Genomic DNA, 72,089 nt, shown 5'->3' on the forward strand with positions numbered 1-72,089 from the left:
TATTGTTATTGTTATTGTTATTGTTATTGTTATTGTTATTGTTATTGTTATTGTTATTGTTATTGTTATTGTTATTGTTATTGTTATTGTTATTGTTATTGTTATTGTTATTGTTATTGTTATTGTTATTGTTATTGTTATTGTTATTGTTATTGTTATTGTTATTGTTATTGTTATTGTTATTGTTATTGTTATTGTTATTGTTATTGTTATTGTTATTGTTATTGTTATTGTTATTGTTATTGTTATTGTTATTGTTATTGTTATTGTTATTGTTATTGTTATTGTTATTGTTATTGTTATTGTTATTGTTATTGTTATTGTTATTGTTATTGTTATTGTTATTGTTATTGTTATTGTTATTGTTATTGTTATTGTTATTGTTATTGTTATTGTTATTGTTATTGTTATTGTTATTGTTATTGTTATTGTTATTGTTATTGTTATTGTTATTGTTATTGTTATTGTTATTGTTATTGTTATTGTTATTGTTATTGTTATTGTTATTGTTATTGTTATTGTTATTGTTATTGTTATTGTTATTGTTATTGTTATTGTTATTGTTATTGTTATTGTTATTGTTATTGTTATTGTTATTGTTATTGTTATTGTTATTGTTATTGTTATTGTTATTGTTATTGTTATTGTTATTGTTATTGTTATTGTTATTGTTATTGTTATTGTTATTGTTATTGTTATTGTTATTGTTATTGTTATTGTTATTGTTATTGTTATTGTTATTGTTATTGTTATTGTTATTGTTATTGTTATTGTTATTGTTATTGTTATTGTTATTGTTATTGTTATTGTTATTGTTATTGTTATTGTTATTGTTATTGTTATTGTTATTGTTATTGTTATTGTTATTGTTATTGTTATTGTTATTGTTATTGTTATTGTTATTGTTATTGTTATTGTTATTGTTATTGTTATTGTTATTGTTATTGTTATTGTTATTGTTATTGTTATTGTTATTGTTATTGTTATTGTTATTGTTATTGTTATTGTTATTGTTATTGTTATTGTTATTGTTATTGTTATTGTTATTGTTATTGTTATTGTTATTGTTATTGTTATTGTTATTGTTATTGTTATTGTTATTGTTATTGTTATTGTTATTGTTATTGTTATTGTTATTGTTATTGTTATTGTTATTGTTATTGTTATTGTTATTGTTATTGTTATTGTTATTGTTATTGTTATTGTTATTGTTATTGTTATTGTTATTGTTATTGTTATTGTTATTGTTATTGTTATTGTTATTGTTATTGTTATTGTTATTGTTATTGTTATTGTTATTGTTATTGTTATTGTTATTGTTATTGTTATTGTTATTGTTATTGTTATTGTTATTGTTATTGTTATTGTTATTGTTATTGTTATTGTTATTGTTATTGTTATTGTTATTGTTATTGTTATTGTTATTGTTATTGTTATTGTTATTGTTATTGTTATTGTTATTGTTATTGTTATTGTTATTGTTATTGTTATTGTTATTGTTATTGTTATTGTTATTGTTATTGTTATTGTTATTGTTATTGTTATTGTTATTGTTATTGTTATTGTTATTGTTATTGTTATTGTTATTGTTATTGTTATTGTTATTGTTATTGTTATTGTTATTGTTATTGTTATTGTTATTGTTATTGTTATTGTTATTGTTATTGTTATTGTTATTGTTATTGTTATTGTTATTGTTATTGTTATTGTTATTGTTATTGTTATTGTTATTGTTATTGTTATTGTTATTGTTATTGTTATTGTTATTGTTATTGTTATTGTTATTGTTATTGTTATTGTTATTGTTATTGTTATTGTTATTGTTATTGTTATTGTTATTGTTATTGTTATTGTTATTGTTATTGTTATTGTTATTGTTATTGTTATTGTTATTGTTATTATTGTTATTGTTATTGTTATTGTTATTGTTATTGTTATTGTTATTGTTATTGTTATTGTTATTGTTATTGTTATTGTTATTGTTATTGTTATTGTTATTGTTATTGTTATTGTTATTGTTATTGTTATTGTTATTGTTATTGTTATTGTTATTGTTATTGTTATTGTTATTGTTATTGTTATTGTTATTGTTATTGTTATTGTTATTGTTATTGTTATTGTTATTGTTATTGTTATTGTTATTGTTATTGTTATTGTTATTGTTATTGTTATTGTTATTGTTATTGTTATTGTTATTGTTATTGTTATTGTTATTGTTATTGTTATTGTTATTGTTATTGTTATTGTTATTGTTATTGTTATTGTTATTGTTATTGTTATTGTTATTGTTATTGTTATTGTTATTGTTATTGTTATTGTTATTGTTATTGTTATTGTTATTGTTATTGTTATTGTTATTGTTATTGTTATTGTTATTGTTATTGTTATTGTTATTGTTATTGTTATTGTTATTGTTATTGTTATTGTTATTGTTATTGTTATTGTTATTGTTATTGTTATTGTTATTGTTATTGTTATTGTTATTGTTATTGTTATTGTTATTGTTATTGTTATTGTTATTGTTATTGTTATTGTTATTGTTATTGTTATTGTTATTGTTATTGTTATTGTTATTGTTATTGTTATTGTTATTGTTATTGTTATTGTTATTGTTATTGTTATTGTTATTGTTATTGTTATTGTTATTGTTATTGTTATTGTTATTGTTATTGTTATTGTTATTGTTATTGTTATTGTTATTGTTATTGTTATTGTTATTGTTATTGTTATTGTTATTGTTATTGTTATTGTTATTGTTATTGTTATTGTTATTGTTATTGTTATTGTTATTGTTATTGTTATTGTTATTGTTATTGTTATTGTTATTGTTATTGTTATTGTTATTGTTATTGTTATTGTTATTGTTATTGTTATTGTTATTGTTATTGTTATTGTTATTGTTATTGTTATTGTTATTGTTATTGTTATTGTTATTGTTATTGTTATTGTTATTGTTATTGTTATTGTTATTGTTATTGTTATTGTTATTGTTATTATTGTTATTGTTATTGTTATTGTTATTGTTATTGTTATTGTTATTGTTATTGTTATTGTTATTGTTATTGTTATTGTTATTGTTATTGTTATTGTTATTGTTATTGTTATTGTTATTGTTATTGTTATTGTTATTGTTATTGTTATTGTTATTGTTATTGTTATTGTTATTGTTATTGTTATTGTTATTGTTATTGTTATTGTTATTGTTATTGTTATTGTTATTGTTATTGTTATTGTTATTGTTATTGTTATTGTTATTGTTATTGTTATTGTTATTGTTATTGTTATTGTTATTGTTATTGTTATTGTTATTGTTATTGTTATTGTTATTGTTATTGTTATTGTTATTGTTATTGTTATTGTTATTGTTATTGTTATTGTTATTGTTATTGTTATTGTTATTGTTATTGTTATTGTTATTGTTATTGTTATTGTTATTGTTATTGTTATTGTTATTGTTATTGTTATTGTTATTGTTATTGTTATTGTTATTGTTATTGTTATTGTTATTGTTATTGTTATTGTTATTGTTATTGTTATTGTTATTGTTATTGTTATTGTTATTGTTATTGTTATTGTTATTGTTATTGTTATTGTTATTGTTATTGTTATTGTTATTGTTATTGTTATTGTTATTGTTATTGTTATTGTTATTGTTATTGTTATTGTTATTGTTATTGTTATTGTTATTGTTATTGTTATTGTTATTGTTATTGTTATTGTTATTGTTATTGTTATTGTTATTGTTATTGTTATTGTTATTGTTATTGTTATTGTTATTGTTATTGTTATTGTTATTGTTATTGTTATTGTTATTGTTATTGTTATTGTTATTGTTATTGTTATTGTTATTGTTATTGTTATTGTTATTGTTATTGTTATTGTTATTGTTATTGTTATTGTTATTGTTATTGTTATTGTTATTGTTATTGTTATTGTTATTGTTATTGTTATTGTTATTGTTATTGTTATTGTTATTGTTATTGTTATTGTTATTGTTATTGTTATTGTTATTGTTATTGTTATTGTTATTGTTATTGTTATTGTTATTGTTATTGTTATTGTTATTGTTATTGTTATTGTTATTGTTATTGTTATTGTTATTGTTATTGTTATTGTTATTGTTATTGTTATTGTTATTGTTATTGTTATTGTTATTGTTATTGTTATTGTTATTGTTATTGTTATTGTTATTGTTATTGTTATTGTTATTGTTATTGTTATTGTTATTGTTATTGTTATTGTTATTGTTATTGTTATTGTTATTGTTATTGTTATTGTTATTGTTATTGTTATTGTTATTGTTATTGTTATTGTTATTGTTATTGTTATTGTTATTGTTATTGTTATTGTTATTGTTATTGTTATTGTTATTGTTATTGTTATTGTTATTGTTATTGTTATTGTTATTGTTATTGTTATTGTTATTGTTATTGTTATTGTTATTGTTATTGTTATTGTTATTGTTATTGTTATTGTTATTGTTATTGTTATTGTTATTGTTATTGTTATTGTTATTGTTATTGTTATTGTTATTGTTATTGTTATTGTTATTGTTATTGTTATTGTTATTGTTATTGTTATTGTTATTGTTATTGTTATTGTTATTGTTATTGTTATTGTTATTGTTATTGTTATTGTTATTGTTATTGTTATTGTTATTGTTATTGTTATTGTTATTGTTATTGTTATTGTTATTGTTATTGTTATTGTTATTGTTATTGTTATTGTTATTGTTATTGTTATTGTTATTGTTATTGTTATTGTTATTGTTATTGTTATTGTTATTGTTATTGTTATTGTTATTGTTATTGTTATTGTTATTGTTATTGTTATTGTTATTGTTATTGTTATTGTTATTGTTATTGTTATTGTTATTGTTATTGTTATTGTTATTGTTATTGTTATTGTTATTGTTATTGTTATTGTTATTGTTATTGTTATTGTTATTGTTATTGTTATTGTTATTGTTATTGTTATTGTTATTGTTATTGTTATTGTTATTGTTATTGTTATTGTTATTGTTATTGTTATTGTTATTGTTATTGTTATTGTTATTGTTATTGTTATTGTTATTGTTATTGTTATTGTTATTGTTATTGTTATTGTTATTGTTATTGTTATTGTTATTGTTATTGTTATTGTTATTGTTATTGTTATTGTTATTGTTATTGTTATTGTTATTGTTATTGTTATTGTTATTGTTATTGTTATTGTTATTGTTATTGTTATTGTTATTGTTATTGTTATTGTTATTGTTATTGTTATTGTTATTGTTATTGTTATTGTTATTGTTATTGTTATTGTTATTGTTATTGTTATTGTTATTGTTATTGTTATTGTTATTGTTATTGTTATTGTTATTGTTATTGTTATTGTTATTGTTATTGTTATTGTTATTGTTATTGTTATTGTTATTGTTATTGTTATTGTTATTGTTATTGTTATTGTTATTGTTATTGTTATTGTTATTGTTATTGTTATTGTTATTGTTATTGTTATTGTTATTGTTATTGTTATTGTTATTGTTATTGTTATTGTTATTGTTATTGTTATTGTTATTGTTATTGTTATTGTTATTGTTATTGTTATTGTTATTGTTATTGTTATTGTTATTGTTATTGTTATTGTTATTGTTATTGTTATTGTTATTGTTATTGTTATTGTTATTGTTATTGTTATTGTTATTGTTATTGTTATTGTTATTGTTATTGTTATTGTTATTGTTATTGTTATTGTTATTGTTATTGTTATTGTTATTGTTATTGTTATTGTTATTGTTATTGTTATTGTTATTGTTATTGTTATTGTTATTGTTATTGTTATTGTTATTGTTATTGTTATTGTTATTGTTATTGTTATTGTTATTGTTATTGTTATTGTTATTGTTATTGTTATTGTTATTGTTATTGTTATTGTTATTGTTATTGTTATTGTTATTGTTATTGTTATTGTTATTGTTATTGTTATTGTTATTGTTATTGTTATTGTTATTGTTATTGTTATTGTTATTGTTATTGTTATTGTTATTGTTATTGTTATTGTTATTGTTATTGTTATTGTTATTGTTATTGTTATTGTTATTGTTATTGTTATTGTTATTGTTATTGTTATTGTTATTGTTATTGTTATTGTTATTGTTATTGTTATTGTTATTGTTATTGTTATTGTTATTGTTATTGTTATTGTTATTGTTATTGTTATTGTTATTGTTATTGTTATTGTTATTGTTATTGTTATTGTTATTGTTATTGTTATTGTTATTGTTATTGTTATTGTTATTGTTATTGTTATTGTTATTGTTATTGTTATTGTTATTGTTATTGTTATTGTTATTGTTATTGTTATTGTTATTGTTATTGTTATTGTTATTGTTATTGTTATTGTTATTGTTATTGTTATTGTTATTGTTATTGTTATTGTTATTATTGTTATTGTTATTGTTATTGTTATTGTTATTGTTATTGTTATTGTTATTGTTATTGTTATTGTTATTGTTATTGTTATTGTTATTGTTATTGTTATTGTTATTGTTATTGTTATTGTTATTGTTATTGTTATTGTTATTGTTATTGTTATTGTTATTGTTATTGTTATTGTTATTGTTATTGTTATTGTTATTGTTATTGTTATTGTTATTGTTATTGTTATTGTTATTGTTATTGTTATTGTTATTGTTATTGTTATTGTTATTGTTATTGTTATTGTTATTGTTATTGTTATTGTTATTGTTATTGTTATTGTTATTGTTATTGTTATTGTTATTGTTATTGTTATTGTTATTGTTATTGTTATTGTTATTGTTATTGTTATTGTTATTGTTATTGTTATTGTTATTGTTATTGTTATTGTTATTGTTATTGTTATTGTTATTGTTATTGTTATTGTTATTGTTATTGTTATTGTTATTGTTATTGTTATTGTTATTGTTATTGTTATTGTTATTGTTATTGTTATTGTTATTGTTATTGTTATTGTTATTGTTATTGTTATTGTTATTGTTATTGTTATTGTTATTGTTATTGTTATTGTTATTGTTATTGTTATTGTTATTGTTATTGTTATTGTTATTGTTATTGTTATTGTTATTGTTATTGTTATTGTTATTGTTATTGTTATTGTTATTGTTATTGTTATTGTTATTGTTGTTGTTATTGTTATTGTTATTTTTATTATTATTATTATTATTATTATTATTATCATTATTTTTGTTCTTATTCTTATAGTTTATATTATTATAGTTACTATCAAGGTTAAAATTATTACTGTCATTACTATTTTGCTTGTCTGTAGGCAAAATAGTATATGAGTCAGTGAAACGTACTTGTTTATTATTTTTGATGTAATTAAGTAAATCCGTAAGTATAGATTCAATAGACATATTGGTAAAAAGTTTCTTATTTTGATTGAAAATATTACTCCTAGCTGAGCCATAATTCTTAAAAGACTAGATTACTGTACCGTTATTCCAAGGCGTATAAGCAATTACGTTATCAGCCGTGACAGAAGGTAAAGTAATATTGACAATGTAGTCACAATTAAACTGTTTTTTATAACTTATACGCGTACTTGCTTTTAAAAAGTATAGAATTGAACAAATGGAAGAAGAAGTTGACGAACGATTGTTAGATAATTTGACAGCAGGCGGCGAATTAGCAGCAACATCAGAAGTAGATGGCATAGTGGTGATGGCGACAGTTTAGGGATTAGAAGATGTATTTTCCTCTATAGTTTTTTTAAACATATCTGGCCGTGTCACAGTATAAACCACGAAGGATTCGTAGCCGTGTCACGGTAGAACCCAGAAAGGCTGATGTATATCTGATTATACCGATAAGTACCAGAATAAGTGTCGAGGCTTGCCCCAATCTTGACACAAAGGTTCCCTACATCACTCTCAAGTAATATAGGGAAACTACTCATCTTCTCCTTCAATAATTCAATACCTGCATTCCTGGAGTCCATTAGTTGTTGGTAGTTAGTCGCGCAAATAGAGGTTCTTGTACTAGAAATTAATGACTTAGTTTCTGTCAATTTTAATAAAACTTCGTCCTTGAAATTGGAGTTATCTTCATTGGTTTTATTAAGTAAAGAACCATCTCAATCATTCGCGTCATCAATCCTTTGATAAAGATCTGTCAGTACGTTATTGGTGTTTCTAATAACTTTTATTGTTTTGTCGAGGACTTCCATCTGGTCATCCTTTATGGCTAACAAGCTCGAGATATTTTTATTGTTCATTTTTTCAAGGAGTTCGTGATATTCAGGCAGTCGTCGCAAATTGTTACATAGTCTGGAAAGATGCCAATTACTCACCAAACCATTACAAGTGCCATGTTTTTAGTCAACCAGTTTCTAGTTTTTGTTCATTATTCCAGCAGTTGGCAAAGGAACTTGTAACTATTTTTGTAGACATATTATAATTTATTCTTTTATTTAAAAATTCGAAAATATTGTAAAATGTTTACTCAACAGTTAATTTTTATTACAAAGTAAAAGGTTACTGTGATGACTAAAAATTTTTTTACCGACCGTATTGTGTACACATACGTAGGTAGGTTATGTGATGGCAACAAATTTTGTATATCGAGTTTTCGGTGGGAATCACTTCTCCATGGTAGGAAAGTGTAAATAAACTAGTTTTAGCAACCTGTCGGTTTGTCGGTCTGTTTGTGAACGCGTGTATCCCAAGTTCAGCTGAACCGATTTTGATGAAATTTTATATGTAAGTTTATTTCGACCATGGCACGGATTGATCAACTTTTGGAATATATCAGGCCTCGTTTTACATTTTTGACCATTTTTGAGAAAAAAAACTCAACCGATTTACTTGGAATTTCATATATAAGCTCCGCTCGACAGTCCGCGAAACCTCCTAGCTTTTGGAAGAAATCAGACATTAGTAACTGGACGTTTACTACGGGCCAAATATACATTTTTGCATATATAAAAAATATACATTTTTCGTATTGAAACAATGAACATATAAGGTTTTTGGAAAGATCAGGGCTCAAAAACTGATCTGCGAGCAGATTTTACATTTTTCACCATAGATACGAAACGGATTGATGGAATTTCTTGAAATTTGATATTTCAGTTCTGGCTGGTACTGAAACTAACTGGCGAGCATTTCAGGGAATTCGGGTAGCACAAAGCGGAACTCTAGTAAGAGCCAAATTTACATACTTCTAGGTATGTTAACTATAAGCTTACTAATGTCCTAAAAATTGGAAAGAAGTATTTAACAGACATTTTTATAATATTCTGTAACACTTTCATTTAACCAGATAATACACATTGCGGTCCGTTATGTACTGATCTCATTAGATTTTTACCGACCGTATTGTGTGTACAATAGGTAGTTTATGTGTCCGCGAAACCTCCTAAATTTTGGAAGAAATCAAGTGTCAGCAACTGGACGTTTACTACCGGCCGAATATACATTTTATGACTATATAAAGAGAAATAATCAACCGATTTCATTGAAATTTAATATTTAAAACAATAAACATATAAATTTTTTGGAAAGACCAGGGCTCAAAAACTGATCTGCGGCCGATTTTACCTTTCTTCACCAATATATACGGAATGAATTCATGAAATTTCTTGAAATTTGATATTTGAGTTCTGGTTGTTACCGAAACTAACTGGCCAGCATTTTCGAGAATTCGAATAGCACAAAGCGAAACTCTATTAAAAGCAAATTTACATTTTTCTAGGTATGTTAACTGTAAGTTGACTAAGATCCTAAAAATTTGAAAGAAGTATTTAACAGAAATTTTTATAATATATTGTAACTCTTTCACTTAACTAGACAATGCACATTGCCGTTGGTTATGTGCTGACCACATCAGATTTTTTTATTATGTTTTTGTTATTAATGTGGTTTATGTTTGTTTTAAAGTTTATAATATTTACTTATTTTAAATTACTGATGAAATAAAATTCAAACTCGTAAAAAGGAAAGCGACGATATAATAAAGAGCACAACCGTTCAAAATGAAAGTGAAATTATGAATGAAAATATAATTAATTTCAATATTAAAAACTTTGGTTTTTATTCATTTTGGTTTTAACAGTTAAGTAATTTTATCTAATTCTATTTAATAATTTTTAATTAAGTGTATCTGGTTACAAAACGAGCATATAGAAATTATTTATTTATCAAAAATTTTGTTTTTGACTTGTAATACAGCATTTTAGAAGCAGAAAATTCCATAGATATGAAAAGAATGAGTGTTGTGAAGATGTTGTGCTTTATATTGTCATAGTAATATTAACTTAATTTGCTATGGACTATGGTATTAGTAGTAAATATATTTAAATAAACAAATTGCACCTATTACAATATTTCAAAAATGCTATGTAGTTTCTATTATAGTAGTTTTCAATCAATTCAATCAATTTGAACTGATAGGTTTGGTTTTTTGCGGTCCCCCGAAGGATGCACATCCTCAAACCCTGGCCCGAAGAAGTAAGACCCAAGACATGTCTACCTGGAGTTCGCCAGCACCGACAGGAGCATAAAAAGTGGGTCACCGTTTGCTGCTCCTCTTCATCACAGCTGTTTCTACAGAGATCGTTTACGGAGCGGCTCATCCTCCTTTCATTGGCCAGTCGGATAGTGACCTGACAGCACTGCAGCTATACCAAGTTTATGTTGGATTGCCCCGCCATCTTGTTAAGAGAATATCTACATTCCAGGATTATCCTGGATGTGAAGACCACCGAATGCAATATCTCGGTCTGGCTGTCAGTGAAAATATTAACGTCACATTGCAGCCAAGTCAGTGCAGAGCTTCCTTAGTCGCGGTCACCTCTCACTGGGAAACAGTACAGCGATCTAGTACAAAGAAGGAGAGTTTAATATCCAGTTGTTTAAAATAGACTTCCTACCCATCCGACTACCAAGCTGGGATCGATCTGTGTAAAAATAAACGGATTCGTCCCAAACATCTTCTTCGTTCAGGCAGGCTTGTTCTACAAAAGGTTTCACCTTATATTTGATTTAATTTATTTAGCTCATGTGATATTTTTTTAGAGTAAAATAACGGTTTTCCCTGGAAATCGCAAAAAAAAATTATTAAGCGGTAATTTGAAGACCATCTCAAAATGTTTTAAGTTATGAAAAAAAATTGAGTATAAATTGTTTAGTATTCTTTTTCTTTTACTTATTTTCTCAGTAACTCAGTAATGTCATAAATGACACACTTTTTTTTCAAAAGAAGAGCTACTGTTCAGCTTTCTACTGCACATTAATTTTTTTTTAAATCGATTGATAAATGGAAGTTATAGTCATTTAAGTCGACATACATTTTTGTCGAAACCAAAAATTTTTAACAGGGATTTTATGAGTTAGATTCTCGTTTTTTTAAAATTTAAAAATCATGTGTGGGAAAGAGCTGAAAAGCCTGCGGATAGTATCAAAGGATGAAAGATCAGATAGTAAAAAATTCTGACGAAAAAAACCAAATTAGTTTCAAATCTGTGGAAGCAAAAACATACATGCTATAACAATTTCTTTTTCAGCAGTAATTCTGCGTAGCCGAAAATTTCTGGCCTTTTTTTGTGGTCTCGAATAGTTAACCAATATTTTCATAAAGTTCGCGAACGGTGATGTACTTATATGGTCCTCATTTCCACTAAGACTTCCCACCCAATACATTATACGTATTTTAATATTTGGCTTAAATTTTAGTCCCTCTTCGTACTGGTTGAGATATTTTGCAAGCAAGTCAACAACTCAATGGCAGTCTATAGGTCCCTTCATACAGTTAAAGGTCTTACAATTCTTTTATATCTTTCACTATCTCAATTCCCGTTGTTTCTCCTGTTTAGTGTCATTTAGGAAATATTTTTCCTGTGTTTTCGTTGCAGTTTGTAATTATGACAAACTTTGAAATTGCATTTTTTATCTCATTTCCACCTCTCTCTTCTCTTAAAATTATAAGTCCTATTACTTTTTTTAATATTTCTCAAATAATCTAGAAGCAAAAGCCGAATCTCGGCTAGACACTATTCGGCTTGGTTTTCCAATATCGATGGTTGCTAAGTGTGTCAATATCAATCATATGCAAATTTAGAGAAAATATTAATAACTAAAAGGAAGTGACTCTCTTAATTCATCGCTACAATATGGTAGGAAACTTAAGAATATTATTGACATGCTTCATTATTAGTGGCGATTAGCGAGGTTAAGAAAGTAATTACTACAAAAGAGAATTTATGTAAAAGCGTTTATGTAAGACCTGCATGTTAAGATAGATCGATGGGGGAAAATGTGATAATTATTGAACTGATTAGATGTAATAAAATACCGAAAATGTCAACAAAAAATTAAGTTTTCGTCCGATAAAAGTCCAAAAAATTAATAAGTCCTCGTAACATGACATATGAAAGCGAACCTTCTTGTTCGCAAACTTTTAGTTGTTTTCAATTTAGATCCCAGTCTGAGCCATTTAATCTCAAAAAAAGAAAACACTTAACAAAAGATTATACATATCTACCGCCAAATCTAATTAATGCTATTTATAAATTTTTGAGTTTTAATTACAAACATATGTATGTATGTACAACAAATAAATTCTTTTCAAAAAGAAAAAGTCGAAACATACAATTATAAAAATTGAATAAAATTTAAGCTATATAATTTTTATGCTGTATAACACAATAAATTTTAAATATGCATTTAATAAAATTATCTAATAAGTAATAAAAATAATAAAAAGGGTTTAAGACAATATTTTTTGAATATCAAAATTAGAGTTAAGATTCCAGACCTGAAACATTCGTTGATTTCTATTATATACAATGTATTTCTTTAATTTTTCCTTGTAGATTGACAAATTGTCGATATGAAACCCTTGATGCTTAAAGCAAGATCTTGATTTCAAAATGCAAATAAAATGACATATATGTACATATGTAGGTACATATTATAAATTTAATTTCCCTGTACCTAGGATAAAAAATAAGTTGGAAAACACTTTTTTTTAAAACTTGCAAAATATATTCAATCAGAATTCAGGAATCTGTTATATTTTAGAGTTCGCTAAAATTCCATTCATTCTGAAAATAAATTAACTATGTGATAAGGATTTCTTCAAAAAACTAACTATGTGATAAGGATTTAACTATGTGATAAGGATTTCTTCATTCGTCGTTCAAAAAAAAGTTAATTATTTCTTTTAAGCAGAAACCAAATAAAAAACATTTTTTGAGTAGCAGGAAAACAACAAAAATTCTTATAGCACAAAATAATATTTTTCATTCAATAGCTAAAAAGCTATTTAAGTGTACATATATTTACACTTAAAAGCCTTATATGCTTATAGAATTTTCTTTTAAAATTCTATTGCATATAAAAAAAATAAAATTTTTAAAATTTTCAAATTCAAATTCTTTAAACTAAAATTTGAAAATTTGAAAATTTTTAATAAATCTGAGGAATAATATGAGTATTTACTACCTGCATAATTTTATGTAAATGAAAAAACTATTATTCTCGGATAAAACAAACTAAAATATTTTTTTATTATTAAAATGAAAACTTTTAAAATAAAAAAAATATTTTAAAAGCATAAAATTCAAAATTTTAAATAGTAAACTAATTAAACATAAATATTTTTGTATATTTATTATATTTACATACCTTGATCATTGGACATGTCTGTTACCAATGTCCCGTTAGCTCCAAAGTTTTCTAATAACTGTTTATGACTGAATTCATTCGTTTCATTAATTTTATCTTTATAATATTCTGCCGTTTTTCCAAACTGAATTTATATTCGTAATTGTAAAAATAAACACATGGAAAATATACATACATACTTTAGTAACCAAATTTTTATTAGTTTCTATAACAATTAAATGTTAGTTTCTATAACTTCTATTAAATGTATGGGAAACTTAATATGCACATAAATACATATATAACACATATATATAATAAAGTTATTTATGTAAGTCACGGCCAAAATAATTAATTAAAGTGTGTAATATTAAATCGATAATTAAAGAAGGATATACAATTTCTTGTGTAATAACTTCAGTTTAAAATTTTTATAATATTATTGGAGTTTTTCTAACAAATTTTGTTAAAAATTAAATAATAAAATCGAATTTGGAAACATTCTTATAATGAATGCTTTAGGCTGTTTTTGATGCTTTATTATGTAAAACTCAATGTCCAGAAAGGTTTCGCAATGACTTTTTCAATTTACTTACTGTGTTTTTGTCTCAACTAAAGGATATTTGGCACATATTTTCGATAATATTAACCAAATTTAATTTACAGATCCTTTTTACCAAAAAAATTAAAAATAAAAGAACATTTGATTCTTAAAAATATCACATTTTAACTTCGCAGACAAAAGGTTAAAATTTACAATTTATTCTTAAGATATTTATAGGTTATTCACATGTTAATTGAAAATTCATTTGAATAGAAACATGAGAGATATTACTTCAAAAAATTTGCAGAAAACCAGTTTCAGATGAAGATTGACCTTGATTGAAAGGGTCAATTCTGGAACCCGAAAGCAAATAACATTTCTTAGTTGTCGAGTAAATTTACAAAGGCCAATCTTATCTTCATTTTCAATGAGGTAAAAATTTTCCAAACAGCTAAATAGATGAGTAAATGGGAGAACGATAAACGCACAGATAGAGCTAATAACCAATAAATATATTTTCATATGCTAAAAACAAAAACACCAATTATATACATATAAAAACTATTATAGCATATTAATAGCTATTTTTAAAATTTAGTGATAAATAAATTACAAGTTTAGAATATGTCGAAAGTATATACCAGTTACGAGTACATATTGCTGTTATGTATAACATAGTACATACATTCAAAGTACGTAAGTAGTGAAATATTAATCGATAATCTAAATTTCATCTATTATGAAAAAATATTGCGCAACAATTTAAAAACGAATTTGTGGAAGTACTAATACCTTGACATAACAAAATAACCTGATGTGGTCAGCACATAACCGACCGCAATGGGTATTATCTAGTTAACTAAAAGTATTCCATAAGGTTATGAAAATGGCTTTTAAACACTTCTTTACAATATTAAGGACACCAATAAGCTTGTAGTTAACATTCAAAATGTGAATTTGGTTCTTAGGAGAGTTTCATTTAATGCCGTCCGAATTATACCAAAATTTCGTCAGTAACTTCTGGTAATAACCAGAATTCAAATATTAAATTGCAAGATATTCCCCAAGCAGCATTTTTGTAGACTGGAACGTAAACTGTCACTAAATTTGGAACGATAAAGTAATTGCGATATGTTATTGCTACTCAACGGGAACTCAGCAGCTACGTGCCTGGTACCAAAATGGGGAACAAATATTGAGTGCCTTTCTGCTACAAAATAACGTGCCCGTACTCATAACATAAACGTTCCTGTTTAGTCTTTGTGTGGTTGTCGGCACTTTACACAGACATGTAAATTTTTTCTGTATAACAATACTTATAATAGGAATGAAAGAGAAAGATATTTATTACACAAATTTATTTTAATTTTTTGAAAAGCTACTCTTTTCTCTTATGATGTATAATTAAAAATATAAAATGTCAGAAAAAGTTATGTCTACCTAATATTTTTTTTTGTAAAATAAATATCATAGGTTTTTAGAAATTAATTCTTCGGATATTTTTCAATATTTTTGTACTGCGAACAAAATTTTATTGATAAATATGATATTGATAATTATTGATTTAATATATATTGATAAATACGATTTCGTAAAATTTCTAATTCATATTAGCGTTTATAAGCTCGAGCTTAAAAAAGTCAGCTATTTAAGCCAACTTTAATTTCTTGGCGTTTATGCCAAAGCTATAGATGCCAAAAAATTTAACTCAAGCTCAAGTAGCTGCAGATAAAACGTAATAATGATGCTAAAAAATGCTTTGAAAAATTGATATTTTTGTTTAATCTAATTATAATTATAATGAACGATTCTAAGTTTTTTTTAATTGAAATATTTTTGATTACTGTTTAAACATTCAATTATAATAAGTTCATACAATATGCATATAAAATTTTGAAAAAAGTTTTTTATCATTATTTTATTTCTGTAGCATAAATCTATAAAGTAATTTCATATGACTTACTTATTAAAACGCTATTATGTTATTTATAAAATATTTCAGTTTTCTATAACAATTGCTAATAAAGTAAAATGGTAACCCTTGTGTTTATTGAATTTTGTATATATAAAAAGTAAAATGTCTACTTCAACCTTTTGCAACTTCATGGTAACCAAAACCAGCTTTTGGTACCACAATGTGACAAAGTGGATAAAGAAAGTCCCTGCAACGTAACTTTGAGTCACAATGTGTGATATGTCACTAAAAAGTTTTTAGTACCACATAGACCCACTTCGCCACCTAAAGTTTAAAAAGGAAAGCATACTTGGAGTGAGCGGGAGAACACATATTGACATATTGATAATTTTGATTGACACTTAAAAATTATTGTTTATGTTTTCATTTTGTATAGCTTAAAAGCGCATTAGATTCAATCTTCTTTTATTTCTGTTGGTATAATGTCGGGAACATACAAAATAGTATCCACCAAGGAAAATGGTGATACTTATTTCACGGCAATTCCAAGTAAATGGGAAAGAAATGGAATTTTATATTGGCCAACGAATATTTCAGCACTTAAAAGAGAAAACCTGAGAAGTAAAGCTTTATCAGATTTTGATTCAAACTGGGATACTTATGAATGCGTAGTAAAATTTTGTAACATTTCCTCATTCTCAGAAGCACTTAAAATTGAAGCCAATCTTGCAAATTGTACGGATACGGAAAGTGAACAAGTGTAAGAACATATTGTTTTATTTTTTTTTTGAAATTTCACTAAAGCTAAATTTCATTTTTAGATTATCCTCAAATTTCAAGCAAAAAAGGCATATAAAAAAAGCTTCTTTAAAAAATTGCTCTCTGACTGCACCAGATCGAAACAAAATGATCGAAGAAGTTTTGGAAAATGATTTTTCAACAATAAACTCTTTGATTGAATGCAATATTGCAGAAGAAACTGCTCAAGAAATTTCAAATTCGGACCAAGTTAACTTTGCTCAAAGCAATGAATGCTTCCTAACTTTTGAAATGCAAGAAAAAATTCTGGATTTGGAAAAATGTATTCAAAGTATAAAAATTGAGGTGCAGATAATAAAAGAAGAATTCATAAAAACCAATGTAAATTTAGATAAAATATATAAAATTTTAACGGAAAAGAATGATTTTATTATCTCAAGAGCCGATAAAGAGCAGCAAAAATCTACAGTGGAGCAAATTTTTCCATTAAAATCTTGTGAAGAAATTGAAAAAACTAATTTAAAAATTGAAAGTGATGTTGAGTTTAAAAATTTTCTGGTAAAAGAAAACATATTTTATTTCCTTGCAAACTTTGTAGTTAAAAATATTTTGCTTCATTTAGATAAAGGATCTCCTGCAATTTGGTGGAACTGGAGGTAAACAAAATGGTCTAAAAATAGGTTATAAAGTAGTAGATAGGGTATTCACAAAAGAAGTTTTGACCCATTATAGTTGGACAGGAATATCTAAATCTAATTTTCCTAAAAACTCGTTTTGTTCATTAAATGGATTTATTAAACTTTTTAATGAAGTTATTTTATTAGCCGATGATCATTGGACAATGAAGGATACTGAAAATTTATTTAAAGATGGTGTACTAAAACACGCAAAGAAAAGAAATACTCGTGACGTGTAAGCTCATGAACATAATGAGTAGATTTTATTTTAAAAATTTCATATTTTCAAAACATTTAGGTCCAAAACAATAAAAGTAACTACTAATAATATTATAGTTACAAGTCAAAATAATACGGATGCACTTGAAGAAAATATACCGACTTTACAGGATTTAAGTGACATCATTTTGCAAAATTAAAAAGACAATTCACCTCTAAGCTTGTTCAGAACAGAAATTTTACTTTGTAATCCATAAATTCACAAAGAAATGTTAAGTTAACTTTTCAAAATTCTACACATGATGTGTATAGGATCTTGGTATTTAAATATTCAGATAACAAATACAATATAGCAATAATCAATAAGTAATATATAATAATAAGTAGAAAGTATTTAGAAAAATGCAAATTTTGTTATACGAAGAGCTGAGAGCAAAAATGCCCTAAATAACAAATTGAAAAACAGTTTATATATCGCTAAATACATTGTTATGAATAAAATTAAGACTTAGGATTATTATTCTGATACATTTTCGGAGGTGTTTATTAAAAAACTCTCAAAAAGGAAATGTGGAATAAAGTTTATTCTGAACCATAGTTTAACTCACAACAATATTTTTTGTGAATATTAATAATTTTTTTCTGTTCAGCACAAATGGCAATATTTATAATTGTGTTGCTAATAGTTATTTTTTTATTTCAATATACCACATTAAACAGTATTGTACATTTCGGTAGAATGTGGATAATAGAGTTGGTTTTTGCCTTGAATAATTATAGTATCTAATTGAAGTTACTTAAAATAAATTGCAATAATTATATTACATCAAAAAACACAATGTATTGTAGACACTAAATAGATAGTTTTAGTAGATATACTAAAATATAATTGAGCAATAAGTTAATGAAAATTTTTGTTTTTCGTATTAATATTTAAGTTACTTGTACTTAATTTTGTTTACTATTTGAAGATTTGGATTTATATTTATTTATTTTATATCTGGAAATAAAAATTAAACTTTAAAATTTTGATTAGAATTTGAAATATTTTTTCTTTATTTATAACTGTGCAATAATGGTAAATAAATAAATTGATTTTGATATTCTAAACAAAACAATTTTGATTTCACGTCGTTTTCTGCGTTAAAAAGTTGTGGTGCTTCTTGCTGGCCCATAGATATGAAGATATCTAAATATGAAGATTTGATTGGTAATAGAAAAAAATCATGCAAATTTTTTATAGGACAACCGTAAATGTGTATTTCATTATTAACGAAGGTCGCATTTATCATACAAATAATTTTATTAGATTTGGTAAGAAACCATTTGTCTTTAAATTCGTTTGATAAAATAAACTTATTTTTGTAGTTTATTCTGTTAAAGACTTTACAACATTGCAGTAACGGATGCTGCGTATTCTTTATTTCTTTTTCTGGAACTATTTCGTAATTATCTTGATGAATTTTTTCTTTTCCATTAATTCTTGATATTTCTATTAATCGTTTAGCGATCTGTTCTAGCGGTTTATTTCCTGATCTCAAAAGATTTTTAATTCTTCCTAAAAAATTTTCAAAATCATACGAACTTAAAGAAGGTATTGTACCAAATTTGTTAACATCAGCGACAACATGGCACAAATTGTGAACATTCATACTAATACTATCTTCTCCATATATGTGAATAAACGTTTCAATGTAATCTGCAAAAAGTTTTTGTGCTACTTTCTTAAATTTAATATGTTCTTTAGATGAAACTATCCTCACTGCACACACAAAAATTAAAAAATGCTGATACACTTCAGGCGAAAGAAATTGTTTTAAAATTACTGGCCCAATGTAGAGCAGAAATGTTCGAAATTCAGTGCCTTTCCACATTTTCAAACAATTTAGTCTGCGAATTGCTCGACAGATTTCTTTTGGCTTATAAAAATTAAATTTTTCAAGCAAATTTGATATTTCTTCAATATCTTTTCCAGAAAATTTAGTTCGAAAATTGTAATTACCATTAACCCAGCCATACAAACATTTCCTCATTATACCTAAAATCATGAGTAAAAGACAAAAATAATTCAATAATAAGTACATATACACATATATGACATAAAATTAATAAGATTGAAAATTAAATAATAAAATTATAAAATAGAACATCATTTATTATAAGAAAAGGAGTAAAAAAACCAAAAATTAACTGGATTTAAAACAATAACACTATGAAATACCAATAATAATTTTTGTATTTAATTTAATTTATGTAATTCTACAATATACTTAAAGAGAAAAATTTGAAATTATGTTATACAAAATAAGATTAAACAAAATATTGTACAAATTTTAATATTATAAAACAAGAAATAGCAACATTTACCTAAGTCAAAAAGATGTAAAGAATCAGCTACAATTATATCTTCCACCATATCAATGGGTAGGTTTGTTAAAGGTGAAATTTCTTTGTGATGATCTATGTCAGTCATTAAACGAAAATTTGAATCAGTTCTAAGAGCACAATTTATTCTAGGGAAGCTCATGTGTCTTCCATTCCTGTCATATTTTCCAACAGTTGAGCACTTGATGCATCCAAAAGCTGAATTAAAATTCACCGTACCTTAAATCAAGAATTTCCTTTTGATAAAAAAATATAAGCTGAAGCTACTTACCTTTAATAATGAAATGAAGCTACTTACCTTTAATAAAACTTCGTGCTGGTGTATCACATACAAAAAATTTTATTTTTATTTGTGTCGTAGTATTATTGTTTTTAAATCCATCTTTTAAAAGGATTTTAAGTTCATCAATTAGGCATTTAAAATATGGTTCAAGAGGAGGTTTTTTTTTTCCACAATACACTGCTGCAACCATGGGATCAATATCTTCTATTTCGCTTATTTTAAATAGTATGGGCCAAAATTCAATGTTGGAGCTCCTGAATGGTGGTAAGCCATCTACGTTGAATATCAAACTTATGAAATCAGGAATCCTTTTATTTTTACATAAATTTTTTAAGTTGTTAATAATGCCATAGTACCAGTAACATCCTTCTCCCATAGGCACAACATTAATAATGTTAGGAGTACAAAGTAATGTTCTGCTATCAAATGGTAAACGTTCTTTGTGTCGATTTAAGATGACCAATAGTTTGTTGATTGAACTGTGTGCAATATTATTTTCAATAGCCCACTTTCGTAAATCTTCACTTAAACACAAATTAGAATCATCAAACGAATTTTGTATTTCTTTATCACTTTCCTCTGAAGAATAATTGTTAATTAAAAAAACATTGTCATCTGCAGAGTTTTTATACAAAATATTCTTGTTAATTTCACTATTAACACATGTATTTGAATTTATATCGTTTTCCAAGGAACTAGATGTAGGATTTTCCTTTTCAAAAATTGTGTTTCTATTTTTTAAATATTCAATATTATTAGTTGCAGAATCATAAATTTCAATTTTTTTTTTAACTTTTCGATAATAATTGGTTGTTAGTCTGTAATAAATTTTTCGACTGCGTTTCATTTTTAAGTACCTACAAAACAAAATGTTAACACGAACTGATGTTTTGATGTTTCGTGTAAACAAATACAGACGAATTTTTGTGAAAAAAAAACTTCGTCGTAGCCAAAACTGCTTTGGAACTTCAAAGTAGCTTATGCTTAAGTAATGGGTACTTTGTAGTTGATTCAAAAGGTTTTTGGAACGATAAAGTTTTTTTTTATTAAAAGTTGGGTGGCAGTGTTTCCAAAATTAAGTAAGAATTTGGTTTTTGGAACTTAAACAGCGACGTACCGAATGACAAAGTTATTATGTTCATTGCGACGTTCCGTGATGTCATGAAAATTACTATGTCGACAAAGTAGCTATTAAAGGTAGCAAAGACGTTATTATTTCTTTAATATTCACTACATAGAGGCCATTTTTTATATTTTTTTTTCTTACTACATGGTCGCAAATTTTAGTATTCGCTACGTTTTTGCTACTTTTTTTGTGTCAAAAAAGTTTTTGTGACTTTGTTTTAGATATTAAAGTAACAAACACCGGATTTGCGACTAATTTTTGACCCAGTCGAAAATAGATGGCACATTGTCACTACCATTGCTGCTTGGGTCTACTAGTTCGTTTCGTAGATATGGTAAAAAATGTAAAATCGGCCCCCAGACCAGTTCCTTAGTAAAATAGCAAATATTGTGGAAAAGGCGTTAGAAGAAAAGCAAATATGATCAAAAATATTTCCAGATTCGACAAGGCTTGGCACGACTGTTTATTTTTTACACTAACGAAATTGATATCTTTGCTATTCGTAGGACTACTTGAATCACATTTACCTGACAGCTTTCGAGAATGAAACTGCCTTTTGAGCTGTTGTGCCCCAAGGTTGTATTATGGGCCTTATAAAATACATGACTACATTTTGCGACGATACAGAATTTTTGGCAGCGGGATCTAATGTTGAAAAATCGATAAAAAAATTTCCCAAAGCAAATAAAAATATAAGTGAATGGGCAAATAAATGGAAAATGAAGCTAAATAAAAGTAAATCTGTCCACATAAATTTCACAAACAAAAGACAAATATCCCCATCACGATTGAATTTCAATAGTGCTAGAGGCGGTATAAACCGACTGAATAATACCCTGCACTTTGACAATTTCAGTTTAAAAATTTGTTTTTAAAATATTTAGCAATAAGTTTGATTGCTAGATGGTAATTACTTGGATCTATCAAACCTATCGATATAAACTTCATGATTATTATGTCTGACCTATAAGTGGACATACATACTTAAAATTAACTTTCGGAGTTGTATGGCAGTTACCCGAATCTGTCAAGCAATTCCACCAAAACTTCAATAAATCTATCTTTATTATTTTTCCAAACATTTAAATTTAACTTTCGGAGTTGTACGGAAGCTAAGCGAACCAGTGCAGCCATTCCATTAAAATTTTCAGAACATATGTAATGTGTAATTGAGCACATCTTTGCCAAGTTTGATATTAATGTCTCTATTACTTTTTGAAACATTTAAAAGAACCTCTTTGAGTTGTATGGCAGCTACCCGAACCCATTGCTCAACTAGTCCGAACAGGGTTCGTCCTTAGCACAAAAGAAAAACTTGTGAAAATTTGGTGTCGATTGCATTATTTGCTTCTAAGTTATCGTGCAATCGAACAGACGGACATATCTATATCAACGCAGATTTTACGCTGAGCAAGATATGATATATATGTATATGTCCATACCGCAGATGACTCCTTCAAGTAGTTACAAACTACTATAAAAATAAATTCAAAAAGCTTTCAGCGAGGTAAAAAAAATACAACACTTTACTAATTCAAATTATCATATTATGCTAATGTTGTTGCATTATGTTGATTTCTAGGTGTAAATTCTAATAACATAAGCAGCAATATGTATTAACACTAATGTACGCTTTGTTGGAGTAATTTCTGATATATTTTTGAATTTAATATAGGAGATATATCAGTGGCCTCAAACACAAACCACCTAACTCGATTTAAGAGAAAAATGAGATACCAGTGAATTCTCCGTTTTGAGTGTCATGTGCTCACAAAACTTGATGGTTTTACTACTGCTGTAGCCAGACTTACTGTCAAATTCACACATTACCTAATTCGAAATGATAATAATTATGTGCACTTGATTGCCTAAATCGAGTTAAAAACAGAAAACATCTTTTTTATATTTTTGGCAAACCACTTATTTCGGGATAGGCTATTGTTGCAAACCAAAATTAGTGACATTTTTTTTTATGTGTATTAGTTAAGCTTTTGCAGCAAAATTAATTCGAGTTTATTCAAATACTAACTCGAGATAAACGATTTGTGTCAAATAATAATTGTTGGTTGTTAAAACTCATCTCGATTAGGCGATTATTGCAAATACGATTATTATATTCCATAAGGTTTCTTATATTGAGTCAAGTTTTTATAACGCGTGCAAGTAAGAGCAAAACATCAAAATTAAGAGTTTAGTGTTCGAAATAACGCATAATCAGTATAGAATATTTTTTTTGTTTTTATAATAAAAAATATTTTATAATGCTTAACATATTTTATGTTATGTGGTCTGTCGGTCTGTCGGTCTGCGTGTGCACGCGTGTGCCTCAAGTTGGGCTGAACCGATTTTGATGAAATTTTATATGTAAGTTTATTTCGACTGTGCCACGGATTGATAAGCTTTTCGGATATATTACTGCACTTTCAGCGGGTTTGTTTTACATTTTTGATCATTATAAAGGGTACATTTATACGATTTACTTGAAATTTCATATATAAGTTTCGCTCGACCGTCCGCGGCACCTCCTAACTTTTGACTAAAAACATTTTTGCGTGTATAAAGAGAAATAATCAACCTATTTCTTTGAAATTTAATAATTAAATTCTTCGTATTAAATCAATGAAGATATAAATTTTTTGGAAAGATCAGGGCTCGTCAACTGATCTGAAAGCCGATTTTACATTTCGTAGTCTGCGGAACGAATTAATGGAATTTCTTGAAATTTGATATTTGAGTTCAAGTTGTTGCCGTAATTAACAGGCGAGCATTTAAGGGAATTCGGGTAGCACAAAACGAAACTGTACTAAGAGCCAAATTTTATTAAGAGGAGTGTTAACTAGAATTAACTTACTAATGCCCTAAAAATAGGAAAGAAGTATAAAAAAGGTATTTTTATAATATTCTGTAAGGTTTTCACCTAACTAGAAACATTGCGGTCCGTTATGTGCTGACCGCATCAGTTTTTTTTAATGTATTAATGTTGGAAGTTTTAAGTAACGTAAAAATTATCCAACAAAAAATTTATCCACTTTAAATAAATGTATGTTAAAAATTTTGGAACTTGCTAGGAGAAATGAAATGATTGGAGCGGATGTTAAAGGTATTGCAATATGGCAAAGTGTTTTGAAACATAGAAATTAGCGAAACTAATCCTATAGTAAATAAACAAGCATCAAGACATCTTACTTTCAAAACCGAAGTAAATATTGTTTTGAAAAAACCAATTGACTTTTGTTGTGACTGTATTAATGATCCTGATTTTAAAATTTCTAAAGGAAAATTCTTCAGGATCCGACATAAATGACGGGTTCATTGAAAAAAATAAAATAGAAAAAGATGTTCAAAAAAATATAGACAACTCGTTTTCAAAGCAAAACAAATTAAAGAAATATTCAAAAAAAAGGGCTTTCATGATAGGAATTTGGGAAATGAATTTCAATGAAACTGAAAAGGCTATCAAGTTTCTTTTGTCGTAAAACTACAGCTGTATGATCTCCAATAACATGCAAGAGCAAATTTTTGAGTCCTATTGGGCAAGAGAACATATCTGTAGAAAATAGTTTATGTTTTCTCATTAATAGGTATATCTGAAACAAAAACAACATGCAAGATTATAACATATCAGCCATTTGAGAGAACGTAAATATCATTTACAATATAATTTACAATACGAAACGTGTAAGGTTGAAATTTGTAAAGCATGCTTTACACTGTGCCTTGATGAAATTTGTTTTCAAAAAAGTGTTTTAAACAAAAACGAATGGATACCACATATAAATAACTTCATGCTATAACTTTATTGGCACATTTTTATCAGATCCGTTGCACAATGAAGCCTTTTTGTAATTGAAATACTTTTTGAAACTCTCTTAAATGTAAAGAGCCACCAAACAGATTTCAAAAAATTTAATTCCTAAAATATTTTACCGTTTTTTATACTTTAAGACTTTAAGACTTTAAAAAACGAGTAAGACTAGAGATTTAGCAGATTAGACAGAGGGAGAATATACTATTACCATTCTTAAATTTAATGAAACAATTATTTTTAAATTTTTAATTTTTACTTGAAGTTTATTTATATGTTTAATGTTTATGTTTTTTATGACAATCTGTTTTTAATATTTTTGGTGACAATGATTTAAAAAGAGAGTAAAAAATCAAATAATGTAGTAATAATATATATTTTTTCCTTTTTAATATAATTTAAGTCACCTAAAACCATATTTTCAGTTTCGCAACAACGTCTTAAATTTAACGAAAATGAAAAAGTAATTTTTCTTTCACTTCGTCCATAATTATGAGACTACTATTAGTTGTTTTACATCAGATATAAGTTAGTCGCTTTTATTATACCCGTACGAACGCATGTTCAAAGGGTATACTAAATTTGCGTTACCGTTTGTAACGCTAAGAAATAATGCTCTGAGATATAGATTTAGGTGTATGTTTTTGATCAGCATCGAATTCTGAGTTGATTGAGCTTTGCTTGTCCGCCCGTCAGTCTCTGCGATAATTCAAAAACTAATTTAGATAAGTTCACCTAATTTCCCCAAATGATTTATTGTAGTAAGTGCCAGAACCCTTTTTAAATTGGACATGATCGGGGTACTGGTCTCAGAAACTATAAAAGCTGTAGTATTAAAATTTTACACAAACGAATATATTAGTAGGGCCAATGTGTATGATTAAAATCGTTGAAATTACTTAGCTCCTTCTGGAAGCTGGTATACAACTTCAAAAGTTATTTGGCTATATCTTTGAAACTATAAAAGCTGTGGTATTGAAATTTCACACAAGCGAATATATTAGTAGGGCCAATGTTTTTGATAAAAGTAGTTAAAATTGCTTGACTCCTTCTAATAGCTGCCATGCAACTTCAAAAGTAGCTTGACATACACAGTATTTTGAAAAACACAGTATTGAAATTTTGTATAAATTAACATGGAAATGCGGCAATTTAAAGTCATAGTCTGTCCCATTGTCAGTTATGGCAAATTTATTCGCACGTAGGATAACAAATTCGTACGGATATCGCAGAGCTGACACGGTCAACTCTATTTTTTCTCGTTTTTAATTATCTTTCATTCAAAAGAAAATTGGTTCACTTCATAACTTTTTTCAAAAATTTATTTTAAATTTTTAATTCATTTATTTCGAAATCACTAAAACAGACTTAAGTAGTTTGTGCTTGAAATCACTGATATATCTGGAGCTGTTATAACTGATACAGCTGTATTTATAAAATGATATAGGTTTTGTACAAATTATTAGTAATTATTTCGATTCTTTTGAATGCTTAGAATTTCGAATGATAAAGATGTTCATTAAAAATAATATTTTTATACATAAACAACTAGTCGTGTGTGCTTGCATTGCAAGCCTTCCAAGTATTATGCCTGTAGTTTTGAAATTGTGTTCCATTCTGTGGCTGAGATAGTTTAAGTTTCCTTTATTTCTTCAAAAACTCTCCCACAATATACATATAGCTTTGTTTTTTTCCTAATAAATAATAAGATAAAACTAAAATAAGAAAAGTTCTGAAAAACAATTACCCAAAAGTACATAATTAAAAAAATAATTAGTTCCTTTGAAATCTAATACCTTTTGAGTAATTTATTTTAGAACCTCGCTTTGAGTTATGTCGCATACAATCGTAAAATACCTTTTGCAATAAACACTTTAAGCGGTAACTTACTGTATACGCATGAAATAATTCGCTACTAAAATTCATGCACGTATGTATTTGGAGTTTATAATACATGCAAATAAAACGCGTGACTGTAACGTGACATATAGCAGACGATTTCTATGCAAAAAGTCTCAGTTTCGAACCCTGAAAAATGCGATCTACCAGGTGAACTTTTTTTTATTGATAATTTTAATTTTTTTTAATTGAAATTAAGAAAGCTTCAGCCTGACAAATCAATATCAGCGAGATCCCGTTCTGAATGTTTTTTTCAAAATACCCTACTTGTAAAAAGTTTAATGCAATAACATTTTATTATAAAATTTTGCCCTAAAAATATCGTCAAGAAGTTTAACGTAAACTTATGTTTTGCTTTCTAATACATTTTGCAACAAATTGCGAAAAGAATACATAACTAAATGCGTACGTACATATTTATTACAAAACAATGTAGATTTTATTAAAACATTACAATTTTTTTAAGAAAGTGATCACTTTTTGTTATAACTCACACTTCCAAATATGAATTTACATACAATATTTATACCACCAAAAGTAAATAAAAAATTACCCCTACAGGATGTAGTACCATTTTGTAAAAAATAGATACTAAGCATCTTTGGAGGAGGTGGAGGGGAGGGCGGGGGGAATTCTTGCTTTTTCTGGGACTTTTTTTTTTTTATTTTGTTTAAATTTTTTGTTGTATTTTTTTATAATATATATCAGATAAATATTATTATAAAAGTTTAAAGAAAACTTTCCAAAAAAATATTGTTATAATAGTTTGGAAAAATTCGCAAAAATTTTAAGTACATATATCGTCGACTGAGAATTAATTTTGACGCCAATTTTGACATTTTTAAACTGAGTATAGGGTAATGGGTTTTCAAGCACGCTCTTTTCAAATCTGCAAGCGGTTTTTTCCTATCTCTTGCCGTTTTCGAGATACAGAGTTTCATTTTATTCCATATCGACCCATATTTCCGTTTTGTCAGCATAATTTTATGCCAAACGCCATTTTTGAATTTTTTTATTCCATATCCATAGATAAATGAGTTTTTTCTTTTTGTAATTATAATAATCCATATCCACCGCCATACACGTGTCCGCGTTCATTGTTAGCAAAAAAATAGCCCAACACATTACATCATACGAAACTATCGATGACAGAATTATTAAGATCTCTGTAAATGCTAAACCTACGTGTCTCCATATAATACAAGTGTATATGCCGACATCTGAAGCAGAAGATGAAGAAATTGAGGCAACATATGGGAAAATAGAAGAAGCGTGTAAAAAAGTACCAAACAAGAAACCGTTGCTTATTATAGGAGATTTCAATGCTAAGGTCGGCAAAACATATGACGAACAACTGAAAGATGTTGTTGGAGCTTATGGCATTGGAGATAGGAATGAACGAGGAGAACGCCTGTTACAATTCTCTATAGACAACAATTTCTCTGTAATGAATACCATGTTCAAGCATCATCCGCGTAGGTTATCTACTTGGACACATCCGAACCAAATATATAAAAATCAAATAGATTACATATTGATCCGTAAAAGATGGAGAACCTCTGTACGAAACGTGAAAACTAGACCTGGTGCAGATTGTGATACCGACCACAAGTTACTGGTATGCAACTTTATGCTTAAACTTCATTGCATAAATAGACCGCAGCAGGGGCAAAAACTCACGATTACTGATAGGGATGGGTTTATGCAAAAGTTAATATCAACGTCACCTGATAACATACAAGAAACTGAAGGATCAAATGAATATTGGAACAAGTTCAAAAAATGGATAGTGTCAGCCGCAATAGAAAGCAGAACGATACAGAGGCAACAAAAACAACACTGGATTTCAAATACCACGCTGCAGCTTGTTGATAAGAGAAGAGAATTACGTCACCACGGTAGAACTACGAGTCGAGAAGAAATCAAAAAGCTGAACAAACAAATTAAAAAAGCTTGCTCCATGGACAAAAACAACCACATTGCGAAAGTTTGTGCCGATTTAGAGAGATACTCCACACAGAATGATACAAAAGAACTATTTAAAACGGTAAAGTATCTGGTGAAAGAATTCAATCCTCAAAAACAAATCATAAAAGATGAAAATGGAAAAACGTTCACAGATGAGAAAGAAGTTGCAGAAGTATGGAAACAATACTGTACAAAACTATTCAGTACCAGTGTTAATGATGTGTCAAATCTGCAGTTTGAGCAAGAACTGGAACCACAAATAATAAAATCTGAGGTAAGAAGCGCAATAAATAAACTAAAAAGCGGAAAATCGGCTGGAATAGATGGAATAACTGCAGAAATCTTGAAAGTAATGGAAGATCATGCCATAGATCACTTATTGGCCCTGTGTAATATTATATGGCAAACAGGTGTATGGCCAGATGACTAAGTGCATTCTATATTCATACCAATTTATAAAAAAGGCTCTCCTCAGATATGCTCAAACTATCGCACAGTTGCACTTATACCACACGCCAGCAAGGTATTTCTACATATTATACATGAAAGATTAAAAACCTTCCTCATGCCAGAAATATCAGAAGAACAAAGCGGCTTTGTCCCCGGGAAAGGAACTAGAGAACAAATATTAAATGTACGGCAGATCATCGAAAAAGTTAGGGAGTACAATCTGACCGCTTTTTTATGCTTTGTTGACTACAAGAAAGCCTTCGACTGCATCAAATGGGGATCGCTTTGGATGATTCTGGCTCGGATGGGAGTTCCTGGTCATTTGGTAAAAATAATTCACAGCCTGTATAACAACAACACCGCAACGGTTAGAGTCAACCAAATAACGTCAAACACATTTTCAACAAAGGGGGGCACAAGACAGGGCTGCATACTTTCACCATTGCTGTTTAACATCTATACCGAATATATAATGAGGGAAGTATTAGATGAGTGGGAAGGCGGAATATCTGTGGGTGGAAGAAAAATAAGCAATTTACGCTACGCGGATGATACACTCATTCTAGCCGAAAATGAATCCGAACTAGTTATGCAAATCGTTATGCAAAAGCTAACAACAATAAGTAGCAGATATGGTTTAGAAATTAACGTAGGAAAAACAAAAGTAATGATTATAGATAGAGCGCTAAATAATCAACCAAATATGACTGTGGCCGCTGGGTATGAAGTCGTAAGTAAGTTTAACTACTTGGGCTCCGTAATTTCAAACAATGGGAGCTGCTCAGACGAAATAAAGCGGAGGCTTACAATAGCAAGAACACAAACAGTCAAGTTAACCAAGATTTGGAAAGACAGAAACATAAGTAAAAATACAAAGTGTCGACTAGTAAATGCTCTGATATTCCCCATAGCAACTTATGCCGCAGAAACATGGACTATAAAGAAAAGCGACAGGAAAAAAATCGAGAGCTTTGAGCTGTGGATATACCGAAGAGTGCTTAGAATACCATATACAGAACACCGCACTAACAATTCGGTATTGCAAGAGCTAAATATTAACCATAGACTGATGAAGAAGATTAGCGAGTCATATTTGAGATATTTTGGCCATATTGCTAGGCGTAATGGAAAAATGGAAAAATTGATTGTTGAGGGAAAAGTTGATGGAAAAAGAGCTAGGGGTCGATCACCTAATAGATGGATAGATCAAGTACGAAAACTAACACACAAAACTGCTGCAGAATCAACTCACCTTGCGCAAGATCGGAATGCTTGGAAGGAGTATCTAAAACATAACATCGAAGATTAAACACATAGTGCCACCACGCCCTGAACAGGGTAAAAGGAAGCAGAGAGAGAGACACGTGTCCGGATTCAAAGTTTCGAAGTAAGTTGAGAATTATTTTATTCCACGTTCCTGGCTTAATTGAGTTTATATTGACATGGAATAATATAAAACTAAATTTATAAAATTGTTGTTATATTCCACATCCATATAAAATGCATTCCAAGCTTACAAGTTTGTTAACAAAATTTCAGTATTATTTTCATAAATATTCAATACCAGGCCATTCCCTTATTCAAGAAGTGGATTGCGTACATTCTTGTGTAGATCGATTTTTGCATGACTTGGAAATATATAGTCCATTTCATTTAATTAAATTACTGCAAGCTATGAATTTTGATAAAGTAAAACTGAAAATTATACAGATGTGCGCAAACGATTTTAAGTCATTTTCTAAAATTTCTCAACAGATGGGTTATCAGCAAGTGCCTTTTAATAAAATAAAAATAATGTTGTATGAAAAGGAGTATCCACTTATTTTAAAATACAAAACGTGTTATGAACAAGTGGAATACCAAACAATAAATTTAATTAAAAAAGGCAATAAGAAAACATTGCCGACATCAAAAAATATATTACAAAGTAAAGTACAAATTCTATCTACCAAAACAGAAGTGACAAAGCAAAAAATAAGTGATATAAAAGACTTATTAAAGTACCTGCCAGAGACTGATAGAACTTATTTTCAAGCTCTACTCAAAATTAAATAAAACCAAAAACCAGAAACTAATTTTTTATAAAAAAATATTTTAAGTTCTTAACTGTTAAGATAAAATGTTATTATTATATTTAAGGCAGGACATTGGTGCAGTGGTTATGGCACCGGCCCTTTAACCGAAGGGTCTCGGGTTCAAACCCCGGTCAGGTCACTATAAAAAATTCAATATTATATAACTTAATATGCAATACTAATAAATATTATACAAGTAATTTTCAAATATTCATAATATCCGATACTAAAGACTAAGAAAAATAAACAGTAAATATTAATAAACTGAAATATTTAATATAAATAAAAAAAAAAATAAGGTAGACTAGTCACCTACCTAGATAACTCTCTATGACTGTAGAAACTAGGGCATGATTAGATATGCATGCACTAGCCCTGTACTCCTCCTAGGAGTGAAGAAGGACAAAAAAAAATAAAAATATTTAAGGCTGAAGTTGTTATACTTTTCATTTTTTTAAATTAAATTGTTATCATTAATTAATATTTTTAGTTTACGAAAACAAATGCTGTGAAAAAAAGCTTTATGTTTAATATGTTTTTTAAATTATTTCAACTAAAAAATAAAAACAAAAAGTGAGAACAATTCGTTTTTATTTCACATTCTTAGTTTTTAAAATAATTTAGGCCACACGGCAAGACTTTTAAAAGAACTTTTAAATTTTTAGTTTATTTTATAGTATTCCATATCCAACTCATTTTAGGCCACCTCATACAATGTAAAAAAAAAAATCAACAAATGTATGAGTTGGACTAAATTAATTCTGCGACCTTCCTTTCCAAAAGTGCTTATAACTTTAAACTAGCTTCTAGAGTGTCCTTGGTCAATCTTGAAATTTAAAGAAAAATGTTCCAATATTATTATTAAATAACAAAAAAGGGTCATTTTTCGACTAGTTTTTTCATTAAATTTAATCAAACTTTCAAATTCGATTTTCTCGAAACTAACTAAATGGCGCGTGGAATAAAATAATTCTCAGCCGACGATATGTGTGAATGTATATTTTTTTTAAGCTTCCTGAGTAATTTTTTGTTTTTTTTTTTTTTTCTAATATATAACAGATAAATATTATTATAAAAGTTTAAAGAAAATTTCCAAAAAAAATATTGTTATAATAGTTAAGTACATAAAAATGTATGTATATTTTTTTTTAAAGCTTCCTAACCAATTTCTTTAAACTTTCTATAAAAATTGAATAATATTCAAAACTGTGGTTTGGCATATAAATACACATAATTATTACATTATGGGGGTAATATATAGAAATAAATTTTTCAAATAAAGAAAAGGTTTAGGCAAAAATAAAATAATAATTATATTCAAATATATGTATGTACTGCTGTAAATGTTTAACTGTAAAATGTTTTTCTTTTGGAACAATAATAATAAAATTCTAACTACATACGTACATATATTCTATATGTATATTTTTTTAAAGCTTGCTGACGAAACATAATATTCAAAATAATAACAAATGAAGCATTAATATTCAGATGCCACAAAACATCTGATGTCTGATAAAAGATAACATTTATTTAAGTTTATTTCGATTTTTCGAACTTAAAATATGTGAGATCATTTTCGAATATTATTTATTTCTCGTTCTCGGCTTTTGAAAAAGAAAAATGTGCTCTTGTTTTACAAAATTTTTTTCAGAAAATCTTAAAATAGGGCTATTTCGGGGCTAAAAATTTTCAATGTCAGATTTTTCTGGGACCCTAGAGGCAAAAGCCTATCTAATGTCTTTTGTCCCATGTCTCTAGCCCTTCTAGAAGTTCCCGTACTTTTTGGTACCTATTAGAAACTGTTTGGCATATAGAAACACATAATTATTAAATCATAGGGGTAACATACAGAAATAAATTTTTCAAATAAAGAAAAGGTTTAGGCATAAATAAAATAATATTTTTATTCAAATATAATGTATGTAAACGAATGTATTAGAATAGAACATTTTTAAATTTTTTGTTCATAAAATTTGAAACAAAATTTTAAGCACAAACATACATAATTATGAATGTATATAGAATTAAATTTTTCAAATAAAGAAAAGGTTTAGGCAAAAACAAAATAATAATTTTGATATAGATATGTTTTTTTAATAAATAATAAGATAAAACTTAAAATAAGAAAAATTCTTAAAATAATTACCGAAAAATACTTACTTAAACAAATAATAAGTTCTTTTGAGATCTCATACCTTTTGAGTAATTTATTTTAGAACCTAACTTTGAGTTATGTCGCATAAAGTCGTAAAATACCTTTTACACTTTTTATGCACTATTAATTCGTTACTAAAATGCATGCACGTATGAATTTGAAGTTTATAGTACATGCGAATAAACGCGAGACTGTAGAATGAGTATATTTTTTTTAAATTAAAATTAAAATATTTTTTTGAAAATACCCTATTTGTAAAAAGTTTAATGCAATAGAATAACATTTTCTTATAAAATTTTGCCCTATAAATATATTGTCAAGAAGTTTAATGTACACTTGCATATGTTTTGCTTACTAATACATTTTGCAGCAGATCACGAAAAGAATACATAAATGCGTACGTACATACTTATTATAAAACAGTGTAGATTTTATTAAAACTTTACAATTTTCTTAAGAAAGTGATCACTTTTTGTTATAACTCACACTTCCAAATATGAATTTACATACAATATTTATACAACCAAAAGTAAATAAAAAATTACCCATACCATATGTAGTACCATTTTGTAGAAAACGCTTACAAAGCATCTTGAGAGGGGATGAAGGGAGAGGGCGGATGGAATTCTTGCTTTTTCTGGGGCCTTAGAGGCAAAACTCTATCTAATGCCTTTTGTCCCATGTCTCTAGCCCTTCTAGAAGTACCCGTACTTTTTACCACCTGAGAAGTAGCTATATATATATAATGTACAATATGATGGTTTTCGATGAGTTATACAAAATATGAATAAAATATAGAATTACAAAGGAAAATTCAAGGTATTGCGTAGCCTAGTGGTTAGTGTCATATTTTTCTTTTTTTGGATTATTTTAAAAATTTTTTTTTATTTTGTTTAAATATTTTGTTTTATTTTTTTTTTTAATGTATAACAGATGAATATTATTATGAAAATTTAAAGAAAGTTTCCAAAAAAAAAATTGTTACAATAGTTAAGTACATAAATATGTATGTAAATATTTTTTTAAAGCTTCCTCAATAATTTTTTTAAGCTTTCTATATGAATTGAATAATATTCAAATTTGTGGTTTGGCATATAGAAACACATAATTATTAAATCACGGGGGAAACATAAGAAATAAATTTTTCAAATAAAGAAAAGGTTTAGGCATAAATAAAATAATATTTTTATTCAAATATATGTATGAACATTAATGTATTAGAATTGAAAAAAATTGTTACAATAGTTAAGTACATAAATATGTATGTATATATTTTTTTAAAGCTTCCTAACTAATTTTTTTAAGCTTTCTATATGAATTGAATAATATTCAAGTTTGTGGTTTGGCATATAGAAAGACATATTTATTAAATCATGGGTGAAACATAAGAAATAAATTTTTCAAATAAAGAAAAGGTTTAGGCATAAACAAAATAATATTTTTATTCAAATATATGTATGAACATTGATGTATTAGAATTGAACATTTTAAAATTTTTTGTTCAAAAAATTTGAAATAAAACTTTAAGCAAAAACGTACATAATAATGAATGTATACCTATTTTTTTAAAACTGCGGGTGAACATATAGAAATAAGTTTCTCAAATAAAGAAAAGGTTTAGATTAAAATAAAATAATAATTGTATTCAAATATATGTATGTACATATAAATGTAGTTTTTCAAATAAAGAAAAGGTTTAGGCAAAAACAAAATAATAATTTTATTCAAATATATGTATGTACATATGAATGTATTAAAATTTAGCATTTTACAGTTTTTCGTTTGGAACAATAATAGTAAATTTCTAACTACATACGTACATATATTCTGTATGTATATTTTTTTAAAGCTTGCTGACGAAACGTAATGTTCAAAACAACAACGAATGAAATATTGATATTCAGATGCCACAAAACATCTGATGTGCGATAAAAGCTGACATTTATTTACGTTAAGATTAATTCGATTATGCGAACCAAAAATATGTGAGATCATTATATTTTCAAATATTATTTATTTCCCGGTTTGTGTTTCTAATATGTTAATAACGTAAAACGTATCATTTATTTCTTGGTTTGTGTTTCTAATTATAAAAAGTACAAAAGAAAAACGTGCTTTTGTTATACAAAAATTTTTTCAGAAAATCTTAAAATAGAGCTATTTCGGGGCTAAAAAGTTCCAATATCAGATTTTTCTGGGACCCTAGAGGCAAAACTCTACCTAAACCCTTTTGTCCCATATCTCTAGCCCTTCTAGAAGTACCCGTACTCTTTTCCATCTGAGAAGTAGCTATATATATATAATGTAACATAGGATGGTTTTTGAAGAGTTATACGAAATATGAATAAAATATAGAATTATAAAGGGAAATTCAAGGTACTGCGTAGCCTAGTGGGTAGCGTGGTAGTCTGATAGCCAGGAGGTTATTGGATCAATGCTTGCCTGGATGGTGTCATATTTTTCTTTTTTTGGATTATTTTAAAAATTTTTTTTTATTTTGTTGAAATTTTTTGTTTTATTTTTTTTTTTAATGTATAACAGATAAATATTATTATAAAAATTTAAAGAAAATTTCCAAAAAAAAAATTGTTTCAATAGTTAAGTACATAAATATGTATGTAAATATTTTTTTAAAGGTTCCTAACTAATTTTTTTAAGCTTTCTATATGAATTGAATAATATTCAAATTTGTGGTTTGGCATATAGAAACACATAATTATTAAATCACGGGGGAAACATAAGAAATAAATTTTTCAAATAAAGAAAAGGTTTAGGCATAAATAAAATAATATTTTTATTCAAATATATGTATGAACATTAATGTATTAGAATTGAAAAAAATTGTTACAATAGTTAAGTACATAAATATGTATGTATATATTTTTTTAAAGCTTCCTAACTAATTTTTTTAAGCTTTCTATATGAATTGAATAATATTCAAATTTGTGGTTTGGCATATAGAAAGACATAATTATTAAATCACGGGGGAAACATAAGAAATAAATTTTTCAAATAAAGAAAAGGTTTAGGCATAAATAAAATAATATTTTTATTCAAATATTTGTATGAACATTGATGTATTAGAATTGAACATTTTAAAATTTTTTGTTCAAAAAATTTGAAATAAAATTTTAAGCAAAAACGTACATAATTATGAATGTATACCTATTTTTTTAAAACTGCGGGTGAACATATAGAAATAAGTTTCTCAAATAAAGAAAAGGTTTAGATTAAAATAAAATATTAATTGTATTCAAATATATGTATGTACATATGAATGTAGTTTTTCAAATAAAGAAAAGGTTTAGGCAAAAACAAAATAATAATTTTATTCAAATATATGTATGTACATATGAATGTATTAAAATTTAGCATTTTACAGTTTTTCGTTTGGAACAATAATAGTAAATTTCTAACTACATACGTACATATATTCTGTATGTATATTTTTTTAAAGCTTGCTGACGAAACGTAATGTTCAAAACAACAACGAATGAAATATTGATATTCAGATGCCACAAAACATCTGATGTGTGATAAAAGCTGACATTTATTTACGTTAAGATTAATTCGATTATGCGAACCAAAAATATGTGAGATCATTATATTTTCAAATATTATTTATTTCCCGGTTTGTGTTTCTAATATGTTAATAACGTAAAACGTAAAACGTATAATTTATTTCTTGGTTTGTGTTTCTAATTATAATAAAGTTGGGTCAAACCAATGGTTTGTATTGTAGCACTTTTCCCTTCAACAAGAGAAAATACTGCTTTTAAAAACAGTCTATGTATATCTACCACACTATTAAAATTATTTTCATTTATAAACGAAACTATTTCTAGGATAGCATATAGTTAGGATGAACCATTTATGCAGTCTTTGAAATAAAGCAAAATTTAATATAAACAGGGGTTAACATAATGCTCGATTTTAAGGGTTAATTGTGTCAGTTAAGAAAAATAATTATATTTTTTAATGTCATGGAATTTACCGTTAACTTTTTGCGTTTATAGAAATTTGAAAAAACTTGTGGTTTCAGAAATATAAGGTGTCAAAAATGCAAATTTTACAAAATTCAAGAGGCCATAACTTGAGAGGGGGAGGAGATGGAAAAAAATTTTTTTCTAACAAAATGAACTAATTGCTAATGTCTAAAAGCCCCTAAAATTTCAAGCTTCTGCAGGCTGGGGTCTAGAAGAAAAACGACATTAAATATTTGGAAAAAAAGGACTTTAGATAACGGTAAATTTTAACGGCCATTTTGTTTTTCTAAAGCTTAACTATAGTATACCGCAGTAGGGGAAGCAAGCCACTGCCTTTCTGCGTTTGCAAAATTTCAAAAATGCTTATGGTTTCATTGCAACAAATAGTTAAAATATGCCATTTTTAGTTCTTTGGGGGGTATAAATTCTAGAGGGGGGGAGATAGGTAAAAATTTTGTTCTACGGAAATAAGTTTCTAGTGAAGATCTATGTACGTATTAAATTTCAGCTTTCTATCTTTAAGAATGTAGAAGTTTTGTAAACAGACACACGGACAGACGGACGGACGGACGGACGGACGGACGGACGGACAGACGGACAGAGTGAAACTAATAAGCACTTTTTTTCAAAAAATTTTTGGAAAAGTGCTAAAAAGTATAAAAGAAAAACGTGCTTTTGTTATACAAAAATTTTTTCAGAAAATCTTAAAATAGAGCTATTTCGGGGCTAAAAAGTTCCAATATCAGATTTTTCTGGGACCCTAGAGGCAAAACTCTACCTAATGCCTTTTGTCCCATATCTCTAGCCCCTCTAGAAGTACCCGTACTCTTTTCCATCTGAGAAGTAGCTATATATATATAATGTAACATAGGATGGTTTTTAAAGAGTTATACGAAATATGAATAAAATATAGAATTATAAAGGGAAATTCAAGGTAATGTGTAGCCTAGTGGGTAGCGTGGTAGTCTGATAGCCAGAAGGTTATTGGATCAATGCTTGCCTGGATGGTGTCATATTTTTCTTTTTTTGGATTATTTTAAAATTTTTTTTTTATTTTGTTTAAATTTTTTGTTTTATTTTTTTTTTAATGTATAACAGATAAATATTATTATAAAAATTTAAAGAAAATTTCCAAAAAAAAAAATTGTTACAATAGTTAAGTACATAAATATGTATGTATATATTTTTTTAAAGCTTCCTAACTAATTTTTTTAAGCTTTCTATATGAATTGAATAATATTCAAATTTGTGGTTTGGCATATAGAAAGACATAATTATTAAATCATGGGTGAAACATAAGAAATAAATTTTTCAAATAAAGAAAAAGTTTAGGCATAAATAAAATAATATTTTTATTCAAATATATGTATGAACATTGATGTATTAGAATTGAACATTTTAAAATTTTTTGTTCAAAAAATTTGAAATAAAATTTTAACCAAAAACGTACATAATTATGAATGTATACCTATTTTTTTAAAACTGCGGGTGAACATATAGAAATAAGTTTCTCAAATAAAGGTTTAGGTTAAAATAAAATAATAATTGTATTCAAATATATATATGTACATATGAATGTAATTTTTTTAAATAAAGAAAAGGTTTAGGCAAAAACAAAATAATGATTTTATTCAAATATATGTATGTATATATAAATGTATTAAAATTTAGCATTTTACAGTTTTCCGTTTGGAACAATAAAAATAAAATTCTAACTACATACGTACATACATATATTCTGTATGTACATATATTTTTTTAAAGCTTGCTGACGAAACGTAATGTTCAAAACAATAACAAATGAAATATTAATATTCAGATGTCACAAAACATCTGATGTCTGATAAAAGCTGACATTTATTTACGTTGAGATTAATTCGTTTATCAGAAACAAAAATATGTGAGATCATTATATTTTCAAATATTATTTATTTCTCGGTTTGTGTTTCTAATAATAAAAATAACGTAAAACGTATCATTTATTTCTTGGTTTGTGTTTCTAATTATAAAAAGTATAAAAGAAAAACGTGCTTTTGTTATACAAACATTTTTTCAGAAAATCTTAAAATAGAGCTATTTCGGGGCTAAAAAGTTCCAATGTCAGATTTTTCTGGAACCCTAGAGGCAAAACTCTATTTAATGCCCTTTGTCCCATGTCTCTAACCCTTCCAGAAGTACCCGTACTTTTTACCACCTGAGAAGTAGCTATATAATGTAAAATAGGATGGTTTTTGAAGATTTATACGAAATATGAATATAATATAGAATTAATAAGAGAAATTCAATGTACTGCGTAGCCTAGTGGTTAGCGTGGTAGTCTCATAGCCAGAAGGTTATTGGATCAATGCTTGCCTGGATGTTGTTTTTTTCTTTTTTTGGATTATTTTAAAAATTTTTTTTTTTATTTTGTTTAAATTTTGTATTTTATTTTTTTTTAATATATAACAGATAAATGTTACATAAAAGTTTAAAGAAAATTTCCAAAAAAATATTCTTATAATAGTTTGGAAAAATTCGCAAAAATTTTAAGTACATAAATATGTATGTATGTATATTTTTTTAAAGCTTCCTGAGTAATTTTTTTTAAGCTTTCTATATGAATTTAATAATATTCAAAACTGTAGAATATATAGAAATAAATTTTAAACGCATAATTATTAAATCATGGGAGTAAACATACAAAAATTAATTTTTCAAATAAAGAAAAGGTTTAGTCAAAAACAAAATAATAATTTTATTCATATATATGTATGTATGAATATATGTGTGTATGTATATATGAATGGATTAGAATTGAAGATTTTGAAATTTTTCGTTCCAACATATGAACGTATGTACATATGAATGTATTAGAATCGAAAATTAAAAAAGAAACAAAAACAAAATAATAATTTATGTATGTAAAAATATATGTATGTATGTATATATGAATACATGTGTGTATGTATGTATATATGAATGGATTAGAATTGAAGATTTTAAAATTTTTCGTTCCAACATATGAACGTATGTAGATATGAATGTATTAGAATCGAAAATTTTGAAATTTTGCTGTTGGAAAAATTAGAAATAAAATTATTAACACAAACACACGTTATTATGAATGTATACCTACCTAGTTTTTTTAAAACTGCGAGTTAACATATAGAAATAAATTTCTCAAATAAAGAAAAGGTTTAGGTTAAAATAAAATAATAATTGTATTCAAATATATGTATGTACATATGAATGTAATTTTTTTAAATAAAGAAAAGGTTTAGGCAAAAACAAAATAATAATTTTATTCAAATATATGTATGTATATATAAATGTATTAAAATTTAGCATTTTACAGTTTTCCGTTTGGAACAATAAAAATAAAATTCTTACTACATACGTACATACATATATTCTGTATGTACATATATTTTTTTAAAGCTTGCTGACGAAACGTAATGTTCAAAACAATAACAAATGAAATATTAATATTCAGATGTCACAAAACATCTGATGTCTGATAAAAGCTGACATTTATTTACGTTAAGATTAATTCTTTTATCCGCAACAAAAATATGTGAGATCATTATATTTTCAAATATTATTTATTTCTCGGTTTGTGTTTCTAATAATAAAAATAACGTAAAACGTATCATTTATTTCTTGGTTTGTGTTTCTAATTATAAAAAGTATAAAAGAAAAACGTGCTTTTGTTATACAAAAATTTTTTCAGAAAATCTTAAAATAGAGCTATTTCGGGGCTAAAAAGTTCCAATGTCAGATTTTTCTGGTACCCTAGAGGCAAAACTCTACCTAATGCCTTTTGTCCCATGTCTCTAGCCCTTCTAGAAGTACCCGTACTTTTTACCACCTCAGAAGTAGCTATATATATATAATGTAAAATAGGATGGTTTTTGAAGAGTTATACGAAATATGAATAAAATATAGAATTAATAAGAGAAATTCAATGTACTGCGTAGCCTAGTGGTTAGCGTGGTAGTCTCATAGCCAGAAGGTTATTGGATCAATGCTTGCCTGGATGTTGTATTTTTCTTTTTTTGGATTATTTTAAAAAATTTTTTTTTTATTTTGTTTAAATTTTGTATTTTAATTTTTTTTAATATATGACAGATAAATGTTATATAAAAGTTTAAAGAAAATTTCCAAAAAAATATTCTTATAATAGTTTGGAAAAATTCGCAAAAATTTTAAGTACATAAATATGTATGTATGTATATTTCTTTTTAAAGCTTCCTGAGTAATTTTTTTTAAGCTTTCTATATGAATTTAATAATATTCAAAACTGTAGAATATATAGAAATAAATTTTAAACGCATAATTATTAAATCATGGGAGTAAACATACAAAAATTAATTTTTCAAATAAAGAAAAGGTTTAGTCAAAAACAAAATAATAATTTATGTATGTAAAAATATATGTATGTATCAATATATGAATATATGTGTGTATGTATATATGAATGGATTAGAATTGAAGATTTTTAAATTTTTCGTTCCAACATATGAACGTATGTACATATGAATGTATTAGAATCGAAAATTTTGAAATTTTGCTGTTGGAAAAATTAGAAATAAAATTATAAATGCAAACATACATAATTACGAATGGATACCTATTTTTTTTAAACTGTGAGTGAACATATAGGATTGAATTTTCCACATAAAGAACAGGTTTCGTCAAAAACAAATTAATAATTTATGTATGTAAAAATATATGTATGTTTGTATATATGAATATATGTGTGTATTTATATATGAATGGATTAGAATTGAAGATTTTAAAATTTTTCGTTCCAACATATGAACGTATGTACATATATGAATGTATTAGAATCGAAAATTTTGAAATTTTGCTGTTGGAAAAATTAGAAATAAAATTATAAATGCAAACATACATAATTACGAATGGATACCTGTTTTTTTTAAACTGTGAGTGAACATATAGGATTGAATTTTCCACATAAAGAGCAAGTTTCGTCAAAAACAAATTAATAATTTATGTATGTAAAAATATATGTATGTTTGTATATATGAATATATGTGTGTATTTATATATGAATGGATTAGAATTGAAGATTTTAAAATTTTTCGTTCCAACATATGAACGTATGTACATATATGAATGTATTAGAATCGAAAATTTTGAAATTTTGCTGTTGGAAAAATTAGAAATAAAATTATAAATGCAAACATACATAATTATGAATGGATACCTGGTTTTTTAAACTGTGGGTGAACATATAGGATTGAATTTTCCAAATAAAGAAAAGGTTTCGTCAAAAACAAAATAATAATTTATGTATGTAAAAATATATGTATGTTTGTATATATGAATATATGTGTGTATGTATATATGAGTGGATTAGAATTGAAGATTTTAAAATTTTTCGTTCCAACATATGAACGTATGTACATATATGAATGTATTAGAATCGAAAATTTTGAAATTTTGCTGTTGGAAAAATTAGAAATAAAATTATAAATGCAAACATACATAATTACGAATGGATACCTGTTTTTTTTAAACTGTGAGTGAACATATAGGATTAAATTTTCCACATAAAGAACAGGTTTCGTCAAAAACAAATTAATAATTTATGTATGTAAAAATATATGTATGTTTGTATATATGAATATATGTGTGTATTTATATATGAATGGATTAGAATTGAAGATTTTAAAATTTTTCGTTCCAACATATGAACGTATGTACATATATGAATGTATTAGAATCGAAAATTTTGAAATTTTGCTGTTGGAAAAATTAGAAATAAAATTATAAATGCAAACATACATAATTATGAATGGATACCTGGTTTTTTAAACTGTGGGTGAACATATAGGATTGAATTTTCCAAATAAAGAAAAGGTTTCGTCAAAAACAAAATAATAATTTATGTATGTAAAAATATATGTATGTTTGTATATATGAATATATGTGTGTATGTATATATGAGTGGATTAGAATTGAAGATTTTAAAATTTTTCGTTCCAACATATGAACGTATGTACATATATGAATGTATTAGAATCGAAAATTTTGAAATTTTGCTGTTGGAAAAATTAGAAATAAAATTATAAATGCAAACATACATAATTATGAATGGATACCTGGTTTTTTAAACTGTGGGTGAACATATAGGATTGAATTTTCCAAATAAAGAAAAGGTTTCGTCAAAAACAAAATAATAATTTATGTATGTAAAAATATATGTATGTTTGTATATATGAATATATGTGTGTATGTATATATGAGTGGATTAGAATTGAAGATTTTAAAATTTTTCGTTCCAACATATGAACGTATGTACATATATGAATGTATTAGAATCGAAAATTTTGAAATTTTGCTGTTGGAAAAATTAGAAATAAAATTATAAATGCAAACATACATAATTATGAATGGATACCTGGTTTTTTAAACTGTGGGTGAACATATAGGATTGAATTTTCCAAATAAAGAAAAGGTTTCGTCAAAAACAAAATAATAATTTATGTATGTAAAAATATATGTATGTTTGTATATATGAATATATGTGTGTATGTATATATGAGTGGATCAGAATTGAAGATTTTAAAATTTTTCGTCCCAACATATGAACGTATGTACATATGAATATATTAGAATCGAAAATTTTGAAATTTTGCTGTTGGAAAAATTAGAAATAAAATTATAAATGCAAACATACATAATTATGAATGGATACCTGGTTTTTTAAACTGTGGGTGAACATATAGGATTGAATTTTCCAAATAAAGAAAAGGTTTCGTCAAAAACAAAATAATAATTTATGTATGTAAAAATATATGTATGTTTGTATATATGAATATATGTGTGTATGTATATATGAGTGGATTAGAATTGAAGATTTTAAAATTTTTCGTTCCAACATATGAACGTATGTACATATATGAATGTATTAGAATCGAAAATTTTGAAATTTTGCTGTTGGAAAAATTAGAAATAAAATTATAAATGCAAACATACATAATTATGAATGGATACCTGGTTTTTTAAACTGTGGGTGAACATATAGGATTGAATTTTCCAAATAAAGAAAAGGTTTCGTCAAAAACAAAATAATAATTTATGTATGTAAAAATATATGTATGTTTGTATATATGAATATATGTGTGTATGTATATATGAGTGGATTAGAATTGAAGATTTTAAAATTTTTCGTTCCAACATATGAACGTATGTACATATATGAATGTATTAGAATCGAAAATTTTGAAATTTTGCTGTTGGAAAAATTAGAAATAAAATTATAAATGCAAACATACATAATTACGAATGGATACCTGTTTTTTTAAAACTGCGAGTTAACATATAGAAATAAATTTCTCAAATAAAGAAAAGGTTTAGGTTAAAATAAAATAATAATTGTATTCAAATATATGTATGTACATATGAATGTAATTTTTTTAAATAAAGAAAAGGTTTAGGCAAAAACAAAATAATAATTTTATTCAAATATATGTATGTATATATAAATGTATTAAAATTTAGCATTTTACAGTTTTCCGTTTGGAACAATAAAAATAAAATTCTTACTACATACGTACATACATATATTCTGTATGTACATATATTTTTTTAAAGCTTGCTGACGAAACGTAATGTTCAAAACAATAACAAATGAAATATTAATATTCAGATGTCACAAAACATCTGATGTCTGATAAAAGCTGACATTTATTTACGTTAAGATTAATTCTTTTATCCGCAACAAAAATATGTGAGATCATTATATTTTCAAATATTATTTATTTCTCGGTTTGTGTTTCTAATAATAAAAATAACGTAAAACGTATCATTTATTTCTTGGTTTGTGTTTCTAATTATAAAAAGTATAAAAGAAAAACGTGCTTTTGTTATACAAAAATTTTTTCAGAAAATCTTAAAATAGAGCTATTTCGGGGCTAAAAAGTTCCAATGTCAGATTTTTCTGGTACCCTAGAGGCAAAACTCTACCTAATGCCTTTTGTCCCATGTCTCTAGCCCTTCTAGAAGTACCCGTACTTTTTACCACCTCAGAAGTAGCTATATATATATAATGTAAAATAGGATGGTTTTTGAAGAGTTATACGAAATATGAATAAAATATAGAATTAATAAGAGAAATTCAATGTACTGCGTAGCCTAGTGGTTAGCGTGGTAGTCTCATAGCCAGAAGGTTATTGGATCAATGCTTGCCTGGATGTTGTATTTTTCTTTTTTTGGATTATTTTAAAAAATTTTTTTTTTATTTTGTTTAAATTTTGTATTTTAATTTTTTTTAATATATGACAGATAAATGTTATATAAAAGTTTAAAGAAAATTTCCAAAAAAATATTCTTATAATAGTTTGGAAAAATTCGCAAAAATTTTAAGTACATAAATATGTATGTATGTATATTTCTTTTTAAAGCTTCCTGAGTAATTTTTTTTAAGCTTTCTATATGAATTTAATAATATTCAAAACTGTAGAATATATAGAAATAAATTTTAAACGCATAATTATTAAATCATGGGAGTAAACATACAAAAATTAATTTTTCAAATAAAGAAAAGGTTTAGTCAAAAACAAAATAATAATTTATGTATGTAAAAATATATGTATGTATCAATATATGAATATATGTGTGTATGTATATATGAATGGATTAGAATTGAAGATTTTTAAATTTTTCGTTCCAACATATGAACGTATGTACATATGAATGTATTAGAATCGAAAATTTTGAAATTTTGCTGTTGGAAAAATTAGAAATAAAATTATAAATGCAAACATACATAATTACGAATGGATACCTATTTTTTTTAAACTGTGAGTGAACATATAGGATTGAATTTTCCATATAAAGAACAGGTTTCGTCAAAAACAAATTAATAATTTATGTATGTAAAAATATATGTATGTTTGTATATATGAATATATGTGTGTATTTATATATGAATGGATTAGAATTGAAGATTTTAAAATTTTTCGTTCCAACATATGAACGTATGTACATATATGAATGTATTAGAATCGAAAATTTTGAAATTTTGCTGTTGGAAAAATTAGAAATAAAATTATAAATGCAAACATACATAATTACGAATGGATACCTGTTTTTTTTAAACTGTGAGTGAACATATAGGATTGAATTTTCCACATAAAGAACAAGTTTCGTCAAAAACAAATTAATAATTTATGTATGTAAAAATATATGTATGTTTGTATATATGAATATATGTGTGTATTTATATATGAATGGATTAGAATTGAAGATTTTAAAATTTTTCGTTCCAACATATGAACGTATGTACATATATGAATGTATTAGAATCGAAAATTTTGAAATTTTGCTGTTGGAAAAATTAGAAATAAAATTATAAATGCAAACATACATAATTATGAATGGATACCTGGTTTTTTAAACTGTGGGTGAACATATAGGATTGAATTTTCCAAATAAAGAAAAGGTTTCGTCAAAAACAAAATAATAATTTATGTATGTAAAAATATATGTATGTTTGTATATATGAATATATGTGTGTATGTATATATGAGTGGATTAGAATTGAAGATTTTAAAATTTTTCGTTCCAACATATGAACGTATGTACATATATGAATGTATTAGAATCGAAAATTTTGAAATTTTGCTGTTGGAAAAATTAGAAATAAAATTATAAATGCAAACATACATAATTACGAATGGATACCTGTTTTTTTTAAACTGTGAGTGAACATATAGGATTAAATTTTCCACATAAAGAACAGGTTTCGTCAAAAACAAATTAATAATTTATGTATGTAAAAATATATGTATGTTTGTATATATGAATATATGTGTGTATTTATATATGAATGGATTAGAATTGAAGATTTTAAAATTTTTCGTTCCAACATATGAACGTATGTACATATATGAATGTATTAGAATCGAAAATTTTGAAATTTTGCTGTTGGAAAAATTAGAAATAAAATTATAAATGCAAACATACATAATTATGAATGGATACCTGGTTTTTTAAACTGTGGGTGAACATATAGGATTGAATTTTCCAAATAAAGAAAAGGTTTCGTCAAAAACAAAATAATAATTTATGTATGTAAAAATATATGTATGTTTGTATATATGAATATATGTGTGTATGTATATATGAGTGGATTAGAATTGAAGATTTTAAAATTTTTCGTTCCAACATATGAACGTATGTACATATATGAATGTATTAGAATCGAAAATTTTGAAATTTTGCTGTTGGAAAAATTAGAAATAAAATTATAAATGCAAACATACATAATTATGAATGGATACCTGGTTTTTTAAACTGTGGGTGAACATATAGGATTGAATTTTCCAAATAAAGAAAAGGTTTCGTCAAAAACAAAATAATAATTTATGTATGTAAAAATATATGTATGTTTGTATATATGAATATATGTGTGTATGTATATATGAGTGGATTAGAATTGAAGATTTTAAAATTTTTCGTTCCAACATATGAACGTATGTACATATATGAATGTATTAGAATCGAAAATTTTGAAATTTTGCTGTTGGAAAAATTAGAAATAAAATTATAAATGCAAACATACATAATTATGAATGGATACCTGGTTTTTTAAACTGTGGGTGAACATATAGGATTGAATTTTCCAAATAAAGAAAAGGTTTCGTCAAAAACAAAATAATAATTTATGTATGTAAAAATATATGTATGTTTGTATATATGAATATATGTGTGTATGTATATATGAGTGGATCAGAATTGAAGATTTTAAAATTTTTCGTCCCAACATATGAACGTATGTACATATGAATATATTAGAATCGAAAATTTTGAAATTTTGCTGTTGGAAAAATTAGAAATAAAATTATAAATGCAAACATACATAATTATGAATGGATACCTGGTTTTTTAAACTGTGGGTGAACATATAGGATTGAATTTTCCAAATAAAGAAAAGGTTTCGTCAAAAACAAAATAATAATTTATGTATGTAAAAATATATGTATGTTTGTATATATGAATATATGTGTGTATGTATATATGAGTGGATTAGAATTGAAGATTTTAAAATTTTTCGTTCCAACATATGAACGTATGTACATATATGAATGTATTAGAATCGAAAATTTTGAAATTTTGCTGTTGGAAAAATTAGAAATAAAATTATAAATGCAAACATACATAATTATGAATGGATACCTGGTTTTTTAAACTGTGGGTGAACATATAGGATTGAATTTTCCAAATAAAGAAAAGGTTTCGTCAAAAACAAAATAATAATTTATGTATGTAAAAATATATGTATGTTTGTATATATGAATATATGTGTGTATGTATATATGAGTGGATTAGAATTGAAGATTTTAAAATTTTTCGTTCCAACATATGAACGTATGTACATATATGAATGTATTAGAATCGAAAATTTTGAAATTTTGCTGTTGGAAAAATTAGAAATAAAATTATAAATGCAAACATACATAATTACGAATGGATACCTGTTTTTTTTAAACTGTGAGTGAACATATAGGATTAAATTTTCCACATAAAGAACAGGTTTCGTCAAAAACAAATTAATAATTTATGTATGTAAAAATATATGTATGTTTGTATATATGAATATATGTGTGTATTTATATATGAATGGATTAGAATTGAAGATTTTAAAATTTTTCGTTCCAACATATGAACGTATGTACATATATGAATGTATTAGAATCGAAAATTTTGAAATTTTGCTGTTGGAAAAATTAGAAATAAAATTATAAATGCAAACATACATAATTATGAATGGATACCTGGTTTTTTAAACTGTGGGTGAACATATAGGATTGAATTTTCCAAATAAAGAAAAGGTTTCGTCAAAAACAAAATAATAATTTATGTATGTAAAAATATATGTATGTTTGTATATATGAATATATGTGTGTATGTATATATGAGTGGATTAGAATTGAAGATTTTAAAATTTTTCGTTCCAACATATGAACGTATGTACATATATGAATGTATTAGAATCGAAAATTTTGAAATTTTGCTGTTGGAAAAATTAGAAATAAAATTATAAATGCAAACATACATAATTATGAATGGATACCTGGTTTTTTAAACTGTGGGTGAACATATAGGATTGAATTTTCCAAATAAAGAAAAGGTTTCGTCAAAAACAAAATAATAATTTATGTATGTAAAAATATATGTATGTTTGTATATATGAATATATGTGTGTATGTATATATGAGTGGATTAGAATTGAAGATTTTAAAATTTTTCGTTCCAACATATGAACGTATGTACATATATGAATGTATTAGAATCGAAAATTTTGAAATTTTGCTGTTGGAAAAATTAGAAATAAAATTATAAATGCAAACATACATAATTATGAATGGATACCTGGTTTTTTAAACTGTGGGTGAACATATAGGATTGAATTTTCCAAATAAAGAAAAGGTTTCGTCAAAAACAAAATAATAATTTATGTATGTAAAAATATATGTATGTTTGTATATATGAATATATGTGTGTATGTATATATGAGTGGATTAGAATTGAAGATTTTAAAATTTTTCGTTCCAACATATGAACGTATGTACATATATGAATGTATTAGAATCGAAAATTTTGAAATTTTGCTGTTGGAAAAATTAGAAATAAAATTATAAATGCAAACATACATAATTATGAATGGATACCTGGTTTTTTAAACTGTGGGTGAACATATAGGATTGAATTTTCCAAATAAAGAAAAGGTTTCGTCAAAAACAAAATAATAATTTATGTATGTAAAAATATATGTATGTTTGTATATATGAATATATGTGTGTATGTATATATGAGTGGATCAGAATTGAAGATTTTAAAATTTTTCGTCCCAACATATGAACGTATGTACATATGAATATATTAGAATCGAAAATTTTGAAATTTTGCTGTTGGAAAAATTAGAAATAAAATTATAAATGCAAACATACATAATTATGAATGGATACCTGTCTTTTTTAAACTGTGGGTGAACATATAGAAATAAATTTCTCAAATAAAGAAAAGGTTTAGGTTAAAATAAAATAATAATTGTATTCAAATATATATATGTACATATGAATGTAATTTTTTTAAATAAAGAAAAGGTTTAGGTAAAAACAAAATAATAATTTTATTCAAATATATGTATGTATATATAAATGTATTAAAATTTAGCATTTTACAGTTTTCCGTTTGGAACAATAAAAATAAAATTCTAACTACATATTACGTACTTACATATATTCTGTATGTACATATATTTTTTTAAAGCTTGCTGACGAAACGTAATGTTCAAAACAATAACAAATGAAATATTAATATTCAGATGTCACAAAACATCTGATGTCTGATAAAAGCTGACATTTATTTACGTTGAGATTAATTCGTTTATCAGAAACAAAAATATGTGAGATCATTATATTTTCAAATATTATTTATTTCTCGGTTTGTGTTTCTAATAATAAAAATAACGTAAAACGTATCATTTATTTCTTGGTTTGTGTTTCTAATTATAAAAAGTATAAAAGAAAAACGTGCTTTTGTTATACAAAAATTTTTTCAGAAAATCTTAAAATAGAGCTATTTCGGGGCTAAAAAGTTCCAATGTCAGATTTTTCTGGGACCCTAGAGGCAAAACTCTACCTAATGCCTTTTGTCCCATGTCTCTAGCCCTTCTAGAAGTACCCGTACTTTTTACCACCTCAGAAGTAGCTATATATATATAATGTAAAATAGGATGGTTTTTGAAGAGTTATACGAAATATGAACGAAATATAGAATTAATAAGAGAAATTCAATGTACTGCGTAGACTAGTGGTTAGCGTGGTAGTCTCATAGCCAGAAGGTTATTGGATCAATGCTTGCCTGGATGTTGTATTTTTCTTTTTTTGGATTATTTTAAAAATTTTTTTTTTTATTTTGTTTAAATTTTGTATTTTATTTTTTTTTAATATATAACAGATAAATGTTATATAAAAGTTTAAAGAAAATTTCCAAAAAAATATTCTTATAATAGTTTGGAAAAATTCGCAAAAATTTTAAGTACATAAATATGTATGTATGTATATTTTTTTTTAAAGCTTCCTGAGTAATTTTTTTTAAGCTTTCTATATGAATTTAATAATATTCAAAACTGTAGAATATATAGAAATAAATTTTAAACGCATAATTATTAAATCATGGGAGTAAACATACAAAAATTAATTTTTCAAATAAAAAAAAGGTTTAGTCAAAAACAAAATAATAATTTACGTATGTAAAAATATATGTATGTTTGTATATATGAATATATGTGTGTATTTATATATGAATGGATTAGAATTGAAGATTTTAAAATTTTTCGTTCCAACATATGAACGTATGTACATATATGAATGTATTAGAATCGAAAATTTTGAAATTTTGCTGTTGGAAAAATTAGAAATAAAATTATAAATGCAAACATACATAATTATGAATGGATACCTGTTTTTTTTAAACTGTGAGTGAACATATAGGATTGAATTTTCCACATAAAGAACAGGTTTCGTCAAAAACAAAATAATAATTTATGTATGTAAAAATATATGTATGTTTGTATATATGAATATATGTGTGTATTTATATATGAATGGATTAGAATTGAAGATTTTAAAATTTTTCGTTCCAACATATGAACGTATGTACATATATGAATGTATTAGAATCGAAAATTTTGAAATTTTGCTGTTGGAAAAATTAGAAATAAAATTATAAATGCAAACATAAATAATTATGAATGGATACCTGTTTTTTTTAAACTGTGGGTGAACATATAGGATTGAATTTTCCAAATAAAGAAAAGGTTTCGTCAAAACCAAAATAATAATTTACGTACATATGTAAAAATATATGTATGTATGAATATATGAATATATGTGTGTATGTATATATGAATGGATCAGAATTGAAGATTTTAAAATTTTTCGTTCCAACATATGAACGTATGTACATATGAATGTATTAGAATCGAAAATTTTGAAATTTTGCTGTTGGAAAAATTAGAAATAAAATTATAAATGCAAACATACATAATTATGAATGGATACCTGTCTTTTTTAAACTGTGTGTGAACATATAGGATTGAATTTCTCAAATAAAGAAAAGGTTTAGGTTAAAATAAAATAATAACTGTATTCAAATATATATATGTACATATGAATGTAATTTTTTTAAATAAAGAAAAGGTTTAGGCAAAAACAAAATAATGATTTTATTCAAATATATGTATGTATATATAAATGTATTAAAATTTAGCATTTTACAGTTTTCCGTTTGGAACAATAAAAATAAAATTCTAACTACATACGTACATACATATATTCTGTATGTACATATATTTTTTTAAAGCTTGCTGACGAAACGTAATGTTCAAAACAATAACAAATGAAATATTAATATTCAGATGTCACAAAACATCTGATGTCTGATAAAAGCTGACATTTATTTACGTTAAGATTAATTCGTTTATCCGAAACAAAAATATGTGAGATCATTATACTTATTTTCAAATATTATTTATTTCTCGGTTTGTGTTTCTAATAATAAAAATAACGTAAAACGTATCATTTATTTCTTGGTTTGTGTTTCTAATTATAAAAAGTATAAAAGAAAAACGTGCTTTTGTTATACAAAAATTTTTTCAGAAAATCTTAAAATAGAGCTATTTCGGGGCTAAAAAGTTCCAATTTCAGATTTTTCTGGTACCCTAGAGGCAAAACTCTACCTAATGCCTTTTGTCCCATGTCTCTAGCCCTTCTAGAAGTACCCGTACTTTTTACCACCTGAGAAGTAGCTATATATATAATGTAAAATAGGATGGTTTTTGAAGAGTTATACGAAATATGAATAAAATATAGAATTAATAAGAGAAATTCAATGTACTGCGTAGCCTAGTGGCTAGCGTGGTAGTCTCATAGCCAGAAGGTTATTGGATCAATGCTTGCCTGGATGTTGTATTTTTCTTTTTAGAACTTTTCCAAAAATTTTTTGAAAAAAAGTGCTTATTAGTTTCACTCTGTCCGTCCGTCCGTCCGTCCGTCCGTCCGTCTGTCCGTGTGTCTGTTTACAAAACTTCTACATTCTTAAAGATAGAAAGCTGAAATTTAATACGTACATAGATCTTTACTAGAAACTTATTTTCGTAGAACAAAATTTTTATTTATCTCCCCCCCTCTAGAAGTTATACCCCCCAAAGCACTAAAAATGGCCTATTTTAACTATTTGTTGCAATGAAACCACAAGCATTTTTGAAATTTTGCAAACGCAGAAAGGCAGTGGCTTGCTTCCCCTATCGCGGTATATTATAGTTAAACTTTAGAAAAACAAAATGGCCGTTCAAATTTACCGTTATCTAAAGTCCTTTTTTTCCAAATTTTTGATGTCGTTTTTCTTCTAGACCCCAGCCTGTAGAAGCCTGAAATTTTAGGAGCTTTTAGACATTAACAAGTAGTTCATTTCGTTAGAAGAAAATTTTTTTCCATCTCCACCCCCTCTCAAGTTATGGCCTCTTGAAATTTGTAAAATTTGCATTTTTGACGCCTTATATTTCTGAAACCGCAAGTTTTTTCAAATTTCTATAAACGCAAAAAGTTAACGGTAAATTCTATGACATTAAAAAATATAATTATTTTTCTTAACTCAAACAATTAACCCTTAAAATCGAGGATTATGTTAACCCCTGTTTATATTAAATTTTGCTTTATTTCAAAGACTGCATAAATGGTTCATCCTAAATATATGCAATCCTAGAAATAGTTTCGTTTATAAATGAAAATAATTTTAATAGTGTGGTGGATATACATAGACTGTTTTTAAAAGCAGTATTTTCACCTGTTAAAGGGAAAAGTGCTACAATACAAACCATTGGTTTGACCCAACTTTATTTTAGATAATTTTAAAAATTTTTTTTTATTTTGTTTAAATTTTGTATTTTATTTTTTTTTAATATATAACAGATAAATGTTATATAAAAGTTTAAAGAAAATTTCCAAAAAAATATTCTTATTATAGTTTGGAAAAATTCGCAAAAATTTTAAGTACATAAATATGTATGTATGTATATTTTTTTTAAAGCTTCCTGAGTAATTTTTTTTAAGCTTTCTATATGAATTTAATAATATTCAAAACTGTAGAATATATAGAAATAAATTTTAAACGCATAATTATTAAATCATGGGAGTAAACATACAAAAATTAATTTTTCAAATAAAGAAAAGGTTTAGTCAAAAACAAAATAATAATTTATGTATGTAAAAATATATGTATGTATCAATATATGAATATATGTGTGTATGTATATATGAATGGATTAGAATTGAAGATTTTAAAATTTTTCGTTCCAACATATGAACGTATGTACATATATGAATGTATTAGAATCGAAAATTTTGAAATTTTGCTGTTGGAAAAATTAGAAATAAAATTATAAATGCAAACATACATAATTATGAATGGATACCTGGTTTTTTAAACTGTGGGTAAACATATAGGATTGAATTTTCCAAATAAAGAAAAGGTTTCGTCAAAACCAAAATAATAATTTACGTACATATGTAAAAATATATGTATGTATGAATATATGAATATATGTGTGTATGTATATATGAATGGATTAGAATTGAAGATTTTAAAATTTTTCGTTCCAACATATGAACGTATGCACATATATGAATGTATTAGAATCGAAAATTTTGAAATTTTGCTGTTGGAAAAATTAGAAATAAAATTATAAATGCAAACATAAATAATTATGAATGGATACCTGTTTTTTTTAAACTGTGGGTGAACATATAGGATTGAATTTTCCAAATAAAGAAAAGGTTTCGTCAAAACCAAAATAATAATTTACGTACATATGTAAAAATATATGTATGTATGAATATATGAATATATGTGTGTATGTATATATGAATGGATCAGAATTGAAGATTTTAAAATTTTTCGTTCCAACATATGAACGTATGTACATATGAATGTATTAGAATCGAAAATTTTGAAATTTTGCTGTTGGAAAAATTAGAAATAAAATTATAAATGCAAACATACATAATTATGAATGGATACCTGTCTTTTTTAAACTGTGTGTGAACATATAGGATTGAATTTCTCAAATAAAGAAAAGGTGTAGGTTAAAATAAAATAATAACTGTATTCAAATATATATATGTACATATGAATGTAATTTTTTTAAATAAAGAAAAGGTTTAGGCAAAAACAAAATAAGGATTTTATTCAAATATATGTATGTATATATAAATGTATTAAAATTTAGCATTTTACAGTTTTCCGTTTGGAACAATAAAAATAAAATTCTAACTACATACGTACATACATATATTCTGTATGTACATATATTTTTTTAAAGCTTGCTGACGAAACGTAATGTTCAAAACAATAACAAATGAAATATTAATATTCAGATGTCACAAAACATCTGATGTCTGATAAAAGCTGACATTTATTTACGTTAAGATTAATTCGTTTATCCGCAACAAAAATATGTGAGATCATTATATTTTCAAATATTATTTATTTCTCGGTTTGTGTTTCTAATAATAAAAATAACGTAAAACGTATCATTTATTTCTTGGTTTGAGTTTCTAATTATAAAAAGTATAAAAGAAAAACGTGCTTTTGTTATACAAAAACTTTTTCAGAAAATCTTAAAATAGAGCTATTTCGGGGCTAAAAAGTTCCAATGTCAGATTTTTCTGGTACCCTAGAGGCAAAACTCTACCTAATGCCTTTTGTCCCATGTCTCTAGCCCTTCTAGAAGTACCCGTACTTTTTACCACCTCAGAAGTAGCTATATATATATAATGTAAAATAGGATGGTTTTTGAAGAGTTATACGAAATATGAATAAAATATAGAATTAATAAGAGAAATTCAATGTACTGCGTAGACTAGTGGTTAGCGTGGTAGTCTCATAGCCAGAAGGTTATTGGATCAATGCTTGCCTGGATGTTGTATTTTTCTTTTTTTGGATTATTTTAAAAATTTTTTTTTTTATTTTGTTTAAATTTTGTATTTTATTTTTTTTTAATATATAACAGATAAATGTTATATAAAAGTTTAAAGAAAATTTCCAAAAAAATATTCTTATAATAGTTTGGAAAAATTCGCAAAAATTTTAAGTACATAAATATGTATGTATGTATATTTTTTTTTAAAGCTTCCTGAGTAATTTTTTTTAAGCTTTCTATATGAATTTAATAATATTCAAAACTGTAGAATATATAGAAATAAATTTTAAACGCATAATTATTAAATCATGGGAGTAAACATACAAAAATTAATTTTTCAAATAAAAAAAAGGTTTAGTCAAAAACAAAATAATAATTTACGTATGTAAAAATATATGTATGTTTGTATATATGAATATATGTGTGTATTTATATATGAATGGATTAGAATTGAAGATTTTAAAATTTTTCGTTCCAACATATGAACGTATGTACATATATGAATGTATTAGAATCGAAAATTTTGAAATTTTGCTGTTGGAAAAATTAGAAATAAAATTATAAATGCAAACATACATAATTATGAATGGATACCTGTTTTTTTTAAACTGTGAGTGAACATATAGGATTGAATTTTCCACATAAAGAACAGGTTTCGTCAAAAACAAAATAATAATTTATGTATGTAAAAATATATGTATGTTTGTATATATGAATATATGTGTGTATTTATATATGAATGGATTAGAATTGAAGATTTTAAAATTTTTCGTTCCAACATATGAACGTATGTACATATATGAATGTATTAGAATCGAAAATTTTGAAATTTTGCTGTTGGAAAAATTAGAAATAAAATTATAAATGCAAACATAAATAATTATGAATGGATACCTGTTTTTTTTAAACTGTGGGTGAACATATAGGATTGAATTTTCCAAATAAAGAAAAGGTTTCGTCAAAACCAAAATAATAATTTACGTACATATGTAAAAATATATGTATGTATGAATATATGAATATATGTGTGTATGTATATATGAATGGATTAGAATTGAAGATTTTAAAATTTTTCGTTCCAACATATGAACGTATGTACATATATGAATGTATTAGAATCGAAAATTTTGAAATTTTGCTGTTGGAAAAATTAGAAATAAAATTATAAATGCAAACATACATAATTATGAATGGATACCTGGTTTTTTAAACTGTGGGTAAACATATAGGATTGAATTTTCCAAATAAAGAAAAGGTTTCGTCAAAACCAAAATAATAATTTACGTACATATGTAAAAATATATGTATGTATGAATATACGAATATATGTGTGTATGTATATATGAATGGATTAGAATTGAAGATTTTAAAATTTTTCGTTCCAACATATGAACGTATGCACATATATGAATGTATTAGAATCGAAAATTTTGAAATTTTGCTGTTGGAAAAATTAGAAATAAAATTATAAATGCAAACATAAATAATTATGAATGGATACCTGTTTTTTTTAAACTGTGGGTGAACATATAGGATTGAATTTTCCAAATAAGGAAAAGGTTTCGTCAAAACCAAAATAATAATTTACGTACATATGTAAAAATATATGTATGTATGAATATATGAATATATGTGTGTATGTATATATGAATGGATCAGAATTGAAGATTTTAAAATTTTTCGTTCCAACATATGAACCTATGTACATATGAATGTATTAGAATCGAAAATTTTGAAATTTTGCTGTTGGAAAAATTAGAAATAAAATTATAAATGCAAACATACATAATTATGAATGGATACCTGTCTTTTTTAAACTGTGTGTGAACATATAGGATTGAATTTCTCAAATAAAGAAAAGGTTTAGGTTAAAATAAAATAATAACTGTATTCAAATATATATATGTACATATGAATGTAATTTTTTTAAATAAAGAAAAGGTTTAGGCAAAAACAAAATAATGATTTTATTCAAATATATGTATGTATATATAAATGTATTAAAATTTAGCATTTTACAGTTTTCCGTTTGGAACAATAAAAATAAAATTCTAACTACATACGTACATACATATATTCTGTATGTACATATATTTTTTTAAAGCTTGCTGACGAAACGTAATGTTCAAAACAATAACAAATGAAATATTAATATTCAGATGTCACAAAACATCTGATGTCTGATAAAAGCTGACATTTATTTACGTTAAGATTAATTCGTTTATCCGAAACAAAAATATGTGAGATCATTATATTTTCAAATATTATTTATTTCTCGGTTTGTGTTTCTAATAATAAAAATAACGTAAAACGTATCATTTATTTCTTGGTTTGTGTTTCTAATTATAAAAAGTATAAAAGAAAAACGTGCTTTTGTTATACAAAAATTTTTTCAGAAAATCTTAAAATAGAGCTATTTCGGGGCTAACAAGTTCCAATTTCAGATTTTTCTGGTACCCTAGAGGCAAAACTCTACCTAATGCCTTTTGTCCCATGTCTCTAGCCCTTCTAGAAGTACCCGTACTTTTTACCACCTGAGAAGTAGCTATATATATATAATGTAAAATAGGATGGTTTTTGAAGAGTTATACGAAATATGAATAAAATATAGAATTAATAAGAGAAATTCAATGTACTGCGTAGCTTAGTGGTTAGCGTGGTAGTCTCATAGCCAGAAGGTTATTGGATCAATGCTTGCCTGGATGGTGTCATATTATTCTTTTTTTGGATTATTTTAAAAATTTTTTTTTTATTTTGTTTAAATTTTGTATTTTATTTTTTTTTTAATATATAACAGATAAATGTTATATAAAAGTTTAAAGAAAATTTCCAAAAAAACATTCTTATAATAGTTTGGAAAAATTCGCAAAAATTTTAAGTACATATATATGTATTTATGTATATTTTTTTTAAAGCTTCCTGAGTAATTTTTTTTAAGCTTTCTATATGAATTTAATAATATTCAAAACTGTAGAATATATAGAAATAAATTTTAAACGTATAATTATTAAATCATGGGAGTAAACATACAAAAATTAATTTTTCAAATAAAGAAAAGGTTTAGTCAAAAACAAAATAATAATTTTATTCATATATATGTATGTATGTATGTATGAATATATGTGTGTATGTATATATGAATGGATTAGAATTGAAGATTTTGAAATTTTTCGTTCCAACATATGAACGTATGTACATATGAATGTATTAGAATCGAAAATTAAAAAAGAAACAAAAACAAAATAATAATTTATGTATGTAAAAATATATATATGTATGTATATATGAATATATGTGTGTATGTTTGTATATATGAATGGATTAGAATTGAAGATTTTAAAATTTTTTGTTCCAACATATGAACGTATGTACATATGAATGTATTAGAATCGAAAATTTTGAAATTTTGCTGTTGGAAAAATTAGAAATAAAATTATTAACACAAACACACGTTATTATGAATGTATACCTAGTTTTTTTAAAACTGCGGGTGAACATATAGAAATAAATTTCTCAAATAAAGAAAAGGTTTAGGTTAAAATAAAATAATAATTGTATTCAAATATATATATGTACATATGAATGTAATTTTTTTAAATAAAGAAAAGGTTTAGGCAAAAACAAAATAATAATTTTATTCAAATATATGTATGTATATATAAATGTATTAAAATTTAGCATTTTACAGTTTTCCGTTTGGAACAATAAAAATAAAATTCTAACTACATATTACGTACTTACATATATTCTGTATGTACATATATTTTTTTAAAGCTTGCTGACGAAACGTAATGTTCAAAACAATAACAAATGAAATATTAATATTCAGATGTCACAAAACATCTGATGTCTGATAAAAGCTGACATTTATTTACGTTAAGATTAATTCTTTTATCCGCAACAAAAATATGTGAGATCATTATATTTTCAAATATTATTTATTTCTCGGTTTGTGTTTCTAATAATAAAAATAACGTAAAACGTAAAACGTATCATTTATTTCTTGGTTTGTGTTTCTAATTATAAAAAGTATAAAAGAAAAACGTGCTTTTGTTATACAAAAATTTTTTCAGAAAATCTTAAAATACAGATATTTCGGGGCTAAAAAGTTCCAATATCAGATTTTTCTGGGACCCTAGAGGCAAAACTCTACCTAATGTCCTTTGTCCCATATCTCTAGCCCTTCTAGAAGTACCCGTACTCTTTTCCATCTGAGAAGTAGCTATATATATATAATGTAACATAGGATGGTTTTTGAAGAGTTATACGAAATATGAATAAAATATAGAATTATAAAGGGAAATTCAAGGTACTGCGTAGCCTAGTGGGTAGCGTGGTAGTCTGATAGCCAGAAGGTTATTGGATCAATGCTTGCCTGGATGGTGTCATATTTTTCTTTTTTTGGATTATTTTAAAAATTTTTTTTTATTTTGTTTAAATTTTTTGTTTTATTTTTTTTTTAATGTATAACAGTTAAATATTATTATAAAAATTTAAAGAAAATTTCCAAAAAAAAAATTTTTACAATAGTTAAATACATAAATATGTATGTAAATATTTTTTTAAAGCTTCCTAACTAATTTTTTTAAGCTTTCTATATGAATTGAATAATATTCAAATTTGAGGTTTGGCATATAGAAACACATAATTATTAAATCACGGGGGAAACATAAGAAATAAATTTTTCAAATAAAGAAAAGGTTTAGGCAAAAACAAAATAATAATTTTATTCAAATATATGTATGAACATTAATGTATTGGAATTGAAAAAAATTCTTACAATAGTTAAGTACATAAATATGTATGTATATATTTTTTTAAAGCTTCCTAACTAATTTTTTTAAGCTTTCTATATGAATTGAATAATATTCAAATTTGTGGTTTGGCATATAGAAAGACATAATTATTAAATCATGGGTGAAACATAAGAAATAAATTTTTCAAATAAAGAAAAGGTTTAGGTTAAAATAAAATAATAATTGTATTCAAATATATATATGTACATATGAATGTAATTTTTTTAAATAAAGAAAAGGTTTAGGCAAAAACAAAATAATAATTTTATTCAAATATATGTATGTATATATAAATGTATTAAAATTTAGCATTTTACAGTTTTCCGTTTGGAACAATAAAAATAAAATTCTAACTACATATTACGTACTTACATATATTCTGTATGTACATATATTTTTTTAAAGCTTGCTGACGAAACGTAATGTTCAAAACAATAACAAATGAAATATTAATATTCAGATGTCACAAAACATCTTATGTCTGATAAAAGCTGACATTTATTTACGTTAAGATTAATTCTTTTATCCGCAACAAAAATATGTGAGATCATTATATTTTCAAATATTATTTATTTCTCGGTTTGTGTTTCTAATAATAAAAATAACGTAAAACGTAAAACGTATCATTTATTTCTTGGTTTGTGTTTCTAATTATAAAAAGTATAAAAGAAAAACGTGCTTTTGTTATACAAAAATTTTTTCAGAAAATCTTAAAATACAGATATTTCGGGGCTAAAAAGTTCCAATATCAGATTTTTCTGGGACCCTAGAGGCAAAACTCTACCTAATGTCCTTTGTCCCATATCTCTAGCCCTTCTAGAAGTACCCGTACTCTTTTCCATCTGAGAAGTAGCTATATATATATAATGTAACATAGGATGGTTTTTGAAGAGTTATACGAAATATGAATAAAATATAGAATTATAAAGGGAAATTCAAGGTACTGCGTAGCCTAGTGGGTAGCGTGGTAGTCTGATAGCCAGAAGGTTATTGGATCAATGCTTGCCTGGATGGTGTCATATTTTTCTTTTTTTGGATTATTTTAAAAATTTTTTTTTATTTTGTTTAAATTTTTTGTTTTATTTTTTTTTTAATGTATAACAGTTAAATATTATTATAAAAATTTAAAGAAAATTTCCAAAAAAAAAATTTTTACAATAGTTAAATACATAAATATGTATGTAAATATTTTTTTAAAGCTTCCTAACTAATTTTTTTAAGCTTTCTATATGAATTGAATAATATTCAAATTTGTGGTTTGGCATATAGAAACACATAATTATTAAATCACGGGGGAAACATAAGAAATAAATTTTTCAAATAAAGAAAAGGTTTATGCAAAAACAAAATAATAATTTTATTCAAATATATGTATGAACATTAATGTATTGGAATTGAAAAAAATTCTTACAATAGTTAAGTACATAAATATGTATGTATATATTTTTTTAAAGCTTCCTAACTAATTTTTTTAAGCTTTCTATATGAATTGAATAATATTCAAATTTGTGGTTTGGCATATAGAAACACATAATTATTAAATCACGGGGGAAACATAAGAAATAAATTTTTCAAATAAAGAAAAGGTTTAGGCAAAAACAAAATAATAATTTTATTCAAATATATGTATGAACATTAATGTATTGGAATTGAAAAAAATTCTTACAATAGTTAAGTACATAAATATGTATGTATATATTTTTTTAAAGCTTCCTAACTAATTTTTTTAAGCTTTCTATATGAATTGAATAATATTCAATTTTGTGGTTTGGCATATAGAAAGACATAATTATTAAATCATGGGTGAAACATAAGAAATAAATTTTTCAAATAAAGAAAAGGTTTAGGCATAAATAAAATAATATTTTTATTCAAATATATGTATGAACATTGATGTATTAGAATTGAACATTTTAAAATTTTTTGTTCAAAAAATTTGAAATAAAATTTTAAGCAAAAACGTACATAATTATGAATGTATACCTATTTTTTTAAAACTGCGGGTGAACATATAGAAATAAGTTTCTCAAATAAAGAAAAGGTTTAGATTAAAATAAAATAATAATTGTATTCAAATATATGTATGTACATATGAATGTACTTTTTAAATAAAGAAAAGGTTTAGGCAAAAACAAAATAATAATTTTATTCAAATATATGTATGAACATTAATGTATTGGAATTGAAAAAAATTCTTACAATAGTTAAGTACATAAATATGTATGTATATATTTTTTTAAAGCTTCCTAACTAATTTTTTTAAGCTTTCTATATGAATTGAATAATATTCAAATTTGTGGTTTGGCATATAGAAACACATAATTATTAAATCACGGGGGAAACATAAGAAATAAATTTTTCAAATAAAGAAAAGGTTTAGGCAAAAACAAAATAATAATTTTATTCAAATATATGTATGAACATTAATGTATTGGAATTGAAAAAAATTCTTACAATAGTTAAGTACATAAATATGTATGTATATATTTTTTTAAAGCTTCCTAACTAATTTTTTTAAGCTTTCTATATGAATTGAATAATATTCAATTTTGTGGTTTGGCATATAGAAAGACATAATTATTAAATCATGGGTGAAACATAAGAAATAAATTTTTCAAATAAAGAAAAGGTTTAGGCATAAATAAAATAATATTTTTATTCAAATATATGTATGAACATTGATGTATTAGAATTGAACATTTTAAAATTTTTTGTTCAAAAAATTTGAAATAAAATTTTAAGCAAAAACGTACATAATTATGAATGTATACCTATTTTTTTAAAACTGCGGGTGAACATATAGAAATAAGTTTCTCAAATAAAAAAAAGGTTTAGATTAAAATAAAATAATAATTGTATTCAAATATATGTATGTACATATGAATGTAGTTTTTCAAATAAAGAAAAGGTTTAGGCAAAAACAAAATAATAATTTTATTCAAATATATGTATGTACATATGAATGTGTTAAAATTTAGCATTTTACAGTTTTTCGTTTGGAACAATAATAGTAAATTTCTAACTACATACGTACATATATTCTGTATGTATATTTTTTTAAAGCTTGCTGACGAAACGTAATGTTCAAAACAACAACAAATGAAATATTGATATTCAGATGCCACAAAACATCTGATGTCTGATAAAAGCTGATATTTATTTACGTTAAGATTAATTCGATTATGCGAACCAAAAATATGTGAGATCATTATATTTTCAAATATTATTTATTTCCCGGTTTGTGTTTCTAATATGTTAATAACGTAAAATGTAAAACGTACCCTTAATTTCTGGTTTGTGTTTCTAATTATAAAAAGTATAAAAGAAAAACGTGCTTTTGTTATACAAAAATTTTTTCAGAAAATCTTAAAATAGAGCTATATCGGGGCTAAAAAGTTCCAATATCAGATTTTTCTGGGACCCTAGAGGCAAAACTCTACCTAATGCCTTTTGTCACATATCTCTAGCCCCGTACTTTTTACCACCTGAGAAGTAGCTATATATATATAAAATGTAAAATATGATGGTTTTTGATGAGTTATACGAAATATGAATAAAATATAGAATTATTAAGGGAAATTCAAGGTACTGCGTAGCCTAGTGATTAGCGTGGTAGTCTCATAGCCAGAAGGTTATTGAATCAATGCTTGCCTGGATGTCGTCGTATTTTTATTTTTTTGCATTATTTTAAAATTTTTTTTTATTTTGTTTATATTTTTTGTTTTATTTTTTTTTAATATATAACAGATAAATGTTATATAAAAGTTTAAAGAAAATTTCCAAAAAAATATTCTTATAATAGTTTGGAAAAATTAGCAAAAATTTTAAGTACATAAATATGTATGTACATTTTTTTTAAAGCTTTCTGAGTAATTTTTTTAAGCTTTCTATATGAATTTAATAATATTCAAAAAATATTAATTTTTTGAATATTATTAAAAATATTATATTATTAGAAAAGAATTTTTCAAATAAAGAAAAGGTTTAGTCAAAAACAAAATAACAATTTATGTATGTAAAAATATATGTATGTATGCATATATGAATATATGTGTGTATGTATATATGAATGGATTAGAATTGAAGATTTTAAAATTTTTCGTTCCAACATATCAACGTATGTACATATGAATGCATTAGAATCGAAAATTTTGAAATTTTGCTGTTGGAAAAATTATAAATAAAATTATAAATGCAAACATACATAATTATGAATGGATACCTGTTTTTTTTAAACTGTGGGTAAACATATAGGATTGAATTTTTCAAATAAAGAAAAGGTTTAGTCAAAAACAAAATAACAATTTATGTATGTAAAAATATATGTATGTATGCATATATGAATATATGTGTGTATGTATATATGAATGGATTAGAATTGAAGATTTTAAAATTTTGCGTTCCAACATATGAACGTATGTACATATGAATGTATTAGAATCGAAAATTTTGATATTTTGCTGTTGGAAAAATTATAAATAAAATTATAAATGCAAACATACAAAATTATAAATGGATACCTGTTTTTTTTAAACTGTGGGTAAATATATAGGATTGAATTTTTCAAATAAAGAAAAGGTTTAGTCAAAAACAAAATAACAATTTATGTATGTAAAAATATATGTATGTATGCATATATGAATGTATGTTTGTATGTATATATGAATGGATTAGAATTGAAGATTTTAAAATTTTTCGTTCCAACATATGAACGTATGTACATATGAATGTAGATATTAGAATCAAAAATTTTGAAATTTTGTTGTTGGAAAAATTATAAATAAAATTATAAATGCAAACATACATAATTATGAATGGATACCTGTTTTTTTTAAACTGTGGGTAAACATATAGGATTGAATTTTTCAAATAAAGAAAAGGTTTAGTCAAAAACAAAATAACAATTTATGTATGTAAAAATATATGTATGTATGCATATATGAATATATGTGTGTATGTATATATGAATGGATTAGAATTGAAGATTTTAAAATTTTTCGTTCCAACATCTGAACGTATGTACATATGAATGTATTAGAATCGAAAATTTTGAAATTTTGCTGTTGGAAAAATTATAAATAAAATTATAAATACAAACATACATAATTATGAATGGATACCTGTTTTTTTTAAACTGTGGGTAAACATATAGGATTGAATTTTAAACATAAAGAAGAGGTTTAGTCAAAAACAAAATAATAATTTATGTATGTAAAAATATATGTATGTATGCATATATGAATATATGTATGTATGTATATATGAATGGATTGAAATTTAGCATTTTACAGGTTTTCGCTCGAACAATAAAAATAAAATTTTAGGTAGATACATACGTACATAAATTGTGTATGTATATTTTTTTAAAGCTTGCTGACGAAACATATTCAGTTGCCACAAAACATCTGATGTCTTTTATAAAATCTGACATTTATTTAAGTTTATTTCGATTTTTCGAAATTAAAATATATGTGAGATCATTGTACATATTTTCGAATATTATTTATTTCTCGTTCTCGGTTTGTGTTTCTAATAATAAAAAGTATTATTTCATTTGCTGGTTTGCGTTTCTAGTAATATAAAGTATAAAAGAAAAACGCGCTTTTGTTATACAAAATTTTTTTTCAGAAAATGTTAAAATAGAGCTATTTCGGGGCTTAAAAGTTTCAATGTCAGATTTTTCTGGGACTAGGGGGAAAGCTCTATCTAATGCCCATTGTCCCATGTCTCTAGCCCTTCTAGAAGTACCTGTACTTTTTACCACCTGAGAAGTAGCTATATATATATAATGTAAAATAGGATGGTTTTTGAAGAGTTATACGAAATATGAATAAAATATAGAATTATTAAGGCAAATTCAAGGTACTGCGTAGCCTAGTGCTTAGCGTGGTAGTCTCATAGCCAGAAGGTTATTGGATCAATGCTTGCCTAGATGTCGTCGTATTTTTATTTTTTTGCATTATTTTAAAATTTTTTTTTTATTTTATTTAAATTTTGTGTTTTATTTTTTTTTTATATATAACAGATAAATGTTATATAAAAGTTTAAAGAAAATTTCCAAAAAAATATTCTTATAATAGTTTGGAAAAATTCGCAAAAATTTTAAGTACATAAATATGTATGTACCTATGTATATTTTTTTTAAAGCTTCCTGAGTAATTTTTTTTAGCTTTCCATATGAATTTAATATTATTCAAAACTGTAGAATATATAGAAATAAATTTTAAAGGCATAATTATTAAATCATGGGAGTAAACTTACAAAAATTAATTTTTCAATAAAGAAAAGGTTTAGTCAAAAACAAAATAATAATTTATGTATGTAAAAATATATGTATGTATGCATATATGAATATATGTGTGTATGTATATATGAATGGATTAGAATTGAAGATTTTAAAATTTTTCGTTCCAACATATGAACGTATGTATATATGAATGTACTAGAATCGAAAATTTTGAAATTTTGCTGTTGGAAAAATTATAAATAAAATTATAAATGCAAACATACATAATTATGAATGGATACCTGTTCTTTTTAAACTGTGGGTAAACATATAGGATTGAATTTTTCAAATAAAGAAAAGGTTTAGTCAAAAACAAAATAACAATTTATGTATGTAAAAATATATGTATGTATGCATATATGAATATATGTGTGTATGTATATATGAATGGATTAGAATTGAAGATTTTAAAATTTTTCGTTCCAACATATGAACGTATGTACATATGAATGCATTAGAATCGAAAATTTTGAAATTTTGCTGTTGGAAAAATTATAAATAAAATTATAAATGCAAACATACATAATTATGAATGGATACCTGTTTTTTTTAAACTGTGGGTAAACATATAGGATTGAATTTTTCAAATAAAGAAAAGGTTTAGTCAAAAACAAAATAACAATTTATGTATGTAAAAATATATGTATGTATGCATATATGAATATATGTGTGTATGTATATATGAATGGATTAGAATTGAAGATTTTAAAATTTTGCGTTCCAACATATGAACGTATGTACATATGAATGTATTAGAATCGAAAATTTTGATATTTTGCTGTTGGAAAAATTATAAATAAAATTATAAATGCAAACATACAAAATTATAAATGGATACCTGTTTTCTTTAAACTGTGGGTAAATATATAGGATTGAATTTTTCAAATAAAGAAAAGGTTTAGTCAAAAACAAAATAACAATTTATGTATGTAAAAATATATGTATGTATGCATATATGAATGTATGTTTGTATGTATATATGAATGGATTAGAATTGAAGATTTTAAAATTTTTCGTTCCAACATATGAACGTATGTACATATGAATGTAGATATTAGAATCAAAAATTTTGAAATTTTGTTGTTGGAAAAATTATAAATAAAATTATAAATGCAAACATACATAATTATGAATGGATACCTGTTTTTTTTAAACTGTGGGTAAACATATAGGATTGAATTTTTCAAATAAAGAAAAGGTTTAGTCAAAAACAAAATAACAATTTATGTATGTAAAAATATATGTATGTATGCATATATGAATATATGTGTGTATGTATATATGAATGGATTAGAATTGAAGATTTTAAAATTTTTCGTTCCAACATCTGAACGTATGTACATATGAATGTGTTAGAATAGAAAATTTTGAAATTTTGTTGTTGGGAAAATTATAAATAAAATTATAAATGCATACATACATAATTATGAATGGATACCTGTTTTTTTTAAACTGTGGGTAAACATATAGGATTGAATTTTTCAAATAAAGAAAAGGTTTAGTCAAAAACAAAATAACAATTTATGTATGTAAAAATATATGTATGTATGCATATATGAATATATGTGTGTATGTATATATGAATGGATTAGAATTGAAGATTTTAAAATTTTTCGTTCCAACATATGAACGTATGTAGATATGAATGTATTAGAATCGAAAATTTTGAAATTTTGCTGTTGGAAAAATTATAAATAAAATTATAAATACAAACATACATAATTATGAATGGATACCTGTTTTTTTTAAACTGTGGGTAAACATATAGGATTGAATTTTAAACATAAAGAAGAGGTTTAGTCAAAAACAAAATAATAATTTATGTATGTAAAAATATATGTATGTATGCATATATGAATATATGTATGTATGTATATATGAATGGATTAGAATTGAAGATTTTAAAATTTTTCGTTCCAACATCTGAACGTATGTACATATGAATGTGTTAGAATAGAAAATTTTGAAATTTTGTTGTTGGGAAAATTATAAATAAAATTATAAATGCATACATACATAATTATGAATGGATACCTGTTTTTTTTAAACTGTGGGTAAACATATAGGATTGAATTTTTCAAATAAAGAAAAGGTTTAGTCAAAAACAAAATAACAATTTATGTATGTAAAAATATATGTATGTATGCATATATGAATATATGTGTGTATGTATATATGAATGGATTAGAATTGAAGATTTTAAAATTTTTCGTTCCAACATATGAACGTATGTACATATGAATGTATTAGAATCGAAAATTTTGAAATTTTGCTGTTGGAAAAATTATAAATAAAATTATAAATACAAACATACATAATTATGAATGGATACCTGTTTTTTTTAAACTGTGGGTAAACATATAGGATTGAATTTTAAACATAAAGAAGAGGTTTAGTCAAAAACAAAATAATAATTTATGTATGTAAAAATATATGTATGTATGCATATATGAATATATGTATGTATGTATATATGAATGGATTGAAATTTAGCATTTTACAGGTTTTCGCTCGAACAATAAAAATAAAATTTTAGGTAGATACATACGTACATAAATTGTGTATGTATATTTTTTTAAAGCTTGCTGACGAAACATAATATTCAAAACAATAACAAATGAAGCATTAATATTCAGTTGCCACAAAACATCTGATGTCTTTTATAAAATCTGACATTTATTTAAGTTTATTTCGATTTTTCGAAATTAAAATATATGTGAGATCATTGTACATATTTTCGAATATTATTTATTTCTCGTTCTCGGTTTGTGTTTCTAATAATAAAAAGTATTATTTCATTTGCTGGTTTGCGTTTCTAGTAATATAAAGTATAAAAGAAAAACGCGCTTTTGTTATACAAAATTTTTTTTCAGAAAATGTTAAAATAGAGCTATATCGGGGCTTAAAAGTTTCAATGTCAGATTTTTCTGGGACTAGGGGGAAAGCTCTATCTAATGCCCATTGTCCCATGTCTCTAGCCCTTCTAGAAGTACCTGTACTTTTTACCACCTGAGAAGTAGCTATATATATATAATGTAAAATAGGATGGTTTTTGAAGAGTTATACGAAATATGAATAAAATATAGAATTATTAAGGCAAATTCAAGGTACTGCGTAGCCTAGTGCTTAGCGTGGTAGTCTCATAGCCAGAAGGTTATTGGATCAATGCTTGCCTAGATGTCGTCGTATTTTTATTTTTTTGCATTATTTTAAAATTTTTTTTTTATTTTATTTAAATTTTGTGTTTTATTTTTTTTTTATATATAACAGATAAATGTTATATAAAAGTTTAAAGAAAATTTCCAAAAAAATATTCTTATAATAGTTTGGAAAAATTCGCAAAAATTTTAAGTACATAAATATGTATGTACCTATGTATATTTTTTTTAAAGCTTCCTGAGTAATTTTTTTTAGCTTTCCATATGAATTTAATATTATTCAAAACTGTAGAATATATAGAAATAAATTTTAAAGGCATAATTATTAAATCATGGGAGTAAACTTACAAAAATTAATTTTTCAATAAAGAAAAGGTTTAGTCAAAAACAAAATAATAATTTATGTATGTAAAAATATATGTATGTATGAATATATGAATATATGTGTGTATGTATATATGAATGGATTAGAATTGAAGATTTTAAAATTTTTCGTTCCAACATATGAACGTATGTACATCTATATTATATTTTACAAGATTTTTCCAGTTCATGAACAGGTATACATATAATCTAATAAATAACAAAAACAAAAAAATGAAAATAGCAAAAGAGAATACTGGGTAGAAGCATTACTCAATTGATTATACATACTGTAAAACAAAAACAAAAAATGAAAAGCGAAAAGCGAAAGAGAATAAAAAAAGGGTAGTAATATTTTTTTTGTTTTTTTGCTTTACTACCATAAACAAAAATAAAAAGCAAAAGGAAGCGATATATTTTAAATGAGTTAAGTAAGAGTAAAATAATTTTTTGTTGTTGTATTTAACATGGAATGGAATTAAAAAAAATAAAACTAAAAATTGTGAGAGATATAAGAACACGAATAACGTTACGTTACGTACTAAGGCAATTATTCTTCGTGTGCTTGCGAAATTTCAATTGAGTAAGTAGCCAAGTCAGGTCTGTATAAAGA

General features: G+C 25.0%; 3 protein-coding genes across 3 annotated transcripts; 2 read left to right on the forward strand and 1 right to left on the reverse strand.

Annotated features, from left to right (window-relative positions):
• The first annotated feature begins 16,440 nt into the window (after positions 1-16,440).
• Positions 16,441-18,599, forward strand: LOC129612337 (uncharacterized). The gene is made up of 4 exons (XM_055525884.1): positions 16,441-16,846; positions 16,908-17,403; positions 17,468-17,757; positions 17,821-18,599. Exons 1-4 carry the CDS (start codon positions 16,569-16,571, stop codon positions 17,939-17,941), a joined length of 1,185 nt encoding a protein of 394 aa, XP_055381859.1. The 5' UTR covers positions 16,441-16,568; the 3' UTR covers positions 17,942-18,599.
• Positions 18,600-18,786: 187 nt separating this feature from the next.
• On the reverse strand, positions 18,787-21,708 carry LOC129612336 (uncharacterized). Its single transcript, XM_055525882.1, has 3 exons — positions 20,425-21,708; positions 20,109-20,345; positions 18,787-19,779 (listed from the first exon to the last, which is right to left on the reverse strand). Exons 1-3 carry the CDS (start codon positions 21,254-21,256, stop codon positions 18,797-18,799), a joined length of 2,052 nt encoding a protein of 683 aa, XP_055381857.1. The 5' UTR covers positions 21,257-21,708; the 3' UTR covers positions 18,787-18,796.
• A 6,741-nt stretch (positions 21,709-28,449) lies between these two features.
• LOC129612340 (uncharacterized) lies at positions 28,450-29,637 on the forward strand. Its single transcript, XM_055525887.1, has one exon. It carries the CDS (start codon positions 28,450-28,452, stop codon positions 29,635-29,637), a length of 1,188 nt encoding a protein of 395 aa, XP_055381862.1.
• Positions 29,638-72,089: the final 42,452 nt, after the last annotated feature.

This window comes from Condylostylus longicornis, unplaced genomic scaffold (assembly GCF_029603195.1).
Source record: "Condylostylus longicornis isolate FDR11 unplaced genomic scaffold, ASM2960319v2 ptg000069l, whole genome shotgun sequence".
Lineage (NCBI taxonomy): Eukaryota > Metazoa > Arthropoda > Insecta > Diptera > Dolichopodidae > Condylostylus > Condylostylus longicornis.

Bases quoted from the DNA above. Each gene is read 5' to 3' on its own strand.
- LOC129612337 (XM_055525884.1), top strand. From the start codon at position 16,569: ATGTCGGGAACATACAAAATAGTATCCACCAAGGAAAATGGTGATACT. The intron at 16,847-16,907 runs GTAAGAACATAT...TTTCATTTTTAG, and splicing joins GATACGGAAAGTGAACAAGT to ATTATCCTCAAATTTCAAGC. The intron at 17,758-17,820 runs GTAAGCTCATGA...CAAAACATTTAG, and splicing joins AAAAGAAATACTCGTGACGT to GTCCAAAACAATAAAAGTAA.
- LOC129612336 (XM_055525882.1), bottom strand. From the start codon at position 21,256: ATGAAACGCAGTCGAAAAATTTATTACAGACTAACAACCAATTATTAT. The intron at 20,346-20,424 runs GTAAGTAGCTTC...TCTTGATTTAAG, and splicing joins AGCACGAAGTTTTATTAAAG to GTACGGTGAATTTTAATTCA. The intron at 19,780-20,108 runs GTAAATGTTGCT...TCATGATTTTAG, and splicing joins TTTACATCTTTTTGACTTAG to GTATAATGAGGAAATGTTTG.
- LOC129612340 (XM_055525887.1), top strand. From the start codon at position 28,450: ATGCCGACATCTGAAGCAGAAGATGAAGAAATTGAGGCAACATATGGG.